The sequence below is a fragment of the Plectropomus leopardus genome, chromosome 18 (assembly GCF_008729295.1).
Source record: "Plectropomus leopardus isolate mb chromosome 18, YSFRI_Pleo_2.0, whole genome shotgun sequence".
Taxonomy (NCBI): Eukaryota; Metazoa; Chordata; class Actinopteri; order Perciformes; family Serranidae; genus Plectropomus; species Plectropomus leopardus.
In genome coordinates this window covers 17,029,267-17,101,355 of record NC_056480.1, presented here as the reverse complement: position 1 = coordinate 17,101,355, position 72,089 = coordinate 17,029,267, and the positions used below count along the sequence as shown (strand labels likewise).

The 72,089-nt window shown below is 40.0% G+C and overlaps 4 protein-coding genes across 6 annotated transcripts in view; all 4 read left to right on the top strand.

Moving 5' to 3' along the window:
- Window positions 1-1,324, top strand: part of polr1f (RNA polymerase I subunit F) — a 5,346-nt gene extending 4,022 nt beyond the window's left edge. The window contains exon 4 of the mRNA XM_042506440.1: window positions 1-1,324. This exon is cut by the window's left edge and continues 138 nt beyond it. Coding sequence (XP_042362374.1) covers window positions 1-340 — 340 coding nt within the window. The 3' untranslated portion in view covers window positions 341-1,324.
- A 14,446-nt stretch (window positions 1,325-15,770) lies between these two features.
- On the top strand, window positions 15,771-16,211 carry LOC121957510 (fer3-like protein). The gene has a single exon (XM_042506118.1). It carries the CDS (start codon window positions 15,771-15,773, stop codon window positions 16,209-16,211), a length of 441 nt encoding a protein of 146 aa, XP_042362052.1.
- A 3,530-nt stretch (window positions 16,212-19,741) lies between these two features.
- Window positions 19,742-21,599, top strand: twist1a (twist family bHLH transcription factor 1a). The gene is made up of 2 exons (XM_042506844.1): window positions 19,742-20,643; window positions 21,108-21,599. Exon 1 carries the CDS (start codon window positions 20,062-20,064, stop codon window positions 20,614-20,616), a length of 555 nt encoding a protein of 184 aa, XP_042362778.1. The 5' UTR covers window positions 19,742-20,061; the 3' UTR covers window positions 20,617-20,643; window positions 21,108-21,599.
- A 16,159-nt stretch (window positions 21,600-37,758) lies between these two features.
- On the top strand, window positions 37,759-70,457 carry snx13 (sorting nexin 13). Of its 3 annotated transcripts, none has more exons than XM_042506386.1 (25): window positions 37,759-37,909; window positions 50,532-50,644; window positions 50,751-50,853; window positions 51,018-51,107; window positions 54,998-55,119; window positions 56,126-56,244; window positions 56,512-56,616; window positions 56,826-56,914; window positions 57,234-57,317; window positions 57,489-57,627; window positions 58,797-58,885; window positions 59,120-59,219; window positions 59,864-60,057; window positions 61,219-61,323; window positions 61,523-61,693; window positions 62,450-62,519; window positions 63,213-63,391; window positions 63,799-63,906; window positions 64,022-64,132; window positions 64,260-64,421; window positions 64,713-64,784; window positions 64,892-65,037; window positions 66,261-66,329; window positions 66,411-66,523; window positions 67,831-70,457. In XM_042506386.1, the coding sequence occupies exons 1-25, from the start codon at window positions 37,898-37,900 to the stop codon at window positions 68,064-68,066; spliced, it is 2,901 nt and encodes a 966-aa protein (XP_042362320.1). In that variant the 5' UTR covers window positions 37,759-37,897; the 3' UTR covers window positions 68,067-70,457. The 3 variants fall into 3 exon arrangements, with proteins under 3 accessions (XP_042362320.1, XP_042362317.1, XP_042362318.1); XM_042506383.1 differs by lacking the exon at window positions 37,759-37,909 and adding an exon at window positions 37,936-38,263; XM_042506384.1 differs by lacking the exon at window positions 37,759-37,909 and adding an exon at window positions 37,937-38,263 and having other exon boundaries at window positions 63,249-63,391.
- Window positions 70,458-72,089: the final 1,632 nt, after the last annotated feature.

Below are 72,089 nucleotides of genomic sequence, written 5' to 3'. Positions count from 1 at the left end.
GAAAGACAAAGCGCATGACGCAGAGAGAGAAGAGGAGGTGACAGATACACCCTCCTGTCAGTTCGATGGAAACAAAACATCAGATCTCAACGGGACAGTGAATGAAGCCAATGGCAGTGAGGCTGGTGAGAAAAAGAAGAAGAAAAAGAAAAAGGATAAACAAGTGAAAGAGGAGGAGGAGGAGGAGGTTGAGCTCTCTGCCATGGAGGTCCAAGGCAGTGACTCCAGCGGTTACCTCAGTGACATGCCGAGCAAAAAGAGGAGACGTGAAACTGGGACAGATCCTGAAACGCCAAAATCCAAAAAGAAGAGGAAAAGTGACATTGAGCAGTTTGCCTGAAAAATGTTTCATACCCCGTTTTCTGTTTTGAGATCCTTCCATTGTGTGTAATAATTGAGGTAAAATACAACATTAATGACAACTGTGGTTCTGGAGGAATATCCAGATGCACCTTAATGATTAAACACAATTTTAGCAAGAGAGATATCTGTTGACTTCTTCTGATGTAGCCTTAAAGCTTTGAACACAGGGTCCAACTCGCAGAAGGAGCCTGTCCACAGTCATTTGTTGTGGCTTGTGGAACAGCACACAAGAGAAGATGAGACAGGTCAGTCCTCATTAGATTGTAATTGCCTTACACAGCCTGATGGGGGAGCAAAACTGCTGCACACGTCTAAATTCAGAGGAGTGAAACCTTGTCAACTTAATCTGTGAAACACTTTGCTGAGAGTAAATAGGGTGAGTTTTTGCATCGGATTGATAGAACCAAATCGGGAAAACATAAATGAATGCTCTGTACTGACTGTACTTTAGTACTTTTTCTCCTGCTTGGACACCAAGCTGAAGACCAAGCTCCATGTAAGAAACTTCTCTACTGCCTCATGTGCCTCTTTGAATGGGTTGTCCGTAAGGACAGCTGCAATGCAAGAAAAAACTTTTTTACACCCAAAGATCCAGTAAGCATCCTATAAATAGATCATGCACAGCGACAAACTGTGCAGTCTGGAATTATCTGTGCTATTTCACTGCCTTCCTTCAGTGTTGCATTGACTGTTTTTACATTAAGGTGGAGAGAATAAACATAAAGAGATATATATTTTGAAAAGTTAACCCTGCTTCCATTTTTGAAATACTAAAGGGGTCAACAGAATTCACTGATTTAGAAATCTACATCATTTCTTTGACTGTAAGAAAAGCACGTCTTTGTAATGATTATAAAGACAAAGATTTCTTGTTTTTCATGGCAAATTCCCTCCCACAAAAAACCCTCTTTTATGCTGACCAGTGGGTGTTAAGTGATAAAGTGCTGAGAGACAGCCTAAAGATCTTTGTTTTCTTTACCCCCACCTACACACACACACACACACACACACACACACACACACACACACACACACACACAGAGAGAGCCTTCCAGTGGGGAGTCTAATTAGCTGTGAGGTGCTAAGAGCCAGAGAGCTTATCAGGATCTGACTAAAGAGGAGCGATAAGGAGCTGCAATTAACTCGGCTCATCTTCATCTGTCACACCTGATCATGTACATCTGTGCTTTATAATTAAAATCCTTTAATAATGACCTAACTGCAGACTTGAAGGCTTATTAGAAAGTGAGAACTCCATAAGTATTTATCAGACGAATAGTTATCTAAAAAATATTTATTCACCTGCTTGCTGAGAGTTAGATGAGAACATTGTTATTGCTCACACGCCTTTATGTTAAATAATAAGCTGCCATCAGCAGCTGCTTCACTTAGTTTATCATAAATACTGGTAACAGCCAGCCTGGCTCTGTCCAGAGGTTTCAAAAATACAACAACAAGGATCCCTAAATCTCACTAATTAAAACAATACATCTTATATAAGTGTAAATATAACAGTCTTCTGTTTGAGGGGGGTTATAGAGTGTCTGCTTGTTTCCCGGCAGATGATCACGGCTAAGAAACTACTTAGATTTTTATATTTTAAAGGAAAACATTGGAAAAGATATTGATCTAATTTAAAACCCTTTATACACAGAGATAGCACTACAAAGTCTCTTCTTTATGACCCCTTTGCATTCTACACAGACCCAAAAAACAGCAGCATCAAGCTGCTGCAGTCTGTGATGTTAGAAAGCATGCCGCATCATTGAAACAAAAGAGGAGTGACGTTTAACACGACAGCGTCGTCCTCTAATGGGACGCTCACAAATCTGAGCCTTCTTTTTAATAATAACGGCATAACGTGGCAGTAAATTACTGTCCCTCTCATATGACGGTTGATATCATCCTTTGCTCGGAGGGTAAGGAGCTCCAGAATCTCTGATTCTCTCCCAAATTGTGAAGTTTTTCAGCAGCCGTTCTACCTCTTTGAGGTAGCTGCTCACTGTTGTCAGCTGCCTTTTTTTAATCTCCTGGCAATGAGTCACACACTTAACACACTGTCAAAACACCTGTCCTGTTCATAGTCCCATCCGCTGTCCCTTTAACACAGACATTTATTCGGCACTGTTCCTGCCTCTGCTGCCAGCTTAAAGGCAAGACAAGTCTGACCCCCCCCCTCCATGATCGTACCTTTCATACAGAATAGCAACGGCCTGATATTTCCGCCTTTAACAGGAAGTGTAAAAGAAGCTTAACTGTCAAGCAAGAAATTATCTATTTTCCTAAATGTTGAGAAATTCCTTTAATGGATCACCAGCATGTATACCTGCATAATTACAAAAAAAAAAATCTGAAATATCCTTAATCAACCATCCATTTAAAAAAGTCAACATATTACAGTTACGAAAAGTCATGGCTATGCTTTGTTCTACCTTGAGTAGTAGTATCTTAAAAACTGAAGCCGTTTTGGGAGATTTGTTCTTGGAAAGTGGAAAGTGGTAGAGAGGGGCGTCCTGGTTGCTCACCGGCTAGAGTGCGTATCAGTAAGATTGAGTCGTTGGGGCGCCCACTGGCTCACCTGGTAGAGCAGGTGCCCCATGTCAAAAGGCTGTGTCCTTGTCACAGTGGCTGTTGGTTATATTTCACCCTCAGGGTTTTGCTGCATGTCATCTCCTCTCTCTCTCCCCCTTCCATGCTATAGCTGTCCTGTCTAATAAATGCCAAAAAAAGCCCCTAAAATAATCTTAAAAAAAAGGTTGAGTCCTTACCACAGCAGTTTTGCATGTCATCCCCTCTTCCCCTCAGCCTTTCCTGTCTCTATCATTCTCACTTTTAAAATAGAGCAGAAATGCTCCTCCCTTTGTAGAATTTTTTCTTTTGTAAAGAAAAAAAATCTACGAAAGAAAACCTAAAATGTTACTGAAACAAGATTTGAGTTCTTAATGAACTAACTCATGAAAATGGGCTAAACCTGCTTCCATTCAAACACGCACACTCAAAATAAGCAGAAAAAAGCTCATGTTACACAGATTTCAGCCTTCAGCAGAGGAGTATTAACTCCAATTAAAACATTTTTTGACCATCTAATGTACTTGTAATCACAGTCATTTAAAATCACTCACAGACACTTTTTTAACGACCTCAAACGGTGCTCCTTCTGCTGTTTCATCTGTGTAAATACACAAAACACTTACAGCTTGTAATTCTAAGCTAAAGCGATTTAAAAACAGTGATCTAAAAAGTTGGTGGTCTTTAAATGGTTCACTGTTATTTGTCCTCCCATGACCCCCCTCCACCTTTATCACTCTTTTGCCTGATTTCAGCCGCGGCTCACGTGCACCTCTCCTGCACCTGTGCCCCCACCCTCCATCACCACTCATTTATCTTCCTCCTATCACTCCCTCACCCAGACTCCCCCTCTTCCCCTCTCCTGCTTTCTCTCTTCCTCCTACTTGTCTCTCTGATTTATAGGAGGCGGTGTGCAGTTCACACACATTCCACTTCTGACACACACCCCGCCTCCTGCCACTGGACTCTCATATCTAGCCACAGTCGTTTATCTTCATGATCCTCCGAAGGAGAGAAGAAGAAGAGGGAGGGCTAGAGAGAGGAGACAATAGGAGGAGTGTTGTTTTTGTTGAGCGGGCCAGACTATCTTTTTAAACACCTCTGTGTGTGTCTGCCTCTCAAGGAGTGGTCTCTGGTGTGTGTGTTAATGTGTGTGTGTCTCTATCTCCTGTGTCAAAGTTTCCAGGCCTGGCGGCTCCTACATGAAAGAGCCCCTGAAGTCTTTATAGAGAACAAACGGCTCCCTGACGCAATGCTCCAGGTTCAGGAAGGACACACATACACACACACACACACACACACACACACACATCTCATGCCACACACTCACTGGCTCACTCAGTCATTCACTCATGCAGACACACCACATCCACAACCCACAATCCACAAATCCCCATCCTTGCACACCCCGGTTGGCCAGGCCTAATTAGTTATGTGGTCGGCACTTTGCTCTATCCCAGAGCCCCAAATGGCAGCAGGTCATAAAACCTTAAGTGTTCCACCAGTCAGAGCCGCGCAACTGTGGCCATATATCCTCCAACACGGCCCAGCCAGGGCGGACTCGTATCAAGGCCCATCTCTCACAGGCCTACTGACATCCGTGAAATCCCTTTATGGCATTTTCAAAGGCATTTCTGAGAGTTTTCTGGCACTCCTGCTTTGCATCTCTGTTTTTTATGCTCCCTCAGGTAGGCAAATAGCCCGAGCTCACACAGCGTCAGACGGGCTCAAGCATTAAACTTTTTCCCAAGGGATCAGGGTCCACACACACGTATACAAGAGCACATGCACACACACTGTTAACCCCAAAAGTAAACGTTACTTTTAGTTGGTGAGTTTGATTCCCAGAGTTAGTTTGTTTCCTTGGCACCCGACACCCACCATCCTGCCCTCGGTAACCCTGGCGATGACAGACGGGTGTTTCTTGTGACATTATTTTGCTCAAGGGAATTGTGTTTAGGTCCATGTGTGTGTTTTTCAAACACCTACTATCTTTTGAATACTTCAGGGGGTCTCTGAATGGTTTGGGCTTCTGACCTCTTCCTCTGTGTATATTACGTTCTGCAGGTGAACAGAGGTAGTAACAAAATACATTTTCTAAAGGACTTTAGTCTTCAAAAGTAAAAGTTAAGGTTTCCTTTTTGTTGTATTACATCATTTTTCAAAGTTTAACCCTTTGAATCCCGCAAAAGAAATGGCACTTGGATATTATCGCTTATTGTGATGCCTTTTCATGGAGTATCTTCAAATGCTTCATGTTTCTAAAATCTGTACAACGGAAGCCAAAGGTTATGTATGTAAATAAACCATGATAATCGTTTGAAGTATTAAAATTGTGTGATTAAAAAAATGGGCATGTTTTTCTTCAGATATCGTAGGCTTACAGATTTTGTTGATTTAGTCATTTTTTTCTCGATATTTGTGCCTTTGCTATTTTGTTGTGATACAGCCTATAGATTAAGGTAATATCTGTAAAAGTTATGTACAGCTCTGTCAGAAATCGAAGAGACACATATTTTTCTCAGGTTCTGGGAGTCTCAGGGTCAGCCCAGGTGGCTGCTTGGTTGTCTGGTGGAGATCTGCACTCTCCTGGGTGCAATTTTCTAGTTTGTCAGAACTAAGTAAAAGTATTTTTTTAATTCTTCAGTAATTTTTTGCCTTGCCATATATGCACGTACATACGTAGTGTAAAGTTATGCAAGTTTGGTTTAAGGAAGTTAAGTAATATAGGTTAGGTCTAGAAAAGTAAAGTTACAAAAATTAGGTTTCAGAAAAGAAACTTGGTTGGGTGACGTCACATTACATACTCAATGTTATGTACTTATAATAAAGTTACATGGTTTAGGAAAAGAATAACTCAAACTGTAGTTGGTGTCACACTGGACACAAACACAGGTCTCATGTTGGAGAGTCCTGTGTTTGTTTTACTGATCCACCATCCCAACCTGCTTCCTCACGCTGACTTTCACTCTTTATAATACTGTCTTTTTTACTTCCATCAGCACACTCGGCACCTCCCAGCATTCCCGATTATGTGGGTTATATTGGATTCTTGTGCATTACTTTTCATAGTGTACATATAAACAGTGCAAGAGAAAACCTGTTGTCCACATATCTTTTGGGTTTACTTGAGTTTTCATCTCAGTTTCTGTGTTCATTTTCTGTGTGTGTGTGTGTCTGTGTGTATATGTGTATGTGCATACTCTGCCCTGCCCTGGCCAGCCAACCCAGCGAGATTAATAGGGCTCAGGCTAATCAGGAGGTAATGGGAGGCTCATAGGCGTCTAGACAGTGTTCAGACCAAACTGTAACTCCTACACCCAAAACACTGGGGAAATGTGGCAAAAGGACAAAAGGTAAATAAAAAAGAAGAGCACAAAGTTTTAATCTTCACTTTTTTTCAGTTATTATGATAGTATCATCATCCACAAAGTTTATATTGAAAGAATGAGGCCAAAGCATCTGAGCATACATCTAAATGTGAACGTGAACACAGTGATTTACTGTGGAACAACAGGCTAATGCAAAAAAATTTATTTTTATCTCTCCCCATACCTTTTGCATATAAATCGAGAGCAGAGCAGAAATGTGGAGAGGAGTAATGAGGGGAGGGGTAAGAAGAGGAACACACACAGCATATCTTCAGACTTTCAGCCACAACCTCCCAAAACCACAGAAAAATAAATAAGCCAGAAGAGGGGAAAGAAAAAACGTATGCGTCTGGAAAAAATGATCTCATGTTTAGTCATGTAACTTTACAGGACGATACCCAGGACACAACTAAATATTTTATTAATATATTTTTATGACAACCTTGTCAAACCGCAAAGCAGAGCTGAAGGTACGTATAGGAAAGATGGCGAGATAGAGAGAGGGAGAGAAAGGAAAGGGGAAGAAAAAGAGAAAGTGAAACCTGGGTGGCCACAGTCCTTCTGATGATGTGTATGTTAGAGCTGATTGCTGGAAAAGCACTTATAAAGTCATTGATACAATGATGAAAGACACTCCCCGGATCAGTGAACCATCCACTGTCTCTGGCAAGAAGGATGACTTTAATTACTAAAGACTGAATGTGACAAATATGTTTAAAAGCCAGATACAAAGATCTACAATGAGTTCTGAGAGCCATGCTTAAAACTAGTGCTCTCACTCATGGCAGCTCTGAGTGCTCATGAAGTTCTTTATTTTGAAACAGAGTTAGTTAAACACTTGTGCAGAGGCAATTTGTCATGGTGGTAAATTAAGAATCAAGGGCATAGCTTTAAAGTTATAGCTGTTGGGGACCATTGAAAAATAATCAACCTGTACCACAGGCTAATTGTAGGTGTCTAAAGCATCTATAAACTACAGCGCTGGAGGACCCAAGTAAAAGTACTATCACCACACTGTAAAACAATCTCTTAATTGTAAAAGCATTAAAAATGTTAAGTATAAATAAAAGTATATGAGTACAGCATCCATTCTTGAGAACTGGGACATTTTTGAAGGGGTTTTGATTTTTAGATGTCAGTTATGCTGGGAAAATATATTTAAAAAAATCTGTCTTTTGCAGATTTTTTTGCAGCTGAGGACTTGAATTTTATCAACTAACACAAATAGTCTTAGCGCTATAAAATCAAACATGAAGGAAATGTTTAATTTTTGTGTGTGTGTGTGTGTGTGTGTGTGTGTGTGTGTGTGTGTGTGTGTGTTAAGACAAGATGATTTAATTATTGCTTCCGGTTTGTAACCAGGAAAATGTATTTAAGTATTAAAGTTTAAGTAGTAATAAATAAAACTACAGAAAATAATTAAAAGGAAAAGCAGCAAGTCCTCATATTTATTATCAAAATAGGTGCCAGTTAATTTCTAATCGTTTCAGCTTCACTTGTATATTTTCACATGGCTTGAGTGCAAAAATCCTAATTCTTAAAATAACTCAAATTGTCACTTAATTGTAGTGGAGTAACAAGGACAATATTAGTAGAAGTATAAAGAGGCATACAATTAAAATACTCAAGTCAAGTAAAAGTAGTCCAAATTGGCACTTATGCACAGTACTTAAATAGATGTACTTAGATACATTCCACCATTGGTAATTTATTAGAACAGCAAGGAGTATCTGCATGAACATGCTAAAGTTCAGTTTCACTAAAAGTCTTGCCATGATTTTCCAAAACAACACCTTTGTAACTCTTTATTTTTTGCTTATTTTATGATGTGATCGCATTTTTTAAAGTTGATCTGCCTTAAAGTGTTTCCCAAGAATTTCCCAAGAATATGGGAAATCATCAAGTCGTACTCCAGCCAATATGCTCTGATTGGCCTTGAGGCAAAGTACAAAGTGCACTGCCATTTAGTCCCGTTTTGGCCCTTTTAGCTGCTCTTACTTACATTGTAAGCTGTGGCTTTACAGTTTTTCATGTTTCCAGACTGCAGCACTAAGTTGTAGGTAGTTGCAGTGTATGTGTGTGTGTGTGTGTGTGTGTGTGTGTGTGTGTGTGTGAGTGTTAATGTGAGAATCACTTTCCATTTTTAACAACTCTTTTCTGTTGCTCAACAGTTCTGGCACTGCAGCAAGGGAAAAATTCAGTTTGGAACATATATTTTACATATCACATCTCAGTATAAAAAGGAAGAAAACTGACTTAACAGATTCTAAATGCAGAACAACGCAGACAAACACTCCTTTATGACATGAGGACAAACCAGTTGTAGTGCCATATGCATGCTACTCCTGTTTAAGCCATCATAATAATCATCATCATCAAATAGAGGCATCGGTGTCCTCGGCCTTTCATGCTTCTCAGCAGAGTACAGAATATGACTTTAAAAACAAATGAAACATGGCACCCTTAAAATACACAGCAAAGAGCGGGCGACTTTCTATTCAGAAAATAAACACAGACATTACTCAGACTGCAGGAGGGGGGTGGGTGTGAACCGAGGCAAGGTGCTGACATGGGCGACGGTGGGTGGGGGAGCGACGCAGTGAGGTTTTTAGTGTGGCAGTGGGGAGGGAGAGCAAAGATGTTTGAGAGGTTGGATTAAGAGGAGGGTAATTCAGAAAGGAGGAGCTGAGGCCATGCAGCGGTTTGGCGAGTGGGAGGTTTGGAGAAAGAGGGGAGAGGAATTAGGAGGGGGGAGTAAGGAGATATATGATGTGGTATTGGGGTCTATCCAACATCCACACACACATCCACGCTCGCATGAACTCTACCTTTCGTCGGCCACCCGGGCATGTAAACACCCCATGACTTGCTGTTGGCTTAAGTGCCCAGCCAATCATATGGCGAGACGTCGAGGAAGGTGGGACAAGAGAACCAATGAGTCAGCTTCTGGGTGTGTAGAGAGGAGGGAGGAACGGGCAAGAGAGTCCCAGTGACACAATGAAGAAGAGGCAGATAGGTCAGGAGTTAAACTCATCTCCTTTACTCCCGCTATCTCCCACTGACTCCCTCCCTCTCAAATTTTCAACTCCAAATTTGTTTTATTGGCAAAACCCCAAATGTTATGGTTTATAATGTAAATGTAAGTCTGTCACTATACAATTTTATTAGTCTGCCCCTGCGTAGAACTGAATCAGTTCAAGAAAGTCTTTGTCCAACAGTTTTCTTGCTCCACTCTTATAGTTTGCAAAACAAAGAGGGAGTGAAGTTGGTACAGTATGTTCAATCAGCGAATGATTGAAGAAAAGAGTTCAAGTCGAGGGAGATGTTGAGAGAAACAACTCTGAGGAGGACACAATGTCAAGGAGAGAGAAAGAGAAAGAATGAAACAGAACGAGAGAGAAGTGTCTAGTTTCAGATTTACAGTGGTGGTGGGAGAGATTTGGCTGCGCTCTTACAGCACACTGAGGACAGAGCCAGAGGAGGAGTAAGAAAGACAGATTTACATGGTGAGAACAGCTCTGGCTGTTCTGGAGCAGCACACTGGACATGTACTGTTCTCCAGTGATCTCCATATTAAAGAAAAAAAACTACAAAATGACAACTGCTTGTCTAAAAAACACTACACTTACATATTAAAAATCAACACTCTTTCCCACACTTAATCACCATGTATGATTAGTGAAATTGTTTTTCCCAAAACACAAAACTCATAAGTCCGGCCTTCCCAATCCACCTACTCAGATTTTTTCTGTTATTATGATGATATATAGACCCAACATCCAACAGGGATTTAGTGCCAAGAGTTTTTTTTTTTTTTTTTGCTATGGGCTGTAAAAGTATGCACATACAATTTAAGAACTGATGTTCTAGGTTGCATTTGGATAGAAGAATGAGTATAACAACCTGTCTAGACCAAAAGTGTGTGGTATTTAACAGCCATGCTAGTGTCCTGGCCTTTGAAGGCCGTGACACACCAAGCAGATGGTATATCCTACGCCCATGTTTGGCCAACAGCGAGTCACCGCTGCCCTTGCTGCCGTGGTGTGTCCTGCACCGTTGGCTCTTGTCGGCTTTTCTTCCCACCGATTCACCATGCTGAACTGGCGGGCATACGTGTTTGTTGGCTCTCAGTTTGGTGTTTTTATGTGCAACTTTTTGGTCAAGACACAGCAACTTGACGTGACACAGCAGGCGGCTTTAGTCGCTGCTAGTTCTTCTATGTCAGTTTGATGTGTCACGGCCTTAGTTGGTCCACCACTTTGCAAACTTGAAATAACTGAGTTATTATTAAATGGCTTGCCATGAATTTTTGTCAACATGTCCTCCAACCCATATGACCACAAAGGTTATTTGTTCCCACCTTAATACGACCCACAGGAGCTTTTCCAAAATTTGCGCATCTGTTGGTGGCAGGAGATTAACATAAAAACTATATATAACATATATATAATATATAACATGTATAACCGTTAACAGTTGCAGGTTTAAGTTGTTAAACAGAAGCAGTTCGGTTAGGTTAGGCACCAAAACGACTTGGTTAGGTTTAGCAAAAGATGATTGTTTAGGCTGAAATAAGTATGCTCGTTACTGACGTCACTAGGGCTGCATCCTGAAAGTCCGAGATTTGAGAGACAGAGACAGAGACCCCTTGACTGAGATCAAGTTGAGCTGTCGTTTTTTTAATTTTATTTGCTTGTAGCTGTGCAGTGTTCCTCTGGTGACATTTTGGTCCCCAGACGGAGTGAGTGCTCTTGACTGTCATGCTACACTTTGCAGCATTACAGAGGAAGAGAAAAAGTCTTGAAAAGTTTTAAATCTAACTTTCCTTAAGCTGTAAAAACCCTGACAAGACAAGCGAAGTATTTCATTTATCTGAAGGGGCTCTTCTGTGATGTCAGACACTTAAAAAAACAATCTGAGTCAGTCAGTGGCAAAACAAGCACATTTAGTGGACATAAATTGATGGTGCATGATTGCCCGTAGGGATAAGCCTACATCGCAGCCTGTTTCCCCACTGTGGTTACAGCAGTCTTGCTCAATTCTGGATCAATTTCAAAAATTGTTGTTTCCATTAGTCACTTTGACACAATAACATGGGAAAACAGGGTCCAGGTTGAGAAGTACCTCCATTTCTCTTTTACTAAACTTAACGTCCAGACTTCTTGACAATATTTCGGTTTCACACTGAGGTTGTTTCTATCAAACCTCCACTGTTTACTTCCACAAACACTTAGTTACACCACAAACTGTCATTAATTTCCCTCTGTGTAACCAATAATAACAGAGCAGAGCAGGAAATGGACCATTATGAGTCCCTGTGTGAAGGTCTGTCCTGTGTGTTTCCACTCTGACAGAACTGGGATAAACCCCTGTAGGTGTGTGTGTGTGTGTGTTTCTCTGTGTGTGTTTGTGTGCCTCTTTTGGGGTTTTACTCCTTATTTAAGACCAATATTTACCCAGCAGCCCCAGGGTGAGATTACCTCATATTCTCCCGCCCAGCTGTGCTTTCTCAGCGTTTCCACGACAACCGGCGGAATGTCCCATCATGTTTATCTGCCTGTCGGGAAAACAGAGAGCGGGAGGAAGAAGAGGCAGCAGAGGGAGATGGAGAAGGTACACTTAGGTTGGAGTGTGTTTACAAGACAGACACTTGTGCGCTCACACTCTTGTGTATATGGATTAAGCACACAGGAATGCATAAGGCACAAAGTCACTGCTGGTTTATCACTGATGTGACACAGCATGATCACACCACCAACATGCTACTGAAAGTTTATCATACTTCCACAAGGCAACTGCCAGACGTATAAGAAATGGAGAACAGCCTTTCCAAGTTCCTCTTGTCTTGACCATTTTCATTCAGTGAACAAAAATCGAAAATCTTTTATTTAATACAGAAGCATATTGCTGCCTTGCTGGAAGAAATACAACTGATCATTATCAGGTAATAATGTGAAAAGTTTCTTTGTTTAAAAAGATATTTTCCCATGATCACGTCATGCAAACTTATGATGTTCTAACAAGAAACTTTTCTTGTTATAACAAGATGCTATTTATTTTGTTTAATGTTACATGTTAAAACGTAATATTTTTTTGTTACATTAAACAAGTCTAGGCCAATTACCATGCATCAGTTATGATAAATGTGTCTTGTCATAACAAGAAAATTTTTGCATTATTTCCTGATACTGATCTTTTTTTGTCTGGTGTGGCAGTAATATGCTTCCGTAATTTACTTAAAATCCATGATGACTAATTAACTGCACTTACACTTAATTTTACTTCACCCTATTTAGCATTTCTAAGCAGAATGCTTAACTGAAGGTCTCTAGCACTATTTTATGTCTTTTAACCAAATATAAAGACATTTCCATATGTTTATTAAGGTACTTATCATTTTAGATATACCATTTAAGCACAACTTTTACATACCGCCACCACTCCCATAGGTTTCGTTCTTCAAAAGACTAATGATACATATATAACAAAAAACACAAGACTAGTTATTCAGTAACAACACAAACTGTATTCATTATTGTAGGTGAATAATTACAATTATCTCTCTATGGATTAATGCGGGGTTAAAAATCAGTCCCTCCAGGATTTTGTCGGCTGTTTTGGGGATTATTGCGGCCTTAAATGTCTGATTTCACACCACCTTTTCCAAAAATCCTCTAAATGCATGTTGTAATGTTTATAGGTAGGGGGGTTTAGCAATAAAATTGTTAAGTGAGTGAAAATTGCAAAAATAGTGTGAGTATTCTGTGTTTCCCACAGAAATAATCGCCAGTGATTCAGTTGTAGCTGTCGTTCAAAGCAGCGCTGAGGGACTGTCTCCGTGAGCTGCTCTCCTCCAGTTCGCTCTGGGTGTTCAGCACGAGCTGACATGGCAACGGGAACTAACATCCAACACTGTGTAGCTAAACTATCCCAACAATCTCACACACAACATTGAAAAGGCTGGACCCTGTTGTTAAACCTGTTGGTAACTATTGGGTAATCTTATACTAACAGTTCTACAGAATCTATATGCTGTGCAGCTCTACAATTAAATGAGATTTTACCCATCTGTAATAGTCAAATTTGCAGTAATGATGTGGTTTTCAAAATTGCAAGGTTGTGGACAATTCACAGGAGACTGGCTGAATTTGCAATAATTGTTGTAACATCCTAGCAGGACTGCAAATTTTGGGAAAATATTCACCACAGTTAATGGGGGGCAGAAGGAATTCCTGGCTTAATACTATGAAGGCACTGCCCCCCATTGCCCTCCCTTAGACATGGCATTGTTTATACTCATTCCCGCACAGGCTTGAAATTGTTACTAAATGTAATCAAAACTCGTAAAGATATTTTGTTACATGTGATATGTTAAATAATGCTGTCTGTTTATGGATACTTCATACGAGGATTCATAGTCGTTTACACTGATACACAATTAAAAGTTATCTTTTATATGTCCGAAACCACATTATAATAGGTCATAAACCACTTGTTTATTTCTCAAACACTGCTTATAAATGTTAAGTATGGCAGATTAAAATAGTGTTGTCAAACTTGCTATTATCTGGCATCATAACCAAAGAAACAATTAGTACTCATCATGACCATACAAACCTGATAACTGCACAAGGACACCACTTGGATACATTTACATACTAACAGAGTAGGGGCCCGGTAAATAAAATGGCAACCTCAGCTGAAATGTGCATCTCTGCAAAGCTACTGTTCTGAGAACTATCACAACCCCTGACTTCCCAGAAGGGACAAACCAAAAGCGAATTTATCCTCATGAATCATACAGTTTTTACAGTGTTAATATGACCAGTTACCTAGTTAGTCCATTTCTGTGAAGCTGCAAGTTTAATATTTCCATGCCTCTGCAATTTGTCATCATGAGTGGGCTCTGAAACCACTAGCACTTGCTGAACTCAGAAACTTTTAGAACAGCACTGTTTCTCCTCCTTAAACCACAATAGTTGAGTTGCCCTTGAGTAAGTTATTTAACCCCAAGAGACTAAAAGTCTGGAGACTGTTTTTGTTCTGGATAGAACCTGTGTTTATGCATGAAATCCAACCTTTTCTTGCTGCCTGTTCAGTTATTAGGCAAATCAGTGTTTGTGTTTTTAGTCAAACCGCCTGATATAAGTATAATAAAATTAGATTTGAAAAACTTTTATTGGGTAAAACTAGAAGAAAGTTCTATTTGACGAAGTAAATGTGGTAACTCTGTAGATGTCTCCCAATGGTCAGCTGAGGAAAAATGTGCTGTTTACTGCTCATAACAACTGAGATGGACACAACCTATTACTTTCACCCAAAATCCAAAAACCCAATCTTACACAAATACAGCATGCGAAGTTGTGGGGATATCATGAATCAAATTTGTCATTTTTGGTTTTCAGTAAAGTGTGAACAGACTGAGTTCACTGAGTTTGTATCAATAAAGGTTTAACAAGAAAGCAGCTCAGACTTAAATGATCAGACTGTTTCTCAATATCTTTTTCATTACAATTCGTCATCAACAACAATAACAAGTTTGGTCTCTCTAATGTAGAATACCATACTAAACTTGCTTTGCTTGGGGCCACTTTTTTCAATATGACAGGAGGCCAGGGGCTGTTCGCAGCATCTCAACAATTCCCAATGTGAATCACTTTATTTGATTGTGAATTGGAAAATGGTTGGGGGGCCACTTGGCATCCTATCAGGGGTCAGATTTGGCACGCTGGCCTGAAGTTCAGTATCGCTGCCTTATAATGTCCAGGCTCTCTCTCCAGAGCCATAAAGCCCACAGTTACACCAGTGACTCTCAGCAGTCCTGCAGTGTGGACTCTGTCCTGCCATGGGAACGGACAGTTATTTGCTTTAATTTGCAACAGAAAAGCGCGTGGTGTATAGTGACTGTTAGGGAATGTTCTATTTGGTCTTCGCTCGGCCTGTTTAAGTGATAAAAGTGTCATTATTTAGCCTCTGAAGCAGAGGGGAGAGTGCAAACAAGACTGTATGACCCTCTGTCAAGAGCCTCCGTTCTTCAGAAGCTCATTAAGGGCCTCCAGGAGGACAGTGCATCAATTGGCAGGGCCCTCCAGCTTCCTCTCGGCCCCTTTTAAGCCTCTCTCCTCAGATTCAACCAACTCACTGGGCGAGACAGCATTAGAAATAGACTCAATTTAGTGATAGAGGGGACATGAAAGATGTCGCGCTGTGAGGAGGCATAGACGACTTATTAAAACAGCAGGAGGGGCCCTTGGACTTGAGCCAAATAGGATCTCACCCTGTCGTGCTTTGACCGGATTTGGAGAAATTTGGATTTACTTGTTGATGCTCTCCTGCTTTGGTCTCTGTGTCTGGTGATTGATATCAGCTAGTCCTGAAAACTCTGATTGGCGTCAGTTTTTGCGCTTGACTAAGTAGCAGACATATAAAAGTGACGTATGCTCTGTGAGGCTGCACTTTGAGACCGAGATGCAAGTGGACTCCACGTTAATACATTTTGTCAGTGACATGAACCGGACGGAGTTTCCGCAAAATTACACTTTGGGACTAAAACAGCAGGTGGAAAATGACGCATCTAGCCCGAGCAATCAGACGCGGTTAAGTAACTCGCCCTGGAGCGATTTGGAGAGCGGCGAGCGCGCTGCGGAGCATCTGGTGATGAGCGCACCGAGGTGCTACAGCCGCGGGCATCACGGCAAGGCCAAACGGAGGAGGATCATCACCGTGGTCCAGAGACAGGCAGCTAATGTGCGGGAGAGGAAGCGGATGTTTAGCCTGAATGAGGCGTTTGATGAACTGAGGAGGAAAGTTCCCACATTCGCCTACGAGAAGAGACTGTCCCGCATCGACACGCTCCGTCTTGCAATCGTCTACATCTCTTTTATGACGGACCTGCTGGAGAACACCTGAGTCAAAGTTTCAAAGTTATCCTATATAAACTTTAGTCCTTGGAGACTGGATTGAGCTTAATAGTGAAATGGCTGAACTGATGAATTTATATTTATGTCATCATTATCCAAACTGTGGGCCAGTTACTGAAACCACAGAACTGGACAACAAACACTTAAAGTTATATAGACTTTTTTTAAATTTTTTTTTTTTTACAACGTTTGAAAAACAAAACCCCCATATAATTGGACGTGACCTAAACGAGCCGAAAGCAAGTCCCCAACATATTTCAATTAATATAGCCTGTTACTTATTGCTGCTTTAAAAATAAATCTGTAAGCTACAATAATTTGTGTTCTTTGCTCCGCTCCACAATTTTGAAGAAAACAACTTAACGTGTAATTTTAACAATTGCTCTATCGATAGGGCTACCCTTGGCAATTTTTATTTATTTTTTATTTTTTTTATATTTTTTTTTTACAGTAAATACATTTTTTTGTAATATTAGTATGCTGGATCTAGTACTATTTTCAAAGTATAAATGTTTGAAACAGTAATAATATAATTTTCAGTGCAGGCTTTAGAGTTTTAGACAGGTTTCTACACACATGGATGGATTATGAGATATGGGGCCAATGGGCACAAACATGCAGAAGGCCCCACCACCTCTCCTACATTGCAGTGATTGCAATTACAATTAACCAAATATGATCGAAATTGCAATATGGCCAAGTGCAATATTCAAATCTCAGGAGCTGCATTAAAAAAACAAAACAAAATAAAGCATAATATTGCAAATGAAAATAAAAGTACCCAATGAATAAAAATCTAAAAAAAAAACCCCATCTAATAGCCTCACAACTATCTAAAACCAAAGAGCAAAAACACATCAAAATAATTTAAACAAGAAAAAAAACATCAAAATCATTTTTGAAATAGAAAAAAACTGTAAAAATTCACTCTTTTTTTAAAAAAAAAAAAAATCTAAATTATTCCAAAATATATATAGAAAAAAACACCATAAAATTCACACGTAAGGGAAAAAAACAACTGCATCCCAGAAAATTTAATTATAGGAAATAATAATAAAAGACTTACAATCTTGTCAAAATAGCTGGCAATTTCTGTCATTAACCATAATTAATTAATTGAGTTGTCCTAGCAGCCCTACTTGTATAAACTTAACTTAACTTAACTTAACTCATAACAAAACATCATATTTTATAAACATTTCTAATGGCTTTTATGCACAAATCGTAATTTATTAAGTAACTAAAGCTGTGAGATACATGTAGTGTAGTGTAAAGTACAACATTTCCCTCTTAAATGTAGTTAAGTAAAAGTTTAAGTGGGGGAAAAGAAAGTACTCAAGTAGAGTACAAGTACCTCAAATTTGTACTTATGTACAGGGCTTGAGTAAATGTACTTGGTGACATTTACTCACTAGTATCAGAACACTGTTGGTACACTGAATTCTGTCTCATATCGTAATCGAAATATCTGCCAAAATAATTGTAATGTTTTGCATATCATGCAGCCCATGCATAGACGCAATACACACAGACTTTAGTCTTTACGCCTTTTTTGTGTTTTTGTGTCTCTGTGGTTGCTTACCCTTTTCGTAGTTAGTTTGCATGTCGTTGTGGTCTTTTGGTGGTCATTTTGAGTCTCTTCCTGGTTAGTGTGTGTTCATTTGAGAGACATTTCACAGGTGAAGGCCAGATAGAGGCGGACACTTGAGCTCGTGGGCCTGTGCCCATAGGCCCGTTCAGTAATCCATGCAACACTGAAGCGTCAGGCGTGTTATTTCAGCACCTTGGAGAGCGGCACAGTCTTACCTGGCTAGCTTCAACAGGTGTGACATAGAAACACAGGCAGGTTGATGTTTCCCTCAAAAGAAAACTAAAATAATCACAACTTGAAGTTTTTCTGACCCTTAAAAGCCTTATCGACCGTGTCACGTGCAAATACGTTAAGATTTGGAGGATTTGAATCACAAATGACTGCGTGACTCTGGATGTTATCTTTAGCACTGAGGTGTAAATTGAATCGGTACAGGGAGATCCAGGCTTTGCGGCGGCTCGTCCTAATACAAAGGGACCAGCGTGTCATCCTCCCTCATCAGAGGTGAGGCCTCCCTGTGGGTGATTCATACCGCGGACCACCTTCAAAAATGGCCAGATCTAGTTTCAGCCACACGTAGAGGTATCTCTGCTGGATTTTGATATTATATCTTGGTAGGCTCCAGAGCTGGGTGGTCATGTGTGCGTGTTTAGTCTCTCTTTCTCTCTCTCTGTCTCTCTCTTTCTCTCTCTCTGTCTCTCGCTCTCTCTTCATCTTTATCACCTCCAATGTTTGCATTGCGCTCCAGCCGTACACCGCCTCCTGCGACCCTGCTGTGAGCACGGATCCGCCCTGAGAGCTCCCTGGGACGGCCTGTCTTTTAAACCTGAGCCGCGGTGTCCACCTCCCTGCGGGAGTTAGACCTATTTAAGCGCATACCTCAACGCGGGGCCGCTGACGGGAAAATAAACACCTCGGTCTGCTTACGAGCAGAGACCTCCTGCTGTGGCAACCTCCTGTGTTTCAGTAGGTCTGATATTTTTCACCGCCACCACTGCTCCCATCTCAGGCAGTGTCTAGACTTGTGCAGGGAGACCTGCGGCCTAAAACAGACTACAGGCATGTGGAGGAATTTCTGTTATATTCTCGTTGTCTTAGTTTTATTCGCAATAGGGAATCCACCCATTTTGAAGTAGCTCTTTATGAAGTGTTATACTATAGACCAGTGGTACTAAACTTATGGCCCGCTGGCCAAATCTGGCCCCCGTTAAAATACCAGGTGCCCCCCACCCCCCGCCCCCAAACATTTTCTTATTCACAATATTTTTTGAAAAGCGATTCACATTGGGAATTGTTTTTGTACTTTTAGTGTACATGGGGTGCCAGAGTGCACAAAACAGCATCAAAATAGAGCTTGTTTGTAAAAAAAAAACTCATAGTGGAGGATCCCCCACACCCCCACAGAGGTCTAAAGTAAGCCTCTAATCCTAGAAATGCCCTAAAATCCTAGAAATGTCCTAAAATCTGAGAAATGTCTTAAAGCCTGAGAAACATTAAAAAAATACTATAATTGTCCTAAAATCTTAGAAATGTCCAAAAATGCCAGAATATCTAAAAATCCTAGAAACTTCTACAATCCTAGAGAAGTCCTAAAATTCTAGAAATGCCCTTAACTCCGAACTTCCTGAAATCCTAGAAACATGTGTGGGGCTTCTGTCATTTTGCAAAAGTGCCCCCCGAGCAAAGCAAGTTGAGTATCTATCCCTGCTTCAGACTTTAAAAAGAGATTTAAGTTGCTCTGTTTAATCTACAAGAAATCCAAGAGTAGAATGTAGAAATACATTGTAGTGGGGAAGGGAGAAAGAATAAATTCCTAAAAGGACAGTTCCTACTGCCTAAAACTACACCTATGGTTGAATAACACCGCGCCCCTTATACACCCTCTTTCGCAATCGTGTGTAAGGGAGCCTTAAGGAGTCTTAAACGCCATTTCTGATATTATAGTTAGACTCTGCTTCCCCTGGCTTGTAGTATTATGTTACACCCCTCCTCACCCAATCACAGCGCTCCCCAAAATCCTCCTGCCCGCTCCCCGCTATAAGAGCCCCGCACGTCCCAGTCTGGCAGACACCTCTGCTTCTCCGTGGCGCACGAGATTTACCGTAATACCAGCCCGCCCCTGTTCTGCAGGCCACAGTTCTTATTGGGCTACCTGTCGTGTTTGTTTATGTTGTAGCCAGGGTAGTGGGTTGGGGTCAGGGGTTATAAGGCTCCTACAGACTCAACAGGAGAAGTTTTGGAAGAGACGATGCGGGAAGAGGACTCCTCCCCAATGGACAGTGCGGGGAACAGTGAGGAGGAGACCGACCGTCAGCTGCCGCGGAGAGGCGCGAGAAAGCGGCGGGCGACACGGAGGCGCGCGGACGAGGAGGAGGAGGAGGAAGGAGAAACAGAGAGTCTGAGCCACGTTAAGAAGAAATGTAGAAAAAGCTGCGAAGGAGGAGGTGGCAGTGCAGGGAGCGGAGACAGCGAAGCCAGCAGCAGCCCCACGCGCTCCTTCGATGACCTACAGACACAGCGCGTGATGGCCAACATCCGCGAACGGCAACGGACGCAGTCCCTCAACGAGGCATTCACGTCGTTACGTAAGATAATTCCCACCCTCCCGTCGGACAAACTCAGCAAGATCCAGACGCTTAAGTTGGCAGCCCGGTACATCGACTTCCTGTGCCAAGTTCTGCAGAGCGACGAGCTTGACGCGCGAGGGACAAGCTGCAGCTACGTGGCGCACGAGCGCCTGAGCTACGCGTTCTCGGTCTGGAGGATGGGGGGCTCGTGGTCCTTGTCTACTACGTCCCACTAGCAGGGCTGCTGTTGATGGCACAGCATGGTAAGCTGAGCGAGTTTTACTTTTTATTCTGCAGGGAGGCAAGCTGTGCCAAAATGTCCATTTGCGCATTTTACTCACTGCCATCCAGATTACAAAAATAAATAAATAAAATAATAGTTAAAATGTTTCAATTGTGATATTTCTACTAAACACCTTTAAAATTTATGAAGCTTGTTTAATTTCATTATGAAAGGTGTGTTGGTCCCTAGATTGTGCAAAAAAATATAAGTATATTATCTGCAAAATATTTCACCTTTCAACTTCAAATGTTAATTTCTCATATCAGGATACACAGCTACTGCCTATGAATTCTTTCCTGGAAACAGATTTATGTTTACATTGCTTACCCCAAAGGTCACAGCCAGATTACATTCCTGCAAATGCATCTTACAAATATACAAAACCATACATTTTTCTGTATTAAAGTTTTGTTTCTTACCAACAAAAATATGTTTCTTTCACAGATTATCCAAACTGAAGAACCAGTGCATCTGGCTGAGCCTTCACAGAGACTGAAACAGGCCAAACACAGCTGAGGATCCAGCGGCTGTGTTCTTCAGGCCTCAGAGGAGAGCAGACTTTTGATATTTCCCTTTGCAAGGACTGTAATGTTTGCAAGGGAGCACTTAGGACAGACAGGACGGAAATGAAGAAAGAAAGACCACTGCGACTATGAATGTTGTGAAAACAAAATGAGCTCTGAGGGACTGCTCTGTTTTGAAACACAAGAGAAAAATGACAATTCATTCCATATTCCCTGTGACAATGTTTCACAGCAAATGAAGTATTTTGTATTTATTTTTCTACGCAGGTTCCAAGCCCCCCACACACACTCAAATAAAAGTTATTTATTTTTGGGATATCACAGAATGCTGAATGGATCTGGAGTCTGTGCATTTTGAGTTTTGTAAATATTTGGTAATATCTTGAATAAAAAAATGAAAGTATCATTCTTACCTCTCAGTTGTCTGGATATTCATTACAGACTTCAAGGTAAGCTCTGTAACAACAGACTCAATTGTAAAATAATGAACTGGTCAATTTCAAGACCATGAAGCCATGAGGGTGGTTATCTAACACACAAAAATTGCTTTAAATGCCTGAAATTTTTGGAGACAAACTCATGTTCCATAGTCTTAGCACTGTGAGCTGATGTAGAGAGTTTATTTTCATTGGTTGTTGCTGAATCCCCAGTTAACTAAACCACAGTGGAGGGGCCAAAAGAAAACATCTCATACCCGTGGCTTATTCTGTAGTGATTTCTTGAGCTCAGGGATCTGGGAAAGCCATAATTAGCTGGTGGTCTGTTTGAACAGGGTGAATGTGGAGCTGTGGGAGACATGCATGATATTCCCAGATGTCCTCGGAGCCACAGGTCAGCATGGGAGTCTCCTGCAGGTGCGACAGCAGCTACCCCAAGAGCTCTAACAGATAAAAGGGGTGGATGCGGGTCATAAAGAAAAGTGAATAGCCTGTGTGATTACGTAAATATACAATCCTGATCAAATAAAGTGGTAGTTATTCACATATGAACACCACAAATGATCAAAACAAGACATTATAGTAAACAAAATATTCTTAGAGGAGGTATATGATGTGTAACTCAAAACTGGCTTTCTAGTTGTTATCAATTTTTTCCTGAATATTCCAAATTATTTGGAAAAATATGTTGGTTTTTAGATAGATCAAGTTGCATCGAGATGACGCATTCAGTTGTGACACAAAAAATTGACTTTCTTCTGAACTTTTTTTTTCAACTGAAAAACATGACGGTTCCATATGGCAATGTCTGTGGATGAGGACCTGCTCCCTATGTAGATATAAACAGCTCATTCTAAGATAACAAAAAATACGGCAATTCCTTTTTTCAGGAGACTACACACAATATATATACTTATTATATTGTTGTCCATTTGTGCCAATATATCTACTCAAATCTTATACACACTGAAAGTGAAATATTTTCTTTTCATGTCACATTATACTTTTACTCCACTACATTTCAGAGGGAAATACTGTACTTACTTAACAACATTTGTCTGAGTGCTTTAGCTACATTACACATTAAGATTTTTGCATAAAAACCACAAGTACAGTTTATAGAATATGATGTTTTGTTGTAAATTAAATTACCAAAGAGTTTATACAAGCACAGCTGCAAAGAGTAGTTGAGTAGTCAGTCGACTGACATAAAATGAATTGCCAGCTATATTGCTGTACATTTAAGTTTTATTCCTTTTCTTCAATTTTTTTTACATTTTTTTTTATTTTTGTTTTTTTTCCGTTTTTTTTTTTTTAATAATTTTGAATTTGGGAGTGATTTTTTTTTGAGGGTTTGGGGGTGTTATTTATTTATTTTTAAATAATTTCTAGTTTTGAGGGTGTTTTTTTCTATTGCTTTTAAATAATTTTGAGTTTTCAGATTTTTCTGAATTGGGTACTTTTACTTTTAATAGTAATATATTTTCCTGAATATACTTACTTACGTTACTTAAGTACTTTTATATGTCATATAGTATTTTTTTCAGTGTGGTATTAGTAATTTTACTTACGTAAAGAATCTGAATAATAAGAATCTGACCACTGCACACTGGTCCCTTAATCTTCACAGTGAAATATTGTTATGTCCATAAAGGAATAGTCTATTACAGGAATACTGCAATAACATCAATTGGACATAGCGGATGAAAGATACTGAGATACACTTCACAGTGTGTTCTCCATCTCTCCATCAGGGTTGTTGAGGGATGATTATGGGAGCATTACTGTGTTTTTGCATCACAGGTTGCGTGCGGAAGGTAAAGCCATCAGCTCTGACCCGAGGCCCTCGCCTGCCACCGGGGGGAATCGATTCCCACCCTCAGATCACCGTGGCCGTGTTATCTTAAACTTGAGGCTGTTGCTCTGACACGGAGGAATGTCACCTCTGAGGCTTTGAAACACACACACATATATAGGTTATAGACACACAGAGGGAGATTTCTCACGCCTACCAAACAGGGAAATGCATTCCACAAAGAGAGAGAGAGAGAGACAGAGGGAAGAGGGCTCCTGCATCTCAGCTCCTTACCCCCTTTGATGTTTGAAGGTAATGGGATGACCGCTTGTTATCAGTGTGAAGGCATCTGGCTCTCTGGTTATAAGCGTGCTATGATAAACTCTTTGATGACTGACACACACTCTCTCCCGCTCATTAATCACAGTTTATATCTCTTTGCTTTGGGCTTGCACTCATCAAACTCATCTAAGAGTCAAAGGTGCAGGCCTGTATGTGTTTTAATAATACCGGGAGCTGTAAATCTTTGTAGAAATGGATTTCTCACGCCTCTGCACAGTCAGTAGGCCCACTGTTGTTTGTTTAGTTGTTTGAACTTGCAGAAGCCTGTTCTTTTACTTCTTTCAGCTTGCTGTCTCCCTCATTTCCATCCTTCTCTGAAGTTCCCCATTACGGGGTAACATGAGCTGGTTTACATTAACCCTCAACACTACAGAAAGACAGGGGGGGAGAGGAAGCTGGACTGACACACACACAAACAGCGAGAGAGAGAGAGAGAGAGAGAGAGAGAGAGAGAGAGAGAGATTTAAGTCTGGTTTCCATTAGAGCTAATTATCTGTGTTTCATCTCAACCTGAAGCAGTTAGTGTGTGTGCAGTTGTTAGTGTATGTGTGTGTGTGTGTGTGCTAGAGTCTCTTTATATTTGTATTCAGCTGCTTTTGATTCATGCATCTATTATCAAATCAAGAGAATCATACCTGAGGACGTTAGCTGAACTGCACTGATGTACTGCTTTGCATAACCAACTGCAACCCAGTGAACTGCGAACACAGAGCACAGATAAAAATCTGTTTTGGTGAATAGCAGAATTTGTGAGCATAATAAGGTTGAATGTAGAGGTTGCAGTTCAATTTTCCTTTTTCCAGTGTTTTCTGCCTTTTCATCATCATCATGCACACCTTATTTAGAGGTCTGGTGTGTAGGATTTAGTGGTATCAAGTGATGAAGTTATGGTTCAGAAACGTCTCCTGTACAGTATTAGGGGTTGGGTGTCTTTCTTTTTTTATATATATATTTTTAAATGATACCGGTGCTAAAACAATACTTTTAAAACATCAGTGCATTAACAGAAAAAAATCAAGCACAAAACCGATAACACTAAAGAAAGGCTCTTTTTAATTGCAATTGCAAATGTAACATTTACATGAATACAGTATACTTAACAGTTTAAAGTATACTTGAAAATATAAATATGGATGAATGCAAAGCATTATTAACAAACTCACCATACAAATAAAAACGAAACCAACCATAACAGTTACAGGACCACAGCAAAATAAAGACACAGGAGCTTGGCTCAGGTCTTACGGAGTTGTAGCATTTATTCACGGACACACAGTCTTAACTGTGCACACATTGCACGGCTACGTTCACTTCATACTCTCATCTCTGCTTGTTGCCACCTCACCGTCACTGGCAGACACATGCTCCCTTGCTTTATCTTGCTCATGTTTGCTCTCTGTCTCGCTACTCACATAATATGGCATCAAAATGAGGCAGAAAAATCTGCGTTATGATTTGTTCAATAGGTACTCCTACCCCTAACCCTAATGGCAACAATGCTGACAGAGCTAATGGTGTTAACTCATGGGGGGTACCAAAACGTTCTCATCCCAACTCGTCACATGTTGCTGCTTTGCAGTGGATTACCGCGCCTACATGTTACGCTCTAGGTATCCTTCTGCATCTGCAATTTATGTTCCAGGATGCCGTTTACATTCTGGGATGTCAACAGGTGCACATGGTGGGATGATGCGGCATGTGGTTATGTATTGGCAACAGCAGCACGTAGCAACCAATGCCGGGCCGTCAACAAACGCACATGCTGGTACTAATGGTTAGATTTAGGCAACAAGGACAGGGATGGCCAGGATTAGGGGAGGTAGGCACATGATAAGGTGTCGAAGAAAAAACATCACATTTAGACAGGAAGTGAACACCAGACTCCCGCATCAAAGTTAATAGTTTGTGGGCCCATCCACCGCCCCTCCCAGTTGCCCCACAGGCGCCCTTGCACTCCTTATATTACATTGTGACCAACAGTGTTTCAACCTTACTTCATCCTGCTGCATTAAATGTGCATGCAAAAGCTTCCATCCAGCTGTGTTATCAAGTGTAGCTGCCTGTGTGTATCATGTGGACGTGGCAGATGCTGTCCAGCAGTATACAGTATAATAACACCATTACCAGTACTGTCCAGCCGCATTCTCAGCAGACGCTGTCTAGCGGCGTTTCATGGGCATGTGAAAGGTGCCTTTTGGAATCACGTACCAATGCCAAAGCACTGACAAAGCGATGCTATTTTACTGGGGGGAAAGGAAGGGGGGCCCTGCTCAGGATGCTCATACCCCACTTTTTTTTTTTTTTTTTTTTTTAAAGAGCAAAAAGTTTGCTGCTATATTCTTGCTTTGAATGTCACATACAGCTTCTCTAAAGAAAGCAGGAAGGAATAGAGTGACAGAAAGGAAGTCAATGCAAAGCAGCCCATAATGAGCACTCGCACTCACACACACACACACACACACACACACACACACACACACACACACACTCATTCCCTGAGGATGGTGCCAGTTGCACCCATCACTCCTGACCTGTGACCTCTCAAACCGACCCCCTGTCCCGCAGACCACAGCGACCTCCAGCTAGACCACAAGTCGCCACATTCACCTCCACAAGTCAGCCACTCAGTTCACTCATACCTCGCAGATTGATGGAGCAGAGGAGATGGAGTATGGATCATAGAGAACAGGGTGGGAAGAAAAATATCTGAGTTTCAAAATGAAACATATACAAGTGAGAAAAAAAGGAAGCAGAGTCAAGAAAAGGGGGCAGGAAGGAGGGAACAAACTTATGCGAATCCTCTCAGCACTGCTGCCCGAGGCTGTTTATCTTGCAGATTGAGTTAAGTACAAGCCTCTTATAACTCTCCACATACCAGACAATATCACAGTGACCCCATTTTACGAATATAAACATACGCGCTTTATCAAAGAGCAGCACGACTCACTCAAACACATAGGCTCTTTCTCCTAACTTAATTTACCGCGCCTTATACAAAGTCCCTTTATTGGATTTGAGTTTTTCTAATTCTGGCTTAAAATGGGGAACTTTAGGGGTCTATTGATGGAGATTTCTTCATGTTTACCTTATAAAAACCACAGTGGCCTCTTATCATGCACTACACTATCAGTATGGAAAAGCCTGAGGTCACGCACAACACACTGTGTGTTATTTCTACAGAGAGAGGCCATTGTTTGACTGAACATAGGTCCATTCACAGTGATGGGAGAGTGGATGTCAATGGGGAAATGTGTGTTTCCTTGTTGTGTTAATAGTAGAGAGAATTGCATCTGACACTTAGTGTTGCATCATCCTGGATTATATGAATTTTCAAGCTTTTCTCTGTTGAAAGCAATAACCAGAGCACAGACATAGTTTACTGGCGTTCTGAGGGTCCCTGTCATGAGCGAGTATGCACACACACACACACACACACACACACACACACACTCATGCACACACAGATGAGGGATGACTTGGCAGTAAAAGCGACTCCAGCCTCAGTGTTGGTCTAAGGGGAGCTGTGCTAAGAGCGAAAAAGACGTTGAAATCTGCAGCCTTCCCTCTGGTGTTCACAGCGGGGTGGTCTCTCTCTATTTCTCTCTCCACCTTCCTCACTTCTCCGTCCTCTCTCTCATTACTTTGAGGTGGTCTGTTTCTGTCTTTCCACCTCTCTCTTTCTCCCTCATTCCCACCCCAAATCTCCCTCCTTCTTCTTCTCTCCTCTTATCTATCACTTAATCTTTTTTGCCCTGTTTAATAATCCCCCCTCTCTCATTTCCTCCTCTCCTTCAACCTTACTCCCCTTTTCCCATTTTTGTTTACCTCCACACACAAACACAAAAACACTCATCATGCCTCACTATTTACTCATTGCCATTCGCCTGAAGTGTGTGTGCAGCGCCAGAGAGTGTGAGTGTACTTAAAGAAATGAAGAAAACCAATCCGAGATGAAAAAAAGATGCCGGGACTGTAGGAAAACAAAGTCTTGCTGATGCAGTGATTATCACTGGCCTGCTTTTTTTTTTGCCAATTGTCCTCTGAATCAGGGTTTTGTTTTGTTTTTTTTACTTGGAAAAAAGTTTTATATTAGCACACTATATTTGTTTTTCTATACTGTTGTTTTTCTGTCTGTGTCTCCTTTTCTTCTCCCTCAGAAGGTGTTGGTTTTCTGATTTTATAAGCCTGGCGTTTGGTGTCACATGAACTGTTTGCATGTTTTTTTTCTTTTTTCCAGGTCCTGTAAAACAGGCCTAAATGCCCCATAATTCTCTAATTCTCTTTCTCAGGCTGCTTTGTGAGGGTTAGTGCCAACTTTCAAAGTCTCTCTCTCTCTCTCTCTCTCTCTCTTGCTCTCTCTCAGGTACACACACACACTTAAGTCATGGCGCACACAAGAAAAAAACAGGAAAAGTGTTAAGTTACACCACCTATTTTAAAATAGGAGGCAAAAGGTCTTGTTGAGACCAAAAGCGCATATAAATGCAAGGAAGGACACACTAACACAGGGATGCTGAGGGGTGTGTGTGTGTGTGTGTGTGTGTGTGTGTGTGTGTGTGTGTGTGTGTGTGCGCGCACGTGCGCTAGCGTGCGTGTGTGCATACATATGTGCATATGTAGGTGTGTTCCCAGCAAACTAGTTTGAAGAAATGATAGCATAGTTAAAAGCCAGGCGCCAGGATTACAACAGGACAGAGCAGTGTGTGTGTGTGTGTGTGTGTGTGTGTGTGTGTGTGTGTGTGTGTGAGAGAGAGAGAGAGAGAGAGAGAGAGAGAGAGAGCACATGCATTTGGGAGAGTTATAAATAGTTGGATCATCTGGAGTACATTAGAGCTGTAGTGTTTAAGTGAACAGGTCCGCTACCTGCAGCCACAGAAACCTCAGAACAGACAGTGCCAGCCCTAAGCTGGTCACACACACACACACACACACACACAGCAAGAGAGTGAAAACCAATCAATAAAGGCAAAGTAATTTAACAAAATGGAGCAAAAACAAAGCACTGAATAGACAGATAGGTTGTGCCTCATGAAATAATACAACCTGACTGTGTTAAATCTCCACAGCTTTTAGATAAACAGGGGTTATTAGCGAGGGCACCGCAGGGATATCAACTCTGCTATTAAATGGTGAGACTGACGTGACTTTTTAGGGTGGGCAAAAATAATGTCTCAACAAGGTTTTGTTAGCTTAGAACTGGCCATACACCACTTCCTGAGGCCACACACATGAACAGCACCTGCATGAACAATCGACACACAGGGGTGGACAAAGTATTCAGATACTTTACTTAAAAAAGTAAAAGTTTTAATAGTACTAAAAGTCCTGCATTGGAAATTTTACTTAAATAAAATGAAATAAGTATAATTAGAAAAATGTACTTAAAGTATTAAAAGTACCCAATGGAGAAAAACCTTTAAAAGAAAAAAAACAACCCCCCCAAATAATAATAATAATAATAATAATAATAATAATAATAATACCCTAAAACTTAAAAAATAAGCCTGTCCCAATTAAAAGCCCAGTCCCTTTTACTACCCTGGTGTGGCTTCACATTTTGACAAATAAACTCCCGTCTTAGATAGAGGCCTGGTTACCATCTTGTTCATTTTTATAGAAGTTCTTTGGCTACCTGCTGTGGCTAACATTAGTCAACTGCTTAAATCGCACATACAAATATGTTCAAACTTCTGTCGATATGGACATGCTACACACGGTTAGATTGGTAAGATTCTCTACAGTTTAGTCATTGAGTTCATTTTACTGAAACCACAAGCACCAAAGAGGACAATAATATCAGCATAGTAAACAAGAGAGACGTAATAAAGATGTTAAAATAATCTGTTTGATTGTATATGCCACTTTTGCTGTGCAACAGTTTTGTATGAAGGGAAATAAAATTCCGTCCCATATAGACACTTGTCCCAGATATAAGCCTGTTGAAATTAGTGGTTTAAGCAAATAATAGCCTGGGCTGTTAATTTAAGTTTTTACGGTAAAAATCACTCATCCAGACTGATGGATGATAAAAAAAACTGAAATAAAAGGTTATCTATTTGTACTTTTTACATCTATTAATCTGCATTTTTACACTGATTACTCCTACACAGATCTCTGCAACCAATATTCATTGGTTTATTTTTAAATCTTACAAAGTCTTGCTTTCACTGCATCTTCTATCCAAGTTTGCCACAAATCCGAGGCCCCCAAAATCAGGAGTTGGTTCAGGAAGTGGACCCTGCCCCCATAGCACATTTTCACTCACACACAGTGAAACCTGAACCACAGGAAGTGGTCCTGTGCAGCATCATGTCAGGGCAGATTAATTATTCACCATTTGAAAAATGCACCTTTTTCTCCTCTCCCATATTTTCCTCCTTCCCCTCTGCTCCCTCCCTGTCTTCTTCTCTCCATATATTGTTTTCATTTCAAGTTCTCCAGAGAGGAACAGTCAAGGAGACAAAAAGCTCTGCTACCTGCGTTATCTCAAAATGAGCTGCGTTCAGACTAAAAATGAGCCGCTGCTGTGGTTGCACAGGCCCCAAAATTCCGGGAAATATTCTCCTGCGGTGTTCCCTGCAGACTTGCGGTATTCCTGCCCACAGTATCCCCACAACGCTTTTGTGGAATTTCCTAAATGGATGAAAAGCAGGTTTATTTGAACTCTTTTGAAAAGTGAAACATATATCTTCCTTATCGCTCCATGGCTGTATTATTTTACTGTACAAATCCAACTGTAAAAAAGACTGACTGAGAGAATAAAAAGAACAATTTTGTGCTTGTTTTATGGGAATGGAGTGAACAAACAATAAAACCACCCAGTTAACACATAATGTGGGCGATTAACACTGTAAAACCTCCTTCTGGTGACCTCACCAGCAACTTCACTTCATATAAGAAAGTCCACAAGTCAAAACAGGAAAAGTGAAAAACAGATTCTTGTATTTTTAGGTTTAATAATACTGAATTTATGGTTTAATTGGAGTTGATACAGGAAGTCTTCAAATAGGGAAACTTGCTTGCTGTTTCTTTACCATAAATTGAAGTGACGGCAATCTAAAGAAAGTGAGCAAGAGCTTTTCTTGGAAAAGTTTTTATTAAACACACCACACTCTTTATAATTTCACTGTTTTCACCCTTCCAACCCCAAACAATGTTAAATTTAACAGATAATATAAAGGTAGTTAAATACAGCTTGAGCACCTGAAGTTAACATTCAACATTTTTACACATTAAATGCAATCGTTGTTGTCATCACATGAAACTTTGATTTGAAAATGCCAACAAATGATCTGAATGGTCTTTTTTTTTTTGCAGAACAGATAAAAAACCCACTTAAAACAAACAAACAAACAAACAAACAAACAAACAAAAACTTGCCAAAGAAATTGAACAGTCTTTTAAATTGCAATTGACTGAACAACTACATATTGAATATTTTTAGTTTTTTATTAAATATGTCCAACACTAGTCTTGTTGAGCAGACCTTTACATAAATCACATGAGCTGGATAATGTAAAAAGTTCACTAAAAGACACTGAGGGCACTTAAGTGTCATTAAAAAAAAGCTACAGTGCTTAATTGTATTTAGTTACGTGCAAGTCGGTAGTATCTGAAGGGCTCTATAGGCATATTCCTGTTTCAACTTTTGATGTGTTATGATGTTTGTGCTATGCTGCTACATTAATTAACTGGGCTGTCTCTGTTGATATATTACATACTGTTTTCCTGACTGACATACCACTAATCTAGGAGTGGCTAAAGACTCAGGTGGTAGGGCTAGGATTTGATTTGGATCCCTGGCTCATCCTATTCACATATCATTCATTAGGGGTCTGGACTAAAGTCACATGACTTTCTGCATTAGGATTTTTTTAGGACTCGAAACTCTTGGGAGTTGGGACTTCACGAGGCACTTGCTTGTACTGACATGGGATTTTGACTTGGGACCCAAGTGCCGATACTTTAAATATGCAAAACGATGACTTTCTGAACCTCAAATGTTTCCATCAGTGAGGAGAATAAGAGACTTGCTTTGCCCTGCAGGTTTAAAACACTGTGAATGCAGTCAGTTTATCTCACCTTGCTTTAAATACTCATGTAGAAAAGTGCTTAATGTCCATAAAAAATTACTTTCAGGCTAAATATAACTCACCACTGTAGCAGTTTATGTAATTGCAATTAAGATATTTCAGAATCACAGGCCTTTTTCCCTTCTTTTTTATTTCTTCCTCACATTTTTATAATGCATTGTGGTTATTGTGTAACCTTGCTGAGTATTGTGATGTAACTGTGGGGTCTGCTATCTGTGCTGAAGAGTCATGTGTCTTGTTATTCTGTCTTTCTGCAATGTCATACCTAAAGTTGTTCACTGAAAAATATGTTCCCCACAAGGTCGGTAAACTATCCAGCTTATGTTGTGCATGTGCATCGGTGGTTAGTGTAGGACCACAGGGATGTGCACACAGTGCTAGAATGACACGGTCGATGTGCACCAGGAAGTGTCCACTCTCCTCCTCCTGCCAGGTCTGTGACTGTGTGGATTGTGTGGAGGTCAGAGGGGAGAAGGTTGTGTTAAGTGGAGTTTGGAAGAGCAGCGGGCAAACACACTTTCCCCTCAGGCGAGTGGTCAAGGGGACAATTGAGGGCATACATACACACACATATACTCACATACCCACAAGTGGTGGATTCTGAGGTAAACATCTTGCCCCATTAATACCTGCAGCCCCTTGGGCTACTTGGCCTACCCTGGTGACCCTTGTTACCGTGGTGATTAGATATTGGGAGCCCTCATCTGCAAACATTTAGCCAGTGTCACCCTTAATCTACCGTATGTCACCCTGCCACCACAGGCTTAGCAGCAACACACACAAACATGCAACTGAGGGCACACATTGCGCCACATAATGAACAACTGGCAAATTAATGCATCTCCTCTCTGTGATGACTGTCAGGTGAAAATACTGATCTATTTTTATGAGTTAAAGTAATTTTCTGGCTGAAATATCTTTTAAGTAGGCTATCTCAAACTCTTACCCCAAGGTAACTGTAAAACGTTAACAGTTTCTTCCTTGCCAGAGAACAGTGGCTGTGATCAGCCTGAATTCAGTGGACTCTCTTTAGATAGCATAAATCACATTTCTACTGTCCATCTGTTTGTTCCAAACACACATATTTTCAACTCCATTTGGCTACAGACATACCTTTTGTTGTTACGGAGGGATGGTGATTTTTTAAAATCTAAATATCTGTCTAGTTGTCAAATTTTCAGTATCCCTTTTTCAAAAGTATTTTACACATTATGGGTTTATGAAATCCTCCCAAAATCCCCAAATGGCCAGGCTGAAAATGAGGCTGTGTTTTCTTCAACTTTAAAAAGTCCCATTCTGAAGATATAACAGAGAATAACAAAGATGTGTACATATTACACACATTTCCTTCATCATTAAATTACCATTGGCTGTCACATTCCATCTCCTGACCTCTGACACAAAGGTCTTCCTCCTCCAGGCCAAACCACCATGAACACCGTGCCTCAGGTCACTCGTTGGCTTACTAAGCAGAGCAAAAAAGTAGGTTACAGCTTCTGAAAAGTCAGTGACTCCTTTACATGTCATATATGTCTGGAGTTGCTCAGTGACTTATATGATGTATGGTCTTCCAAAAAATGTAAACACATAAATATTATGTCATACTTTCCATATGTTTCCTCTGAAACCAACCCAATTGCCAGAAAAAAAAGTTTGTGTTGTAATTTTTTGCAAATCATGGACTGGTTACATTTGGTCCATATTTTGTAAAGGATATGTTGAAACTTTACATTTCTCAACAACACAGTGGTGATGGTATGGTGATGTTTAGGCTGAAAAATCGTTTGGTTATGGTTAGAAAAAGATCAACCTGCGTTTGGTAGCATAAAGGCCCTTAACACACAACGCAACACAAAATGTCGGTGGAAAACCCCGTGGTTCAGTGGGTCAACCACTGCTGGGAAAACAGACCCTAAACACTGATTAAAATGCCACAAAGGGTCACCAATAAACAACTGGTGTTGTTTGTTGGTGAAAAAAGACCATGGATTTTGCCCTGTATTACTTACATTTAAAAATGTACCAGTTTTACTGTTGACTATCCTTTTAAAACAGATGTGAAAAAATTGTGAACCTATCCTAACCTGACCTGATCTTCTGGGTGTTGAGTATTCCCTCTCTGTGGGTTTAAAACGCCCATACAAACTTCTCAAACCACTCCTGCAACATACTGCACAGTAAAGCACTATACTACATCCACCTCTGCGCCTTCAGCTGCTTTCATGGAAAATACTCATCATTTAACCATAATATTGCTAAATACACTGCTTCCAATGGGGTGACAGGGCAAGGCAGAAGCAGTATGTACCTATATGTTTTCTTCTTTTTTAAATTCGCAAATTTCTGCCAGACTTTCAGCCACAGAACTAAATGTTTCAGTCTATAATAAACCTGAAACTCTTCTCAGTATGCTATGTTTGAGGATCACTGCTGTGCTTTCCTTTGAAGAGATTGTTGAATGTTTGCTAAACTATGAAGGACATGCACAGTGGTGGACAGTAACAAAGTACATTTACTTAAGTACAGTTTTTGAGTATCTGTATTTTACTTGAGTGTTGTCTTTTTTTTAAAAAATTTATTACTTTGACTCTAATATATTTGAAAGAAAATTATTGTACTTTTGCCACCACTACATTTCTATGAAGGCTTTCATTACTCGTTACATTTGCTTTGAAGTCAGCTGATATTTTTAATTTTTCTTTTCTGAAATGCAGAGTCACCAAATCCAAAACATATTGTTTGGCGGTGGTAACAAATGTTCCCTTTTGGACTCAAAAATTGGATGGCTTTTACCCCAAAATAAAACATTGTCTAGAAGTTATTTTTGGTTGTGAAGTGTGTAACTGGGCTGTTAAGGTAGGTTGTTTATTAATTAAATAATTGCTTTATTTATTATTTTTTGAAGAAGCTGCATCTACAGCAATCCCACTGTTTGCAAGACAAGGCATGATATGAAGAATGTTTGTTTTGAGCTACCAGTTAATGGAGAGACAAACAAGAACTGCAGTTAAATTTAAATAAAAAATTAAAATGACAATGGCGGTCCTTTTGTTTAGTTGTGTTTCACAAGCTTTCCATTCTACAGGTTTTAGAGGTGAGTCAGTGCATCCAGTAGGTTGTTTTAGATACCTTAGGACCTGTAATATGGACTGTGATAAAACACAACAAAGCTTTGAGTTTTTTTATGTACTTTGAATGCATTAGTGTTTTTAAATACAAGTACTCTTGTACTTTAACACAAGTAATAATTTGACTCAGCAAAAAAATGACTTTCACTTGTATTGAAGTAATATTTGATCAGGAGTATCAATACTTTGATTCGAGTAAGAGAGTGGAGTACTTTGTGCACCACTGAGCATGCGCGGCGTGATTTATTCAAGATATTCCACTAATACTTGTTTTTAGGACATCCACTCACCTTCCAAGGAGTTTGTGATGGATCGATAGTGACCTCTAGTGATGAAGATACAACACTGCAGGTCAGTGATGCGTGTTTAAGAACACAGTAACACCTGTTTTTCCAGACTTTCCAGAGGTTTAAAGACATTGCATGTAATGAAATGTACTTAATGTATTTTCTGTTTTAAAAGCTAGGCACATGATGAGCACCTGCGAAACAGGTTGATCAGCAAACCACTGTTATCTTGGTTCCTGCATATGAGATATCACTGAACCCCTTGAAACCTGGACTGACATCGGTTTTGCTGTGCTGTGTTGAGATGCCTTTCACAAGCTATTTAGTCCTTGAAACCAAAGCAAATTCGTTGCATTTCTTTTGAAAGCATGGTGGAAAAGGCAATGAGGAACTTGTCAAGAAATGTCCTGCAAATTTCAAGATATTATTAAAAGGTGGCGAGAAAATGGCCTCAAAAATTTGTTTAAAAAAGAGGAAAATTAACACTCCAAAGGAAAATGTCCAGAAAACTATAAGTATAATTATGATAACCATATAATTTAAAATAATTTTACAGGGGGTCATTTTCTTGTTTATTTTTGTTTTTTACTATACTTCTTTTGTGCTTATTTACAGGTATTTTCTTATTACTTTTGGGTTTTTTTGCTATCTTTTTGGTGCCATGTCTTGTTAAGTTGCTCATTGCTTGCTTTCCATGTTTTTGTAAAAAATCAAACCAATTTGCTCAGGTTTTATGTGGTTAGCCTCAAAGAACTGTCACCAATTATCTTGTCACCTGTTTCACTCACAACAGGCTTGTAAGTCATAAAGGATGGGTATAAAGTCTACTGTCGTAAAATGTGTGTGAGTGTATGACAGACTGACAGAGAAAGACATAGAAAGCCAGAGGGACATAGAGACATAAGAAACATGAGAGGGCAGGGGAGGTCTCTTATGTGTGCACCTGCATGTTAGAAGAATGGGCAGCCTGGTGAGCGCATTACTTTCTCCCGGACATAGAGGAGCCAGAGACCTTATTTTGCTTTATCTCTGCTTGCTGTGTGACCCGGCCGAGGCTCTGTCTACCTGGAGACAGGTATAATGACCTAGAACAACACAGAGGTCTCCTGTAGCCAGCAATCGTGTTTCCGTCACACTGGGACTGTTTGTCTTTGCCTCTCTGTTTCCATCCCCACCTCCCTGCTTTCTCTTTGCCAGGCAGTGTAAGGTACAGCTCAGGTTAATGAAGCTGCCACTGGAGCAATAAATTATGCATTATCACCAAGTTTGCAGGTAGTCATTGGTCAACCATGTGATCAGACTGCACACTGGTCTTTCTCATGCAGTCTTCTAATAATACATTTTATTTGGCTGGTGTCAGGAGGTTTTTTCCCCCGAGACTTATCATCATAAATGTATAAATCTTTTTAGATCACTACTATGTTAAATTGGGCTGCAAGTTACATTAAGTGATCAAACCTATGTTGGTGTCAAATAGCTAGGCACCTGAAATTTTTCACTGTGATAAACCTGAGTAACAGTTTTCAAAAAATAATCAAATATTGTAAGGTATTAGCGCAGCTGATTGTGCATTTGTTCCTTTTCCCCTCAATGATAAGGACAGAACAACAGTCTGATGCATTAATACAGGCAGTTAAGATATGATATAAATGTCATCAATACCACAAACATTTTGAAAAAAAAAATAGAAATAACAAAAAGAAATAATGGTAAATACCTTGGTACATTATGTTGTTTTCGTGCTTAATAGCTCTCTTAGATTGCATTTGGGAGATGAGGTCTTCTGAGATTTAAAAAAAAAACCTGAACTATAATCAGTTTGATCAAAAGTAAAGTGGCTTTAATGATTCTGAAAAGGAGTTATGGTGTTTTTCTCGTAATGAAAATACATATCAGACTGGTCAGGGAATTCAGCCTATCTGAGTTGCAATATAGCCTATATTTCAAAGAACCTCAAAGTGAACTCATAAGAGTAAAGTGATTGTAGGTAATTAGTAAAGACAGGAATATAAATACATGTACAATGCTACAATGCACAACAGATAGCCTATATACACAAGTAAGAAGAATAATACAAAATAGATGCAATATGTGTCACCTGTTAAATGTAGCCTCCATTCAAGAGTTGAATCAAAAATCTTTTACAAGTTAAACCTGACAAAGGCAGCAGCCATGCAAAACGACCATATACAACATGATACACAAACATTCACAATAAAACATAAGAACAGCTTTCAACACAGTGCCTCGAATATTATAGTTGAGATTATTTTAATATTATTAAACATGTTGACTAAACTCACATTTTTTCATAGTGGTAAACCTGGGTAAGATATATCACATATTTAAATTATTCCTGTATTTGGGTCAGTCAGTCGTGATTATCACTGCATTTGTGTCCGTCAATCAGTCACGGGTGTGTGTCTGCGTCATCGCATCGCAGCCAATCAGATCACGACGTCCAGAAACGGGGCACCCTAGACGTAAACCTTACAAACATGGCGACACTCCGAAGAGAGTACGGAGATTGGAAATACGACCGTTTTTAACCGAGAAAATAACCTCCTCTTCGCATGTTACAATGTGGTGGGGTTAGCCAGAGCCACCGCACGTACAGCCTTTTAGACGATGCTTGCAGAGGTAAGTTAGTGCCGCTGAGACAGACGCGTGTGTCGGTTGCCGTAGTTTGTTTTCCAGTGATATACACGGCTAGTTAGCTTGTAGCAGCTAGCGCCTTAGCGTTAGCCCCGCAGGTAAACACTCTGACAGGGAGAGGACGGCACACAGCCGCTGTGCTTTCAGAAAGGCTGTCTGCTATAAGTGGCAGTGAGCCCGGGATTACTCGGTTAACGCTAAGATAATACGATGAGCCTTGGACATCTTCACTGTCAACACCGTGCTGGAATTAGCTCGACACAGGCAGTGTCGGTAGTATGCGTTTAGATTATGAGTAACGTCCCTCAACAACAAATTTCTACATCACAACAAACACAGGTGAGCTGGGCGTTAGCTAGATAAAGGAATTAAATGTGAAAGGTGAAAAAAGTTATCTACTGGGTGTCAGCGAGATTTATTAGGCACAGTTGTGGACTTTATAGACTGTTTTCTCTGTGGTTAGCTTACCTTTCTGTTGGTAGCAGGTATATAAAGCAGTGGCAGCTAACGTCAATTTTTTATTTAATTTATTTATAAGGACAACACATATTAATCGACATCTCTGTAAATGTGCAAGTGTTAGCCAGCTGGCTAATTTTTAACTGTAGTCTTTTTGCGAAACGTTTTGAATCCTATAAAATGATAAAAATCACAGAACGAAGACAGAAGAACACCATAAAGACAACAATAGCAATAACAAACAGGACTTCTCAAGACAACACATGCAATGCAAAGAAACAAGAAGCAAAAGAACATTAGTACAGAACAATAACACAGCAACAATACAACACAAATAGCCATGCAAGCAGTATTAAGAAACGACACACAACTAAGCATTATATGCAGACATACAGAGCAGTAAAAGCAACAAGAAACAGCAATAGACAGTAAACAGAGATGAAATACAACAGTGATTTTGCAGATCTGAATGAAATGTTAAAAGATGCAGTTATGAGTTTACAATATGGTCATATGCACTATTACATAGGACATGCAACACGAATTTAACCATGTTGTTAATAAAATAGGTATTTCGTACATGCCCATGCAAAGCTGGCTGCCTGACCATGGGCAGAAGACACGGGGCAAGTTAGCAGCAGGTTAGCCAGAAATAACTACAGTAGCGTTTCAGTGAATAATGTACAGTGTTGATTAGAAATGTTCACATATCTGGTTTTCCAAAAGCCAGGCCTTGAGCATTTGTATGAAGGTGTGATAGGATGCCAGAATAATAAGTGTTATAGCATTTCCTTCTCAGTATTACTTTGACTTTAATCTGATACATCTATACACAGTTGCCCTATAGAGATGTTTCCAGCAGCATCCAGTATCTAGCCTGTCAGTCACAATAGCTCTCTTCTCTTGTCAGACACAAACAACTGGCCTAACGCAGGCTTCCCTTAAAATATTTATAGAAAAGTCTTGAGTCCATTGTTGTTGGTCAGTGGTTATAAAGATTATGCCTTGGCTTGTGATCACTCAACCTGACAAGCCATTTTTTTAGTGTGACTTGTGATGACATTGTGGTTTTTGTTACAGTTCTCACATGATGCAGTTTCTCAATTTCCTGATTTTTATCCAGATAGACTACTGACCATAACATCTGCTGACAAGCAAACGGACTACACTATCCACCTTAACTGAGCGGCAGGTGACCTAGTCACATCTAGGCAGCTCTCCAGCAGTTTAAGTACAGGTTTAGCCTCAGTAATAAGGCTTTAGCTGCCAATGCACTCTTCTGTATGTCTCACAGGGAATACTGACTTCTGTGTTTGGTGTAGTCAGGTGTTAAACTATAGCTTGGTGGCTCTTTGCATAATGTTGCTCCTGTTAACCTTTAGTCTGTAGTAAATTATGGGTTTGTACTGGACCATCCCGGGATGCCTTCACACCAGTTATGTAGAGTCCTCTTTATTAAGGATGTAAGATATAAAGTGAAGTCATAGATAAGTAGATGAAGCAGCTTACTTGCAGCTTCAATACAAATGGGGCCTTTTCACTTGTTACCAAAGTCATCATTATGATTCAAGATCTTATGTTGGAGGACGTTGCCTCTTTGCTAATAATAAGCCACCGGCTTTAGTCCATGCAACTACCCTCTGACCTCTTCACCTCCAAGGATTTGTCCCAGACTTTTAGTAACATTGTCTTTATTATAGTTTGCTTTCTGCTGATTTGCATTTTGTGCCATTTGATTTTAAATGCATGTTTGTGCATTAAGCTGTAATGCAAATGTTGCTGTCCAGTTTTGTAGTTCTGTTGCACATTCAACAGTATAATAGAGTTTGGCTGAAGACATTGGCATAGACTTTTTGTCTGTCTGACTGTGATTAACTCCTTTGAGCAAATGGCTTACGTACATAGCTTGATGAATACACTTTGTGCATGGAGTTCATTTGTTGTACAGGGCCTTGAGTTCATTGTGTGTTTCATCCACAGGCATACAAAGTAATCTCGGTACTTTCCACCCCTGGCTAAATCTCATTAAGGTGTCTTAATCAAAGCTTGGTAGACATTGAGGCCAGCAGCACGCTGTCACATCAGGCCTGCTTGTCATCTAGCACACCTCTCCCTCCTTTCAGTAAATAAAAGCAGTTGCCCTGCCAAACAAACTGACACTTTTAAAGAATTAAACCCTGTCCAGACGTATGTCTTGTATCCAGATATATCCACAGTGTGTCTAGGTCATGCTGAGACACAAAATGCAATTCCCATTTTGCATCACAGTTAAGACTTGTGCCACCAGTTATGATTTTACTTAATTGTGTATTCACTATCATTTGACTTCACCTGCTACAGCTGCTAAACCTTACAAAACAACACATTTGGGGCTGCACAGGTGCACTGACACCTACTACCGCAGAGGCTGAGATTTAATTCCCAGTAGGCGTACCTCTTCCCAGTGGCTTTCAGTTGGTGGGATGCTTCTGGCCTAGTGATTCCTTCTAGCTGGCAGGGATCTTGGTGTATAATATAAACCTCCAGATAAACTCTCCCTGAGAGGCTTCTCGCTGAAAGTGAAAAGAAATATCAGGGGACATGGGTGTATGGATCAGAGAAAGCATGCGGTTGATTTCACCCTCAACCAGGGTAAGAGTGGAGTTAGCTGTGTCAAACTACAGCTCAAGAGAGCTTGCCATACCAAATTGGACAGAAAAATAGGAGAACAAAATAGTGCTCAACCATACAGCTTGGGAGAAGATGGCTAAATACCTCAACTTGGCAACAAACTTATTTATGGGATGTATGTGCTACAGCTGGGAGACGAATCAAAGCTGAAACCCAACATTATGTATCTTAGAAAGGTGTTGGGCCACTAAAACCTTCCACAAAATTGTGGATTGTACATTTTTCACCAAAGCTCCAGAAGAGATTCACTAGCCCCTAGTGTCTGCATTTGTTTTTTTTTTCTCCACTCATTCGTTTGGATTTTTCTTAACTTTGTCATGCATGTTACATGTTGTCACATGTACCTGCTACCACCTCTCAAAGTCTACTTCCCTGTGCAGTCACATCATCAGTTCATTTAGTCACAGCTGTGGCATGGCTACATGGAATCTGATTAGGTTTAACCACAAAAAACACTTGGTGAGGGAAAGAAAATAGTTTTGGTTAAAATGATCACTTGAAACATGGAACATAAAATCTTGCGGGAGTTTTTGTTAACTTGTGGTTACCATTTATACCAAACCTTACAGCTGTGATTAGATTTTTAAAATGCATGACAGTGCAAAGTGTGATCAGAGATTCTAGTGTGTTCAAGGTGATCATACAGTTTTGCTATCTTACATTTTTACCCTGCTGTACACCTCCAAAGAGTGGCTGCTATCTACTATGTACATTTACTCACACAAAGCTCATTTGTTACATTTTAACTGGCACTTCAAATTTGTGCAAGGTGAAGTATTTTGCTGGCCAAACACCAGGTTTTCTGTGATTACAAAAGAAGAGCAGTTTAGCAAATTATCTCAGGTTATATTTCAGGTGCTGGGTTCATTATGAGATTGTTTGCCTGTTGCAGAGCGGATCATTTGGCCTTGTCTGCTTGCCTGCCGTACTTGTTTCTCCACCTACTGTTAATTTAGCTCAGTTAATGATAACTCAAGGCTTGTTAGTAGGGGATTGCACAGCACAGGTTTTGAATTAGCCAGCAGCTATATTTTCCCAGTACATCGGCGCTACTGATTGTGTTGTTTGTTAGTGTGGGCTGTCAGTGATTTGACAGCAGAAGGCTGACCTCCTTCAGATGACAGAGTAGGTTAGACATGCTGGTGAGGTTTCAGCCTACCTGCCCATGGACAAGACAGCATACCAGGGAACTTTTTATTACTGTGTTAGCGCAAGTATTACAGCATCTCATTTTATAGAGTAAGAAATATGTTACTATCAATTTCCAAACATAAACAAAAAGATAGATAATTGGGGAGCTGACCCCCAGCATTAAACCTGCTGTCATTCCCACTATATTGACAAGCCTTTTTAAGGAATAGATTGACTTTACAAAACAACCACAATTACTTTTAAGTCCTCAACAATTGTGGAAGATTTGTTTATTTCTCCTTATAACCCTGACTATTTCAGTTCTCATTTTGAAATTAATGACAACATCAGAAATGTTTCTTGTCTTCTCTGGATGTTATTACTGATTAGAGCTGAGCAATATGGCCCTAAAATAATATCACAATACTTAAGTGTATTTTTGCAATTACGAAAACAAAAACAACTGCATCAAAATAAGTTTTATATGTCAACATAAATGCAATAGTTTGCCTACATACATTCAATAAAAACTAAACAAAAATGATCCCTCATTTCTGTAGTTTGTAAACAAAGGCAGCTACTCAGATAATTCTGGAGATTTAATCCTAAAGCTAATATGGTAATATGGTAGCTCTATTACGGTGGTCCTGGTGGATTAGGCCAACAAGATCCTTCAGATCCTTCAGCCCCACTCACTTTCCATCCCACTGAGGCATTAACCCCGGATCTCCCACAGGAGAGCTTTAACGGGCTGAGTTAACTTTTCACCTAATCACTACACTTGTCCAGGTTGCAGCTAAGTGCTTGTGGATTTTTGCATAGATCACAAAAATTGCAATATCCACCCATGAGCACTGCAGTTCTTCCCACATCGTGTGTGTCTGGGTATGTACAGTGCAGTATGTGTGTGGCTGTGTGTGGATTTGTTTTCAAGTGGTGCCAGGAAATCTGGGAAATGATAATCTCCAAGACACTGATAAGAGGCTGTGTGTGCATGTCTGAATGTGCCTGGAGTCAAGGACGTCCAATAGTGGAACGTTTCACAAAAACCTTCACTCTCTATGTGGCAGTGCTTTTAAACACTTAGATTATCCGCTGTTAAAGTTGCTACTAGCCATTGTAAGTTTGTGTTTGAGAGAGAAAGCAAGGAAAGAGGAATAGACAGATGACATATATTAGCAAAATAATACACATTTCTGAAATTATTTTTGTGTTGTAGTGAGGGTGAATATTTCTCCCCTTGATCTCTGTCATTATGTTAACAGAAGTAGTCATTTTCATCATAGAGCTTCTTATCACCGGGGCTGGCTGATCAGTTGAATGAGTTAAGTACATTTACATTTGTTTTTGAATAACAGCCACATTTATGTCTCTCTGACTGTGCCGACATCTTGTTCAGAGACTCAAAGTATCGTCACACTCATGTTCATGTGTGTCCATTCAGTGTGGGTTGCGTAAGAAATTGCCTAGATGTTTAGATGTGTGTGTTCCCGATGGGCTTGGGTGTTAATCACTGGAGCAGATGGTTCATGTTTAAAACCCTGTGTAAGCTGTAATGACTCAAGAGTGTCGGTTATCGTCTCTCCTACAGAGCCAAGCCTCACAGCCTCATCACCTCATCACACGGCCCTACTGATAGCCTCCACATTCACTGCTGCTCACTGGCACCATTGACGTCACGCTGGACTTGCGTTACTCATTTGAACTACATTCAAATACTTTCTCAGGGAATGATTGCATTTGGTAGGATGGACTCAGACAGTGTTTTTTTTAATCCAGGAAAAAGGCAAATAAGAAAAATTACTTTTCCTGACAATACTGTTCAAACAAAAAGTGTTTGTAAACTGTACATTTTATCAAAGTGATAGATGAATTTAATTGAGACTCCTTAACGAAAAGACGAGGCAACAATGCGTTATGAACAGAACAGTTTTTGCTTTTATCGGTTTTAATTTGATGAAATGTCCTAAATACTGAAGAAATTTTTTTGTTTGTGTTTCAAATATGATTTCATTTTCACACATTAGTGTTGGTTAAATCACTGCTGTCACTCTTAGTCGTGTTTTTAGTGATTAGGAAATAAATTATTGTATTTTGATTTAAATATTTACTTTAAAAAATTTGGCATCAGTAGTTCTAATTATGTATTAACACTGTAAACACTGTTTACCATTTGTTCTGGCAAACAGAAGTCCGGCTGACATCTATTGCATTCTTGAAGGAATTTAGATGTTTTAAAAAAAATAATTTAGCTCGCTCTGACAGTTTTTGGCAGTGTGTTCTTGGATCCTGCTTATCGAGGTCTATGTTATTCACTAGAGAGGTTCAATAAGAAGTTGCCGCTTCAGGTTAATCCACAGTTATGAGACTTTGTTCTCACTCTGTTATCGTGTGTGTGTATAATGCGTTTACCTGCTAGCATGTAGCCTAGGTTCTAGGCCTGATAGGTGCTAATATGTGTCAGTGGTGACTGCAGTGGGCTGCTGCTGAAAGCTACTAAACCAACAGTGGTGCAACCGCCCTCCCTGTGATTACTGCGTGGGTGAAAGGTAAACAGAGTAGATGTGTTACTACAGGTCAAGCTGTTCATTGAGGTTTGCATGACAGTCATTACCTAGAGTTTAGTTTGTTTTTTTCTTTTGTATGGTGACAACATTGTAGCTGATAAAACAGTCAAAGTTTGTGGCAGCCGAGCTGTGAATAGCATTCCTTTGTATTTCTACCACTCCTAGATCAACTGTAAAATAGTTCTCCTCTTTAGCCAGCCCTATTCTCTTCTCAGAGTCCCAACCCTGCTGTTACTGACTTTGTCCCAGCCAGTTATGACTTAAGAAAGAGGGGGTAGTCGAGCCAGTTTGGGTACATTCTGCAGCACGGAGACCATTGTGTTCGCATGACTCAGTGCACTTAGTTATAGTCATCTTTTTGCATTTAACTAATTTCTTAGACTTCATGTATAAGCACTCCTTTTATTTTAATATGGGTAGGGGATTTAGAGAAACTTGGTTATACCAGCTACATATCTGTTGTGAGACTTAATCTTGGCCATGTAGTGTAGCCTGTACTGTATCTTAAACAGGGTAACTAAGCCCCTTTCCCACTGCACAAAGACTCACGAACACGCTCTAACATCTGGCTTTTGTATTTAAAGGGAATACTTGATGCAAAAGGCGTCATTCCAGCTGAGCTTCGCTGCCTCTTGGGGCTGTTGCTCGAACTACAGGGTGTACTTCAGCATTTTTGTATTGTCCGCCATCCACCGCGGACACAGAGTATACAAGTAGATCAAGAGACAGACCCGCTCCTCTTGAGGTTTCTCAAACTCAGACTGAAATCCCATCAAACTGTAAAAATAATCAGCTCTGATCAAATATCAGCCAAGATTCTGTTACTGTGTCACCTTTTTCCTCGGCAAAATTTTTTTCAGAAACCTATTTTAGTGCCGTTTTAGCTGTAATAGCATTTATAATAGAGTTTGCAAACCGGAAGTGGCTTTTTTGTCCACCGGCTAAATGGTTAGTAAATGTTAAAATTTGACCACCACTCAGTTGATTACTAGTGTTTTTATGTTTTTTTTCTAAATTTGTGCTGATTTGAGTGTTATATAAATAAGCTTTATTGTTAGGCTGTTGATAGTGACATTGTTGCTTTTTTAATGATAAAGATGACACTTGTTCATTGTTAGAACACAGACGGGCAAAAAGGCGGAATGAGGGGCGCAGCGTTTTTACACCTGTTACACATTGGTTACGTCTGGTTGCTATGATACAGAATATCTGTGGAACTAAAAATGTCAGTTCTTGGCAGAGTGATGGTGCCCTCTGGCTCTGGCCCTCCCTCTTGAAAAAGTGAAGGCTGAAGCACGTACTGAAAAAGGGCAGTCTTGTCGCTCTGTGTGGGTTCGTTATTAATTTCTACATTATTTTTGTTGTTTACCAATGCGGTGGTTGGTCTTTATGATATTTGTGTGTCCCGCCCTTCCTCCACTGTGATTTGACAGCTAGGTATCAGGTGATAGTAATGAGCAGCCGTAGCATTTTGCTCAAAATATACGTGTTCAGTGCAGAATAGACACTCGGTGTCTCGTCACACTGCTGGCATTTGTAACAGAGTGAACATGATTTGATATTGTTATTTTTCTTATTATTATCAGAATTATTATTTTTTTAAACATGTGATTTGCTGAATATTGTGATTATTTAACCTTTTTTCAGCTGCAAATTATATCCACAAAGGAAAACTTTATCAAATCTGTTTTATCAAATAAGATAAAGGTTTTCAGTTTTCATGAATATTTAGTGCAGCAAAATGTATCTAATGGACTGAAAAAGGTATTGATTTTATTATTTTAGTATTTGTATATGATGGTAATAATTAATGTAACAAAAAAAAGATACTTGCATCTTTGCAACGATACAATATTGCTAAACAAAAATATCAAGATATCATGCTGTATTGATTTTTTTCCTTAGTAAATAACCGGCGCTCCCATGAGCACTTGGCATTGCAAAATTGCAGTTATCCCAACAGCCCCAAGCCTTGGTTTAAATTTAGTTGGGGGCAGGATAGTGTAGAGAACTGATTACTGAGCAGTTACATGTAAATGAGGGTTTTAGAGTAATTGTAGCGCATGTGTTCTTGTATTTCCTGCCCTGAACTGATTTTTCCCATATCCAGGTTCATAAACGAGGTGACTGTCTGCTGTGCATCATATATTTCAGGCCATATTCTATTAATACAATGACCTATATGTTTAAATCCAGTTATGCTCTCTTGTCTCAGCCCACGCTCGGACAGGCCTGCCTGTTATTCGTTTACAGTGAGTAGGTAAAGTCGGGGTCAGTGAGTCCTCACTGACAGCCATCAGCATCATGTTTTAATTTATCTAGTGCGCTGTGTAATCAGCTGGTCCTCAGCTGGTTTGGTGACCAGCGATGTCACAAGCTGATCTGTAAGATCTGAACTGGAGCCAATCAATTAATTTCATGAAGCCTGATCCAATTTAGATCCTTTGTTCAGTGTAACCCATCATGCTTTGGATACAGTACAAACAATAGTGGCCAGTTTGAATAGAGATGTCCACACTGACAGCAAAGCTAGCAGAACAACAACTACTTATGCCAGACGAAAGCAACCAACAACAGAAATGATAAATCCAGACACTGTATGACTTAAATAGGCTAAGCAAGAAGGTACGTTTTTGTCGACAGACTTGTTTCTGTGGTATTTTTATTACAGAACACAATTTTAAGTAGTGTTTAAGACTGAAACTTAATGAGATGTTGGAAATGCACAAAATCAGAGGTTAAATAGTATTAATTTTCATCACATGATGCATCCTTATATGCAGATTTTTCATTCATTCAAAATACTTGTGCGTGGCTGTACCATATTCACCCTACCCACTGCCAAACTCTGAGCAGCTGATGGCCTAACCATTAGTTTCTTTTAAACTGATACTTGGTATTAGCACATACTCATTATCAAGTTACCCAGACTGGGAGTGGAAACAGAATAAAATCATCAGGACATCGGAGTCATGAGGCATCCATGTGCAGTCTGGCAGGAGCTCACACATTTCTGTTGTACTGATCATATTCCTCAACAATAGTTTGCTGAGTCAATATCCTCTAGGGCTGCACAAATATTATCAAACTTCTATATGGTCATGTCCAATTTCCAAATTACCAGAGCGATTGGTTTTACTAGAGGTAAAATGTGTCTCAACATACCATTAAAAATGAAGCATTGTCGTGCTTCAGAGATCCCACAGCCTACTTATCCTATTCTAGATGTAAGGGAACATGCGTGTTTGGTACAGACCTCAGCAAAAATCACATCTTCATCTTTATTGTTATTATGTATTCTCATGAATATCTCAAGAACGCTTTTAGGGAATTTATTGTAACTTGGCACAAATGTCCACTTGGACTCAGTGATAAACCGATTATAATTTTGTGGTCATAGGGAAAAGTGTACTTGACCTGTGGAGGCATACAACCTCACGGCAGTAATTTTAGTTTTTATATGTTTTCACTGAAAATGAAAAAAATAACATTCCCTCCATAATAACTATACATTGTAAGCTGGCTGGCCCAGTTGGCAGCATGTGCGTCATCTAATTGTCCATAGCTGGCTGTGGCAGAGAGAACAATGTCTCAGTGTCCTGAGGAAGCTCTATCCGTCCCTATCTGGCTCGATCAGTGGAGCTGCTTATCTAAGGAACTCTAGTATGAATGTAGGGCAGCTGAAGATCATCACCGCTGATCATCATGGTGTCTGTTTATCTGATGGCTCCATGGTCAGAGTGTGAGACTCTGTGAGCGTTTTTCACATTCAGCCATCGTTGTGTAGATAACTGCATTTTTCACATTACTGCATGACATTGTGCATTATAGTACTTAGCCAAGGTTTGCATGGCATAGTTTCATTAGTCTGGCTTGCACATGCTGGGGCAGTCAAGTTTGTGGCAGGCTCATCCTTCACATCTCCCACCATGCATACAAGAACAAACACTGTGTAGCCTGACTAATACAGGATTTTTCAGACCATTTTTGTGATGTTTTATAATTGCAGCGATTGCATTTGTAGCATTGGCAGGTAGGGTATTAACTGGACGGAGAATCATTCCTGTAGTTTAGTTATTTTCAAAAAGAAGATTTTTCACACATGCTTTCATGTAAAAAATGGTTTCAGGTCTTAATTACAGTGATACAACATTTGTTTTTATTCCTTTAAGGATCGTTCTGACTGATAATAATAATAGTTCTGTAATACTATTAAACTGCGGTGTTTTCTAAGACGGTTATTGTACCTTGGACATCTCATACCAATGCAACCCTTTTGGCAGGGTTCCCATGGGTCCTTAAGAAGTCCTTAAAGACACCGAATCAATGACTCTTAAAAATAAGGCCTTAATTGATATAAAAATATCTTTCAATCTTTCAAAAGTCTTAAAAATGCTAAGACATGAAAAGTAGGATTTTCTGAATCATTTTTCTTAACATTGCAATGTAAATTCTCTAAATTGGTAACAGCTTTTCTGTAAAATAATATACAAAATGCCTCTTGCATTAACGTCCTGCTCATCAGGATTGCAAAACCAACTGCACACATTTTGTTTTCAGTGGGGAGGCTTAGAGCAGAGGATGTACTGTATGCAAACTAGCTGTCACTGTATCCTGGACAACTTGACCAGTTTCAAAATTCAATGAAAATTCCCAGTTCACCAAGATTTCGTAGCACGGCTGAAACTGGTACCAGACTATGCGTACGAGCCTCTGTGTATTTTATGCAGACTGCAGGATATGTATTAAAAAAAGTCATATTTTGTTATTTTGACAGATATTGCAGTTGTGACATGAGGTGCAATTTTAGTGTCAATGATAATTTTTGAATATTATTTTCAACTAAAAAATCATAAAAATGATTATAATGTGATTTTTGGTGGGGTTTGTACCAAATCAGCATGTTCTTAAACATCTAGAATATTTTTTTTAGGCCGGGCCATCTCTGTAGCACCACATTGCTTCATTTATAAGGGTATTTTTGGCACATTTGACATTTTATAAAAAAGCAAAAATAATTAAATAAAAGAAAAGTGCAACTTCCACAATATGGATATTACAATTGGCTGTATTGTAATTACTTGGTTTAGTATGGGACAGCTGAGCGTCTCCTGACTTGTGAAGAATTGGGAGACAGAGTTGCTAGCTGGAAACGAGAGCTTGGTTTCCTGCACTGACAATAACAGGAAAACCATAGGATGTGACACACGAGTATGCAAACACACATGCACAGTCTATGCCTGATAGTCTCTGACAATACAATGCCCCACAGTGTGTGTCTTTTTAAATAATCCCTTCCTGTCCTGACATCTAAAATGTAAAAGAGTGTTTTTTTATGTGGTTGACGTCATTGTACAGTACAGTTATCTGATCATCTGATTAAGTGTGCATCAGAAGGCTGATGATATATTGTTATTTTTTGTTTCACAATGGAGTGAGCTGTAGTTGATCCCAATGTGGGGAGTTTTATTACAGAAGACTTTGAAGAGAAATTGGGAATATTAGATTGTTTACTGCGTACAGTAAAGGGACACCACACTCAAATAGTGCTCTTGTGGAAATCTTAATCAGTGCCCTAAAACATAAATAAATTAGATTTATTTGGAGTGTGGTTTTAGTCTGCATATTAAAAGATCTGTCATTAACTCTGCCAGTGACAGCAGATGAAAATGAACAGGCCTTACTGACGCTGTCTTCTCACCAACTGTAATGATCTCCAGGCAGGTTAATATGAGCTGCAGTGCGTGGAATATTTAGTGTTTTGTGTTTGTGTGTTTCAGGCCAGTCTGTCCATCTGGGGATGGGGGGGTCTTGGAGTCGTGCTGTTCCTCGTCACCTTTGGACCCTTTGCCATATTTTACCTGGCCTTTTATATCTTCTGCTTCATTGGAGGGTGAGCAGGAGGACCTTTACACCATCCATAATGTCTTCACTTAAACCACCACACCTGATAGATCGTTTTTTTTAGCAGTTCTCTCATTCTCACTTCTGTTTTTCAGGGGCTTTGCGGTTACTCTGCTCTATGGAAAGATCAACTCAGAGAAACACCTGGAAAAGTGCGAGCACTCGTACTTGCCCCCTACGCAAATTGGTATACTAAAGGTAAAAGCACGCTTAAGTTCACACACATTTTGACCTTGCCTACACAAATAAATGAATTAGTTGGAAATAAAGTTAATTTGTTGACAAAGTCTGGTTGGCATTTACTGTGCAGATCATTGAAGTTTTAATTGATTGTCTTTCTGTGCTTCTTTTATCTCTGTCAGACATTGGATGAGATGAAGCTGGAGATAAAGCCTATAAAGATTGACAGGAGACTTACTGGCTCCAGTTTCATAGATGAGCCACTACAACAGGTGCGTGCGTGTGTGTGTGTGTGTGTGTGTGTGTGTGTGTGTGTGTGTGTGTGTGTGTGTGTGTGTGTGTGTGTGTGTGTGTGTGTGTGTCTCTGTGTCTGTGTCTGTGTGTCTGTGTGTGTGTCTTTGTGGTATGTATTTGACTTCATGTGTCAAAGTTTCACCAGCAACAGGTTTATACCTTCGACAATCAGAATAATCATTATTAAAAAAAATCCCACTTGACCAATGTATCACCAGCTCAGTAAAAACTCGATTCATTTTCACTCTGTTGCCAGTTAATTAGGTACACCAAGCTAAAACGAAGACAGTCTATTTCAATAGAAATAGACGCAATAAACCCTGCCTTTTACAAGGTTATAATGTTCAGTTTTGACAAAAACTGAACATAATAAAGTGTAAACTATAATTACAAGTGCAAATGTCAAAATGTTGTGGGTGATAGGATTTTAATTGGATAGTGCTTGACCATAGCGATGAAATGTTTATGAGTTTCACGACAAACCATGGTAAAACTCCTGTTAAAATATTACAATTTAAAATTTGTATGATAATTAAAACCGTGTCTGATTACCGTGCTTTAAAAAACTCCTGGCAAATACTCTCCAGCATCAACCAAAGTCTTCAAGACACAGGCACACAGGCGCAGCATGGTGGAAGCAAGGTGTGTACAAGCTGGTAAATCCCTTAGATTCAATATATAAACAGTTGGCTTTAAAAGTCATTAAATAGTCTTAAAATTTGAATTTTATAAGGTCTTAATTGCCTCAAACATTTAATCTAATTCCATTTTTTCATCTTTTCATTTATTTTTTTATAAATGAGTCAAGGCTCTCTTGTGTGAAAATTCACCTTTATGATGATGCAAATCTTATAATCCACCACTGATGTTAATAATGTTTTTTTACTTTATACTTGAACTTATTTTCTGACAAAATGCAGGTTGACAGTGTTCTGAAAAATTTTCAGCCTTACTGTTTAAAGAGTGTGTCCTCATCTACTGTGACAGAGACATCCAAAGTAAGGATTTCAAAGATAGCCAAAATTTAACTTGTTGAAATGATTTCAGTGTGTGAAACAGTATAGAACATTTTCTGCACACTTTTTAACAGTACTGCGATAATGGTGATAATTTTTCATGATAAGAAATTTTCATCCCTACTTGACCACATAGAGGCACATGAGTAAGTGCACAAAAAACGCACTGAGGATGGATTGTGATCCAGTTCGCCAAACCACTTCCAGACAGCCCTACAGAAAAATGTATTCAAGCGTGATCGTTCCAAACTAGCAAGGTAGCAGCAGCACCAGCTCTCCCTGACCTGACAGGTGGGGGCGGGGCTTGTTTGGACTTCCTCTGTCCACTTATGAGATGGCATAGCCGAGTGATACGTCCTAAAGAGCATTACACTGATGTTAATGGGAAAACAGCTAAGGTGAGAAGCCAAAAGAAGAAAACAGGAGGATTATGGGCAGGTGACAGATACTAACACTCCAGACATTTTGGACACTGGCCCACTTTAGTCCCTGTCTGATCCATCAGTTGGCCCAGGTCAGAAACTCCACGGCCTCCAGCCAAAAAGGAGTCATCACTGTCAAACACTTCATTCCTAAATCCCTAAAGCCTCAGTGACTCCATTTCACAGGAAGTTGGTTTCTTATGTTTTGTTTCACTGGATTTGTCTTGAGCAGGATGTCTGTCAGCTGATTAATGCTGGCTTTTGTTTAGGACATAGGCCAACAAATTAGAATATAACTGACAAAAAGCTCTGGGGAAAAAAAAGACAACCAACTAAATGAGGAATTAGCTTTAGGGTTGGGCAGGTATAAAATGTTCAGATTGGTTTGCTATGAGGCAACAGTGGACAGACAGTTATACTGGACTTACCAGTGTTGCAATTGTTTCAGCCGCTGCTGAAAGAACAAGTAGCCAAAGTTGTTATCGGTGATGGTCATGTAGCTTAGCAGAAACTTTCATCTTCCTGGTGATCTCCCTCTAGAGAAAAGCAGAGGTTAAAAGAAGTTCAGGTCAAAACGTTGTACCATATTGTTTACAGCCAGTTGGAACACTTTTTTCATCAGCTTCAAATTCAAAATGTTGCCGTATTGGAGCAGTTGTAGTTTTCTTGAGAGACTAACTCTGTCATGTCTCCTCTCGTCACCCCTAAAACCACGTGAACATGCTAGAAAACAAACATTTGCAGTAGATCTGTCCTCCTCTCAAATCTACTGCAATTTGATGATTGCAGTAGATTTCTCCCACATGTTGCCATTGCTCAGATTATGGCCTGTCAGACACTAGTGGCTCTGTTAGTCCATTCATAAACAGTTACGCTGTGATATAGCTCATTACTCATTATTAAAAACAGGTTGGATTTAGCTCTGTGACGGCGTTGGCACAGGTTGCTTCTGTAATTTACTTTTTAATTGGCCAGAATGTGTCATAATGACAAATGCCAGTTTAGTTGGCATACAATCAAACTGGTTTAAGTTCTTACACCAGGCTGGACTGGCAAAACAGGAAGTCGACCTAATTCCAAAAGCTTTATTAAACTATTATGGGTACTGACAGAACATGCTGCTGACACACATTCTCCATCTAGACTGAATGGATTTCAGTTCAGCCTCTATATTTTATGAGGTTAAAAGAAAGGTCACGTCTTACTGCTGTGTCATCTTTAACAATAGATTGTTTTACTTTGATTCTAATTAAAATTTTTGTCCTCCATGAAAAAAGCTGATGGTCTTTAAAATGAGTTCTGTTAATTTTACTCCTGAAGTAGACGACCACAATTGTATCAGTTTAATAGTTAATAGACTGTTTTAGTTTTTCTAAATAGCGTTTTATTATATCTTTAGAACAATATTAAATGTAGTCAGGATTATTTTAATGATATAGTTAGATAATACTGGAATTACTTGTACGCACTGTCAAGAAAAAACTTCAGCATATAGAAAGTGGAAGTGAAAGTTTCTGTACTGTTCAACTGTCCGCGATGCACCTAAGCTCTTTTCATCATGTGGCAAAAATAAAAGACAGATGCAGGACTGAACTGTAGTATTTTTCGTTCTCAGGCTGTGGGTCTGCTGGTAATTGACTCAGAATCTTTTTCAGCTTAACACGTTCGTAATTAGATCCTCTAAATGTTGGTCAGGCTGTCCGTCAGCGTTGCACACAGGGAAGATGAGCTTAGTGGCTTTTGTCTGGTGGTCAGAGTTTTTCTTTCCACCCTTTCCTGTGGTTACAACACCTCCAGTAGCAAGCATGCTCTAGCATTTTCTCGGTAAAGCAGCGTGGCCGGCAAAGTTAAGTGCAGACACAGCAGTTTGTGACGGTCAGATGACACTTAAACTACTATGGTGCTTCTGTTCTCCCTCCCTCCCTGGGAATGCACACTAATCATTTCTGCAACATGTGAACCTTGAGATCTTGCACAGCTAAACGTGACATCATGTAAACCTGCATCGTGCTCTCTGAAACACATCTACGGTCTGATTTTTCTGGCACATTCTCTGTTTCCTCATCTGCACAATAAAAAAATCTAATGACGAAATCTTCACTCCCTCTGCAGCTCATACTGACAGTTAGACTGATTCATTTTGCCTTGATTTAATCATACTACCCAGCTGTCTCCCTACTGTATTTAACGGAGTACAACTAAATGATTGATTTACCCACGTTTCCCAGGACTTAATAGCCCAGTAATCTCATCTCTGGGTATTGGACACAGAAAATCAGCATGTTATTGTGTTTCAAAAAACCTATTTACCAATCTTGCACTCAAATTTTGTGCAGCATTTAATTAAACCGTGCCTTAATCTCTCTGTTTACGGGATGTCTTTACTAAATTTCTTCTGTTTTCCTCCTCTATATTTTTTTGTCTTTGTAGGTGATCCAGTTTGCTCTGAGAGATTATATCCAGTACTGGTACTACACTCTGAGCGAGGATGAGTCCTTCCTATTGGAGATCAGACAGACGCTGCAGAATGCCCTCGTCCAGTTCTCTACACGGTACAAGAGACACATACATTTTCTGTCTTGATATTGAATGTTGGAAATCAGGGGTGTCAAACATATGACCCACGGGCTACAACCAGCCAGCCAAAGGCTACAATCCTGTCCGCTGCAGGACTTTGCACAGCTAAAGTAACAAGCCTTTGACTCTTTAACACAACAAACTATCTCTATAGGGATCATTTCCACAAGTTGTCAGACACTTAGAATAATAATCGGAGCCTGTAAGTGGCAAAAACAAAGGATGTACATTGACTGTGCACAAATCCCTCGAGTGGTTACATTGCAGCCTGTTATACTGCTTTTAGCTGCAGCATGCTCTCTCAGTACTGAACCAGTTTCAACTGTTCTCATTTGTCAACGTGTGGAAATATTGTTGAACAGTGTAAAAAATGCCAATGTTAATATTAATGCACTTGTGAAGGCTACAGTTGTCAGGATTCAGGAGCAGGTTAAACATTAAGTAGCCTACATCATGTAAATTGCAGCTTCAGAGGCCTTTCCTTCCCAAGCAGGATTCAGTTCTCTGAGAAAAACAATGTTTGTGGTCATATTTAAAGATACTGAACATTTTGTAAAAGTGTTAATCAGCAGTTTCAAAACAAGATATTCTGTATCAGACTTACATTTTTAAAACATTATCAGTGGAGCATTATTGCCAACACTTTTGATCTGTAAATGGTTTGAAAGCCATTGGATAGCTTTACCTGCTTCTTCAGTCCTTCCTCTTTAGTTTGATGTGGTGATGTCATCACTGATACGCAGGAGTTGAAATACATAGAAAATGCATGTTATGACAGTAAGTACTAGACTGGCTGAATGTAGAAAAAATGGGGTATATTGTTGAAATTGCTCTTATTTCTTTCTGAAGATGTTTTTTAAAAGGATAAACATTTCCAGACATCAAATATGGCTGTAAGGTAGTTTGACTCCCCTGTTTTATGCAAACCAGACTTTCTGTATTTCTTTTATATTCAATTTTCCTCTGTGTTTATGTGTCAAGGTCCAAAGAGGTGGACTGGCAGCCTTACTTCACTACTCGCCTGGTGGACGACTTTGCCACCCATTTACGTGTCTTTAGAAAAGCCCAGGATCGCCTCATTGACAGAGAGGACAAGCAAAGTAATCACACTCATTCACACATACTTGAATCTTCACTCTCAGTCATCATATGTATATGTGACATGTGTCCTTGGTTGATTCAGTTCGTCTTTAACAGTTATTGTGATTATATACTTTGAAGCCTAATCAGAGTTTGGTAACCCTTTGATGGACTACACAATACGATTTGATTACAATAGTGGTGCAAAAATATTCCTTTTTGATTAAATCAGCTGAGAATTGAAACAGTGGAGATGATGACAATGATGAAATGTGATGTCTCAATAGGGGACATAACAGAGGAGCTGGTGGACTCCTTCTTTGAGGCTGAGGTGGAGATGGAAAGGAAGATTTGTCGAGACGTGGTGTGCACTTCACAGAAAGATGAAGAAGGTAAACACACCTCTGTGATGTGTCTATCCTCGTTCACACTGTCATGAAGAACTATTCACACAAATGTGTTATCATTTGATGCTGTAACTAGTAAAAACCAAACATGCTGTGTGTGTGTGTGTGTGTGTGTGTGTGTGTGTGTGCGTGCGTGCGCACGCGTGCATGCGTGCGTGCGTGTGTGTGTGTGTTTGTGTTTGTGTGTGTCTCAGGTTTTCTTCGGGACTTGTGTGAGTTGCTCCTGTATCTGTTACTACCTCCTGGAGATTTCCACAACAAGAACATGAGATACTTCCTAAGGGTGAGTGCACCCACGCACAAACCTCTCACTCTCACTTACTCAGTCTGTCAAACTATCACAACATACATGACTTTATTGGTCTGAGATGCAAATATGAGGCGTGAAATCACATATTCAGTCACACAATATGTCATACAACCTGTGTTGTTAATTTATCACAGCTGAGCCGTCTAATGCTGCCACTTTGGCCTGCAGCCAACCATAAGTACTATTTTCCAACAACAGACTACATTGCAGCACCGGGCCATGTGACAGCATGTTTGTAGTGTAAGTTTTGTGCGTGAACTTGAAAATTCATTGTGATGTTTTTATGTTTTAGGAGGTGTTGGCGCGTGGTGTGCTACTTCCTCTGATCAACCAGCTTAGCGACCCGGACTACATCAACCAGTTTGTCATCTGGATGGTGAGAGCTGACACCAGCATCCATCCATACCTCATAGCTTTTAGCCATTACTTTAACTTTTTATGTCAATAATGTAAAAACCATCCAAGAAACAAATGAAATGGGGAAAAAAACAGCATTGGGAGCGGTTATGTATGTCGTGCATTTTTAAATGTATGCAATTGTGTGTAGATACGGGACTCCAGCTGTAACTATGAAGCCTTCATGAATATCCTGAAACTGACAGACAAGCCTGCTGAGCTGGAGGCCGTCAAGGACAAAGTGCTGGAGGAACTGCAGTACCTCCGCTCCCTTGACACCGCCGGAGATGGTGGGCACACATTTTTTTCTCACTGACATACAGACATGCACACATGGAATAGATTCAGCATGCAAGTTACGCTTGGGCGGTATCATGGTATTACTGTATACTAGTTATTACAGAAATCTTGAAATTCTGATTTTAAGGACTGTCAAAATTACAGGTCGTCCTCTGTCTGTATCCCCTTTCCCACTAGACAAAAAATACTAACACATACTAACATCTGGCTTTTGTATTTATTGGTGACGGTTACAGTTGGTATTCATTCCTGGGACAAATGACTCTGCAGTAGTCACTGGTATTTATCGGCTCATTTTTGCCCCTTTTCTGGCACGGTACAATAACGTGCTGCCCCAAATACTGTCTGTCTCTGTCCAAGCAGCGCTTGGACATCGTTCAAAATTTGTTGGCACCAAGTTTTGAAAGACAGAATCGATAACTAACAGATAGAAGGAAGAAGTAACCGTCATAACATTTTCACTGGCTGCCATGCTGCTCTCTACTGTGTACTAACCCTATCTTCCAATGCATTTTTGATGTAGAACATGGCACATCAGACAATAAATAGAATACTTGTTTGCTGCGGAGCTGTGTACACAGCTCTGGTCTAAATGCATTTTTCGGAATTAAAAAAAACCTACATAGTAATGATAATGTTAAAGGACAGTAAACAACCTGCCAGCAACTGGAGAGAAAGACAGCGGGGAAAACACCATATTTTCAAATCGAACCTGATGAGATGGTGATTATTGGAGCGGATGAAAGAGTAACCAAGGCGGTTGAGTTTTATTTTGTGTCTGTTGAGTTTGAATAAGGTGTTTTTTACAATATGTTTGCAAGGCAATTGAGGAACTTAAATACAGAAGGTGTAAGGTTGTATTTTTCTGGTCGGTAAGGTGTAAGAATGCTTCCTTTCTCAACATATGAGCTTGTGGAATATCAAAACTCAAACACATCTTTCAGCTGAAAGTATGGCTACGACCTTTTCACCAGCGGCTCAGCTTTTATGTTGTTGTTTTTCCACATAAATGCTGTCATATAGCATATACCCTGCTGAAATGTCAGGAAGGTATGAAAAAAACAGATACCACGTAATGTGAGTAGGAAGACGCAAAGCATGTCTAAATGAATGCACTGTTTTCATCTCCTGCCTTGATGTCTTTGCTTCTGCCCTTTAGACATCAATGTGATCAAGAACCAGATTAACAGTCTTCTGTTTGTGAAGAAGGTGTGTGAGACCAGGATCCAGAGACTGCACTCTGGCAAGGTGAGAAACTGCAGCACAGCTTCAGAGTGCTTACACCAGAGGATCCAGTAAAAACATACGTCACTGATTGTTGGTGTGGTGGTAAAACATTCCCCGCAAGTACCAGCTGCAACTGCTCAAAGTCAGTTTGTTAGTTAAGTTTTATCTGCTGGAGTCAGCCAGACGAAGAAAACAGTGTTTATCGTTTCTGCTTGTTTATCAGACTTTGCTTTATCCTCTTCCTGTGTTGTGTAGGAGGTGGATGCCTTGAAGCTGGCAGCCAACTTTGGCAAGCTGTGTGTTATCCCACTGGATCACATCCTCATCCACAACATCGCCCTGCAGTTCTTCATGGGTAATTCTTGACCTGCATCATCACACTAACCATGGATGCCAAACGTCACTGTAGTCATCCCGAGGCCTTAATCCTGAACATTTCTGTCAATCATCTTTATAATCCATAATTTATTCCATTTCTCTAGAATTTATAACCCCAACCTCTCTTATCATTATGCTCCTTTTCAGTCCCACATGACCTCATCAGAGACCTTAAAAGGTCACCTCACTTTACAGATCAGATTACGATAGTGTGTTTGTGTTGTGTGTGTTGTGCAAACTAGGAGTTATGCCAAGTTGTGTCAGCACTGGTGTGGAAGATAAGCAAGAGCCTTAATTTTATGGCTGGTTCTGGCATTTGAAATGGTCAATGTGGAAAATCTATTTTTTTTTTTCAAATAAATATGTTAAGATCATTAAAACTCAAAAAATGTAACCAACCAAAGTTTTAAAAAAAAGAAAATCAAAGGAGCAGAGCCGCAGTATCATAACCTTTATATCCTGTATGTATGTTATCCAAACAAGATCACTAGAGTTCACAAGCTGCCAAAGTGCAAAAAGTTAAAGCCACTGCCCCACTTACTGTGCATGTATGTGAAAAGCACTATTGTAGGTAAGTGGACAACATATAGACAAATAATTCTTGCTTGTCTGTTGATCCAGACTTCATGCAGGCTGCAGGGGCCCAGGCAGAGCTGTTTTTCTGGCTCACTGTGGAGGGCTACAGGGTGACGGCACAGCAGCAGTTGGAAGCCATGCAGAGTTGGCAGAAAGACGGCAGGAAACAGCCCAGTGCCACCAAGGGGCTGCTGAAGGCCGCTGCACTGGGTGTCTACGAACAATACCTCTCGGACAAGGTGAGAGGCGTGTTAAAACTGCTTGAGTGTTTCAAGTCAAAAGTCATTTTAGCCATAAAGGACGTTAACACTTAACGACCCATTATAGACCTATTTTGGGGTGACAGAGGATCTGTCGGGAGAGCAAGCAGGTCAGCAGAATACGCCACATAGACAGCTGGGAAACTGGATTAATTTAAGATGCAGCTCAGCACGTTGTATCTAGTTTGGTCTAGTTATAAATATGTAATAGACATTGTTTTGTCTTTATAGAACATTAAGAAGAAAGTATTAGATGGCCGTTCCCATGCTCATTTTTGTCTTTATGTCTCTAATTTTTGGGTTGATACAATTTCTTACACAGATTTGGCACAAAACTGTACCATTTTTTTTACATCTGGAGAATAAAAAAAATGCTGAAAAACATTTAAAAATAGCACATTAAGACACCACAACCTCGAGGAACACCATAGAAAAATGGCTGTGATTTGGTATCAAAAACTTTTGACATGGAGATTTCTGTAAGAGTTACATTTTTCTGCAATTGTATGATGAACACTTGTGTTTTAGAAACTGCTCAGACACTCCCTTATTGTCAGTATGACACCAATAAAAGGCACCCATCATTTGAATGCTTAGGATCTGTAATTTGTGGTTGTGAAGTTCCACAAGACTGTGATTATCCTAGAGGTCATTACAAGTCATTTTATACAGTGAGGTGAAGTTTAAAATAATGGGCTACAATGAAATGAAATGGGGACTTACATCATCACACGTGAATAAAATTGGGCTCATTGAATCAAGGAGAGTCTCAGCTTTTTTGTCTTAGCTGGTATGTGACGGGGAGGCTTGTGGGGACCCGAGAACCCATTCTCATTCAGATATCCTGAACCTGAAAATAGCCATGCCAATTTTTCCCTCCCCAAAATTTGACTCAATTGTGGAGCATCACTTGGCCCAACTCCAAGTTAGCACTACATGTTCAGTCTCACAGTAGATCTGATTACACTTATTTCCTGTAGTTTCTCAGCAAATTTTAAACACATATATAGCAAATTTTAAACACACATATATATATATATATATAGATATTGCTTTACAGCACTGGCTTCTTAAGCTTGTTTGGTCGAATATTTTGAGAAAATAACTAACGGTGTCTATCTTATTTCTTCTACCCGACAGGCGTCTCCCAGAGTGCAGGTGGACGAGGCGTCCGTAACAGCACTAGCGGAGAAGCTGCAGAAGGACGACCCCACACCTGAGATATTTGATGAAATTCAGAGAAATGTACTACATTTTTCTTTTATCTGTATATGACGGAATTTTATAAAACATGCCAACACTGAGATATTTTGTTTTACTTCTTTGCATAGCTTTTAGTGTCTGTGTTTGCAAAAATAACACATCGTCTAGATCTTTTTGTATGTGCTGCTTTGCCTTCATTTTCCACCTGCTAACCAGTTGTTTCACACGTATTTGACCCCAGGTGTATGACATGATGCTACGCGATGAGCGCTACTACCCCTCCTTCAAGCAGAGTCCTCTGTACGTGCGCATGCTAGCAGAGCTGGACATGTTGAAAGAGCCAAGCTATCGAGGGTCTGATGACGGTGACGGAGAATCCTTCAACGGCTCTCCTACAGGAAGCATAAACCTAGTAAGTCTTCTTCACTTCCTGTCACAGGGCTCAGTAAAATGCTGCATGTCCAGTATTGTTTTGTCATCATCAGTGCTGAGCTCTGTACTCAGAAATCGTAATTTCTTACTCATCACATCACACTTTTAAAATCGCTTTTAAATTTTGCACACTGTTAACGCTGTAGTGAGCCTGAAGTGAGTCTGATGCTCGAAAAATACCAGCCATGTAGGGAAAGAAAAAAAAAGTGATAATGGGTCCTTTAAAAGTCATGGAAAAGTTTTCAAATGTAGTCCGTGAAAATGTGTGGGAAACCTGTTGGAGGTTTGAGGTCATTTTTTTAAATGGAGAGTGTTAGTACCTCTTCCTAGAACAACGTGTTTATCATCTTTCCTCCGGACAAAATCGCAGGAATTGGAAATACTTTCAGCCACTAAATGTAAGCATTTCCGTCTTCCAAGCTAGTTTGTTACTTTGTGATATGCATGTGTGACGATTATGAAAAAGCATTCAGGGATGCGATTTATTACTTGATTTCAAGTTGGGAGGCAGCTGACAGTAGTAATAAGTTTGTAACATGCTATTTGTTTTTGGGGTAACTATAACGTTATTACTAACTATTTCTTAGTAATTTGTTACACCACTTGTTATTGGGGAAAACAATATTGTTGTAACGCGCTCCCAATAATATCCATTATCCACAGTGAAACAGCACAATACAATGTCAATGTTAGCCAGCTTCGTAGTCATATGATGACTTGTTTCTTGTGATTTCAGTCTTTGGACGACTTGTCCAACTCCTGCCATGATGACTCTATGCACCTACATGCCTTCATCTCTGACACAGGTATGCACACACACACACACCTACACACACACAGAGTCGTACATACACTAATTTAGTAAGTATTAATGCCGTAAAGTCTAAAAGTGTTAGGCTGTGTGTTTTCTTTAAATCACTCTGGCACTTTTTGGCTTGATATTTATAACTTTTTGATGGAGTATTGGTGGAGAAAACTTGTTTTATGTTAGATTCTGGCAGCTTGTGTACAAATGTCAGGTTTAAAAACATTTAAATTGACTTTCACTAGTGGGATTTGGGTGCTATACCAGTTTATGTTGAGAGTCTGTGAATTTGTTGTGTATATCAGGTATTTGTTTGCCCCTGTCAGTTCCTCCCTGCATGTTCTTTCAACTTTTCACCTCCTAGCTCCATTCATCATGTCGGCTTTTCGACTTCATACTGTTCCACTTTTCTTTATTTCTTTCATTGTATCTCCTTCACTGTTTTTCTGTTCTTCCTTTTTCCTTCCTCCTTCCTCCCTTCCTTACCTTTCCTGTCATTCTGTCACATTTTCCTCCCTTTTATCACATTTCCCCAACCTCTGCTCCGCATTTTTTCTTTTGCTTGCTCTTCCTTCCCCCTCCCACACCCTTTGAACCTGCACATACTTTTCTTCTTTTCCCGTCTTTCTTTTCTGCTTTCATCCACCCCCTCATCCTCCATTGCCATTTTGGATGTATTGCCGGGCGGGGGTAGCTGACGCTTGTCTCCCCGGCTTCTGGGGTGCTGCAGGGGTTTGCAACGACCACGGTAAGACCTACGCTCTGTACGCCATCACCGTGTTCAGACGCAACCATGACGGCAGTGAGGACTGCTGGAAGACCTATCGCCGCTACTCAGATTTCCACGACTTCCATATGAGGATCACTGAACAGGTGTGTGAGATATGATGTCTGTGTAACAGTTAAGAGGTCAGCAACATTTCTACCCCAGAAGAGAGTCACATGGTGTGTTCATCCGCATTCTTTTCCGGGATTTTCCAGCATCACATTGCTTAGCTTCCATGCCGGTTAGAAGGTGAGAGAAATACAGCTAATTTTGACTGATAACACATAATTCTCAAAGATGGCTCAGTCACAAAGAAGCACATTTGGCATGCTGGGGGGGTTTATGTAGCTAATTCATGCAAAAGATCGAGAGGCTTCTGCCTGCAGGCCTCCACTGTGAAGACAGTTCAGGTGCAGGCTCTGCTTTCAAGTCACCTTCACTGTCAGAACAGGAAATAACACAAAAAATACAAAATAAATGCACGGGAAAAAATTCAAAATAAAATCTGTTTTAGTTTGAGAACCTGACATCGATCCTCAAGCTGCCAGGGAAGAAGACCTTCAACAACATGGACAGAGACTTCTTGGAGAAGAGAAAAAAAGACCTCAATGCTTACCTACAGGTAGCTGTTTTTTATGTCAATGCTGATAGTCAAATATAGACTTTATTATTGCCTGTATTACCTTGCATCACTCTGTAGAGTGTGTAATTGTAACTTTTGTGTGTGTGTGTTCCAGTTGCTGCTGAACCCAGAGATGGTGAAGGCCTGTCCAACTCTGATTCCTTATGTCTACGACTTCTTAGAAAACAAGGCCTACAGCAAGGGCAAGGGAGAGTTTGCACGCAAGGTTACTGTTTGTTTGTTTTTTTAAACAAAGTATTAAGTGTGTATTTCTGAAAAAAACATTTTTTACAGATTATGGTAACTGCTTTTCTGAAATACATGTTCTCCTTTTTGTTTTATTCCCCCATCAGATAGACACATTTGTAAATCCTCTGAGGAGCTCCATGAGAAATGTGTCCAACGCTGTGAAGGCCCTGCCAGACAGTTTGGCAGAGGGCATGACCAAAGTCTCTGATAACATGGGCCGCATGTCAGAAAGACTGGGTCAGGACATCAAACAGTCCATACTCAAGGTAACACCATCGCACAGAGCAAGCACTTTGCATCCCTTAGGAAGGAAAAAAAGCAGTTCACTTTTTATGTTGTAGCTGTGTTGTTTTATCAGTGTAAAAGTGTATTTTTCTGTTTGATATGGTCTGTTAGCTGTGAACCTGATCACTGGACTCTGGTTATAATTATTGAACTCCTTACAGGGCTCCAGGCCTCACAAAGAGATGCCCCTGTGGCTTCTGTAACTGTAAATAAACCAGCCTCTGCTTTTGTTCCTCCACCTGACTATCCAGTGTTGTCTTCTTTTCTCTCAGGTGCCTCCACTCCTCCCCAAGACTGACATCGACCCTGAACACTGTCGAGTCTCTGCTCAGCTCGACGACAATGTGAGTCATTGGGCATGTTGGTTGCTGCATGTGTGTTTTATGCCTTTCACGTCCTTGTAATTTTAATTATTTTAAATGGTCATTTGTATGTTTATTTCCATGTCCAGGTGGATGATAACATTCCTCTGAGGGTAATGCTGCTACTGATGGACGAAGTGTTTGACCTTAAGGAGAAAAACCAGTGGCTGCGCAGGAACATTAAGAACCTGCTGCAGCAGCTCATCAGGGCCACGTACGGAGACACCATCAACAGGTCAGACACGCAAAATACACAGAGCTGACTGACATGCAGCTCACAGAACTATAGGGAATATAGGTACATGTACAGATTAATAAGAAATGTTTGCTTTTTTGTATATGACCTAATATATTGTAAATCACTTAATGAATTTCTGCACCCACCAAAACATGTTGATAAATGATCCCAAACTCAACCAGACCTATGAACAATCTTACCGAACTAAACTTGGCTGAAGAATGATGACTAACATTGAAGGTACTGATATTTCGGAGGTGACATTTAACTCAGGTCTTTAACATAATGTATACTGGGATCATTGAACGGTTTTGGCGATGTAAAAAAAAATCACTAGGTTTACTGGACCAAAAACAGTATTTCAAACCAAGCATTTAGTGGTACACAAAAGTCATGGATCAGTTTAAACCCTAATTAAGAGTCACAATTCAGAGTTAGTTTGGTACAGTGGGAAAAAAAGCATAATCTATTGATTTTTATATGAAACTGAATATACAAAAAAACATTGCATTATAAGAAGTGACACTCGTGCAATAGGAGAAGTGTTTCAATTAGTTGGCTATATTTAAACATTCAAAGTACCCAAACATTTATCATCCTGGTTGATCGGCACATGTTGGTGATGGGGTTGATTATGCATTAGCATGTTGGATCCATCCACATACCCTATGATAGTGAAGCAATGCAGACACACCATCCTCATGTCCTCGTGTGTATATGTATATATAATGTTTATAAATAAGCATATTTCAGATCTTTCAGCTTTGGCGTTTCATTTGCACTCACCATAGTTTGACCCATTCATACGCCAAATTCACTTGATGTGATCAGCATATGGCTAAAGGTTTCCAGGCAAAACTTGTGCTTGAACTTTGGTTTCATATTACGTGCATCAGTTTACATATTTGTGTTTTGTGTACACTGGACTGTGACTGCCATACCCTGTTGGTTTGGTATGAATACAAAATCCGTTACAGACCTATTATAGATAAACATCTCATGACCCTGATATGTACAGTCATTGCCTTTATTGCAGAACCAGTTCCACCTGAGCAAACGGCATCATAGATCACAGGATGTTTGCTCACACCTGAACTGTACAGAAGTACACACACGTTCAGACATCGGAAAATCTCTTAGGAGTTTTGTACACAAAACAAAGAGTAGTAAATAGATGCATACAGAGCACAGCCTGAATCATATTTCCTTTGACTCTGTAGGAAAATTGTGGATCATGTGGACTACTTGACCTCACCTGAGCAGGTGGCAGATTACGTCAAGAAGTTCAGGTAACCTCTCGCCTTTTCTTTCAAATAACTGATCGGTCAAAAGAATTATGAATAACCCTCTGTGGCTGTGTGTCTGTGAAGGGATTCCTATTGGCCCAACGGTATTCTGGCTGAGACACCACCCTGTCGGGACAAGAGCATCCGCATGAGGACACGAATAGCTGCCAAGACCAGTCTGCTGGGAATCATGCCAGGTGAAAACACACACACTTCATCTAGTTAGCACCCAGCCCCATCTGAGACTATCTCATTCACTTCATCCTTGATGCCTTCTTCATTGTTCAACTAAATATGCCCCGAAAACACTTCCAATCAAGCATAAATCTACAGGGCTGTAACTGAGCCAACACAGCAGGAATAGGAAACACAGAAAGATGATCATATTTACATTTACCAGTGTTGAGCGTAATTGACCGTATTTGTAGTATGATAATTTTATAGTAGTTGTCTTTCATCTGTCCTTTAGCACCTGTCATTTTGTAAAAGATTTTTAAAATATTTTCGTTTCACTTAAATGTCTCAGCCATCTAACTGAACAGTCACATGCTTCACTCTTACCCTAATGTCACACCAAAGGAGCAATTTACTCTCTGCTAAGCCCGGTCTTTTTATGATGGTCCCTCAAGTTGTTGGCATGAGAATGGAGCCCACACTATGGAACTGCAATCCCTGAAGAAACATCAATCTTTTGGAAAAACAAAAAATCTGTTTCAGAGAGAAGCAGACAGAAGGGTCTGCAATATGTGTTTAAAGGATATTTATATAATGTCACACTCATTTAGCAACTAAAACAGGTTAAAAACATAGAGATGGAACCTAAATCCTAACACGCAGGTCACAGTATAAAAGTGAACCACTGCAGCATTTGGCAATTGAGACAGAAGACACTGAAAATAAAGGGAAGCTTTTCTAGGCCTTGGTTAGATGGGGGAAAGTTTACCACAGTCCATCAACACATGCTAGCCACATTGTTTCACAACAAAACTGGCTGAAAATCTGCAAAGTATCCCTTTAAAAGCAAACACAGCATGTGTGAACACTGTATACCTTCAGTAGCCAGCGAGCTAACCCTACACTTGTCAGGGTTTGATTTTAGTTTTGGAACGGGGATTAAACGTACTGAATGATATTTTACTCATTCTATCACACTTAGGGTCTCTTTTCTGTACATTAACTCTAAAAGATCTCCTTCCAACTTTTCTGGGTATTAAGTAATATTATTACATGTATTCGTGGCATGTTGTTTAGTTTGTAATCCCAAAAAGCATCCTGTAAATAAAGAAAATCTGAAAGGAATTCATTAGAGTCAATGGAGCACCTTGGTGTAGTTGTTGGACCCTGGGTTGAGCTGGCCGATGCTATGCTATAATTGGTCAGTCTGCATTTTAGCAGCATACTGAATTGTTGTTGCTCAGGGTAAAAATGACCCCCCCCCCCCCCCCCCCGCCTCCTTTTGAATTAATGCAAACTCCTGACCACGGTGTTTCTCTCCCTACCTCAGACGAGTTGAAGCACATCATCGGAGCAGACACCACGAGAAAGGGCATACTCCGCGTCTTCGACATGTTTCAGTACCAACCCATGAACCGTCGGCTAGTCTACGTTTTCCTGGAGGGCTTCTTGGAGACGATGTTCCCACAGTACAAATTCCCCGAGCTCTTTGTCAAGCTGCACTCCCGCTCGCCACGCATCCACAGATATAGCCAGAAACTAAAATCCTCGTCCCTCAAGAGGTGACAGGAGAGGACGGAGGCAGCGGGACATGGGCTGATCAGACACACAGTCTTGAGAGCTAAGAGTGAGAGTGGAGGTTGGGGGCTTGATGTGAACGTCGAGGTATGTGTGTGATTTCTGCCCTTCCACTTCCCTCACACGCTCTTTTCGGTAAAAAAAAACAAAACACTCCAGCTGATTATTTTTGTCAAGACAGAACTGAAGGATGAACAAATCACACTCTGCCCTCCTCTCACTCTGTGACACACACACACACATACATGCGCAAACACAAATCCTGTAATTTGCACCAAGACTGGACACGTCAGTCTTTTCTTTTTGTTTCGATATTTTCCTCCTCCTTTTTGGACTTTTTAGTTGTGTTTAGCTTTACCCTGGGCCACTCAATGCTGCTTTCTCCTGGTCCAGAGAGCAGACCACAAATACTGTATTGTTTTTAAACTGCAGGAGTAGATAGCATAGACCCACACCTTGCCTTACCTTCCCGCTTCTGTCTTTCGGCTGGCACTCTTTACCATCTCAGTGACCTGCCAACTCAGCTGTAGTCAAACTTACCCTCATGCTGTAGACATTGTATCTGCAAAAGCTGCACACTTGTGAACAATATTTTGTTTTCATAGCAACCAAATATGTCAATAGCACTGGGTCAAAAAGGCGCTGTTTTTAAAATGTGACTGAACAAATATGGGTCGAAAGAGATGATTTAGATTTTTATTGTCCGCATTTTTTTCGAGCCTCAATGCCTCTCTTGAGACACTTTTTTTTCCTTTCCAAAGTGTTATATCATCACCCGTGATCCTCAAAGATCCACATCCCCTTTAATGCTACTGTCCGAACCTGTGACGACCAAAGCTCATGCTGTTCCATACGTGTGTGTTCACTGGTTTGATGTTGGGATACTCTGAACATTATTCTGCTTCATGTCCTTAATCATGTGAGGAAAGAGAACGCAGAGTTGACCTTTACCGACCCTAAAAGGTGAGGCTGTGAGGACACACTGAAGTGTGTTCACAGCTCCGGCTGACCAAGCGCACTATCAAAGAATGTACTTTCTGGTCTAGTGTATTTGGCTCGTGTAGAATTTTGTGTGAATGTGTGTGTGTGTGTGTATGTATGTGTGTGTGTGTGTGTGTGTGTGTTTAGCACGAAGATGCAACCCTCTTCAGTCAGAAACTGTGCCAGTGTGAGCTAGTGAACCAGCCTTAAAACAATATACAGTATATACTGACCAAGACGCACGCTAAGAGGTAGCTCTTCTTCACTCGACTGAACGTTACAAGGAAATCAAGATAGAGATATGGAGATATATCCCTAATCACTTTTATTCAGAGAAAATGTCTTTAATTTTGTGCAATATTTTTCTTTAATGCATGTGCATTTTGAATCATTGTATACTGAAAATAATTCATATTGTTTTAATAGTAGAGAAGCTTCCCCAGAAATGTCTTCTTATCCCAACAACTCGACATTCCGTTGTTGTAAAAGTACAATGTTTATTTTACAGACTTGTTTTATAAGTCTGAGTTTTTTTGTTTTGTTTTTGGTGTGTGTGGGGTATTTTACACCTCACACACTCGTACAGACTATGTGTTTTGGGTATCGACCGGGCAGTTTTAGGGGGTTGTCAGTGTCGCAGCCCGATGAATAGCTCATTGGGCTGTAGCTAGTTCAGAGGTGGCCTCCGTTAACTGCTTCTTTTTAAGTCATAAGTGGCGTTTTATGCATTCAAGCCTGTTATGTTGAGTGTGAACAGATCTTTGTTGTTATTAACTGACAGCTGGAGGGACACCCCCCCCTCACCTCCTGTCCAATAGGCTCACAGGAGAGCCATGTTGTGACCAATGGAATCACTGCTAATGAGCACTTACCGTAGCAACTGTGGGAGGGCCTCTCCCATTGGCTGGACGGAGCCCATCTTGCTGCAGTCATTGGATGAAACTCCCTCGTCTGCTTTGATTTGCTTGCACTGAGCAGCCCTGGTGGACTCTGATTGGCTGAACAGGAGGACTTGAACTGGAGCCTCGCTCACTGGGAGGTGAATATTTTGTTTGTTCCCACGGTGGAGGAGGTGTCACTTCTAACTTTATGCACATCTCTCCATACAGGAAGGCTTGTCTTTTTTTTAACCCCAGTATTTATGAATCTATGATAATGAAAATTGTGCATATCTGTGTACAGTATGTGTTAATAGTGTGCCTAAATGTACTGTCAACTCTATTTTCATATTTTTCTTTAACCTAAAAAAATCAATCAGAATGTCATGATCATTTTACGCGACTGAAAATGACTTTAGGGTGTTTTTTTGCATCATGCTTATCAAACTCTTCCTTGTGAGCAGTTGTGCTCAGATCAGTATAACACTAATAAAAGTTAACTCAGACTAACTGAACCACAGTCTTTATGCTGTCATCAGTGCGTTTATGATTTGTTAAGATTTGCACCTTCTGTGTGGGTACTCTGTTAAGTTTTGCGAAGGCTACTTTTGAAATGTAATAGGTTAAGATTACTTGTTACCTTATTAAAATGTAATAAGTAATGTACAGGGTTCCTAAAGCTTAAGGCAAGTCAGATTCAATGCTTTTGTATGCTTTTTTAATGCCCACCGGGTTGAAATTTAAAACCAACTTTACAGTAACCAAATTTAAAGTGAAAAAAAACTTGAACCAGCATTTTTTACTTAAATTTAAGGACAATTTTGCCCAAATGATTATTGTCACATAATCTGGTCCAGTGAAAAATTTAGATTTGGTTAGAACTGGGAAAAACTGGGGAAAAAAAGCATTTGACAGTGAGTTGTCTTGGCGATTTTGGTTTGTTCTCACTCTGCAAGTGTGAGTCCACTGCCATAATTTCCATCACGACAAGTTTATTAAGAGGGATTTAGTAAAAAAAAATAGATGTTACCATTTATTTTGAGATTTTACAAAGCAACGGCACAAAAAATGATTAATAAAATTCTAATTCCCATGTCTAAGGATTTTTAAGACTTTTGAAAGTTTGAGGTATTTTAATACCAATTAAAGACTTACTTTTTGATTAATGAATTCAATGCCTTTTTCAAGACTTTCAAGACTAAAATCTGCAGTAACCCTGAATGTAACTATTTTAATTATGTCATCAAATAAACTCGCGTTTGATTACTTTTCTAACAAATATTTTAACTTGGGTAATAAAGCAAAAAAAATGTCTAGAAATAGGATAGATAGAATTGTTAACCTTAATCCTAACCAGTTTGACCCCGCCAAACTCCTCAACCCCCCAAACTTCACTTTTTTTTTTAACCCTTTGAAATCTGAGCAAATTGACTTAATTTCTTTCAAAAACGTGGGAAGGCAACGAACAATTTAACAAGAAATGGCCCAATAACCAGAAAAAAACAAGTAATAATTTATAAGAAAATTACCATAAAAAAGAAAAGAAAAAGTAAAAAACACACAAAAAGAAAATGACAAACAAAAACTATATATATACTAAAACAATTTTAAATGTATCATTATGGTTTTCTGGACATTTTTCTAAAGTATTATTCATTTCCTTGTCACTCTTTCCTAGTTTTTTTGCAGTTTGCTGGAAATTTCTTGCCAGGTTGCTCTATATATTTTTCTTGTGTTTTTGAAAGAAATCAGACCAATTTTCTTAGGTTTTAGAGGTTAAGGGTTATTATGGATTCACCAAAATCACCCAATAACACAAACTAAGAGATCGTGGCAGCAGTGGACCAGCCGTTTCCATAGTCAGCGAGCTAAAATTACTGTTTTTCTCAAAGGAGTCTGGTGGCTTTGATGAGAACATAGATGGGGAACTGAAGCTGTCTGAGAGCTGGCAGAAAGGTAAAGCAGTGAAAATACTTGGACATTGATTTTTTTAATTTTTTGTTTTTAGGTAGGACATTTTTTAGGTGGCTAGAAGACATTTTATTGTTGATGCCCAACCACAGCAGTACATGGCTTATCTTTTGAGTCAGACTCCAGCCTGATTCACCAAACTGGAGGCCAGGTGACTAACTTCTACTGTAGGTAGTACACT

Excerpts from the sequence above, each read along its gene's own strand:
- twist1a (XM_042506844.1), top strand. The coding sequence starts at position 20,062 with ATGCGGGAAGAGGACTCCTCCCCAATGGACAGTGCGGGGAACAGTGAG.
- snx13 (XM_042506383.1), top strand. The coding sequence starts at position 38,216 with ATGAGTAACGTCCCTCAACAACAAATTTCTACATCACAACAAACACAG. Across the intron at positions 51,108-54,997 it reads TAGATGAGCCACTACAACAG|GTGATCCAGTTTGCTCTGAG; the intron begins GTGCGTGCGTGT and ends TTGTCTTTGTAG. Across the intron at positions 61,694-62,449 it reads CTACAGGAAGCATAAACCTA|TCTTTGGACGACTTGTCCAA; the intron begins GTAAGTCTTCTT and ends TTGTGATTTCAG.
- LOC121957510 (XM_042506118.1), top strand. The coding sequence starts at position 15,771 with ATGCAAGTGGACTCCACGTTAATACATTTTGTCAGTGACATGAACCGG.